Source organism: Amblyomma maculatum, chromosome 3, assembly GCF_055883805.1.
Source record: "Amblyomma maculatum isolate TAMU_Amacu chromosome 3, ASM5588380v1, whole genome shotgun sequence".
Lineage (NCBI taxonomy): Eukaryota > Metazoa > Arthropoda > Arachnida > Ixodida > Ixodidae > Amblyomma > Amblyomma maculatum.
The window spans coordinates 211,913,296-211,985,384 of record NC_139346.1 but is presented as its reverse complement, the minus strand read 5'-3'; the positions used below and the strand labels follow the sequence as shown (position 1 = coordinate 211,985,384).

The 72,089-nt window shown below is 44.9% G+C and overlaps 1 protein-coding gene across 1 annotated transcript; it reads right to left on the bottom strand.

Annotated features, from left to right (window-relative positions):
* Nucleotides 1-28,423: 28,423 nt before the first annotated feature.
* LOC146197633 (uncharacterized) lies at nt 28,424-71,202 on the bottom strand. The gene is made up of 11 exons (XM_084599544.1): nt 71,040-71,202; nt 70,445-70,525; nt 69,713-69,837; nt 67,271-67,440; nt 65,232-65,285; nt 60,927-61,059; nt 56,061-56,176; nt 53,302-53,542; nt 45,421-45,911; nt 38,802-38,898; nt 28,424-30,623 (listed from the first exon to the last, which is right to left on the bottom strand). The coding sequence occupies exons 1-10, from the start codon at nt 71,054-71,056 to the stop codon at nt 38,875-38,877; spliced, it is 1,452 nt and encodes a 483-aa protein (XP_084455670.1). The 5' UTR covers nt 71,057-71,202; the 3' UTR covers nt 28,424-30,623; nt 38,802-38,874.
* Between the last annotated feature and the right edge of the window lie 887 nt (nt 71,203-72,089).

The following is a 72,089-nucleotide window of genomic DNA, read 5'->3' as shown; positions in this document are numbered from 1 at the left end:
CGACTAGGCCCGCCCATTCTCAGTCTCTTCTCGTGCCATTATACAATTCGTTTTCTTAATCCTTTTATTTACTCTGCCATGCGAGATTCTCCTTTCTACACCTTCTCCCGTTTTTTTTTTTACTTGATTTATTCTCATAAATTTATGGAATGTTTTATTTTTATTTCTCTTTCATAAATTCGATCATACCAAAACAAGCGCCTCACCAGTGATGACCATGGGCCGAGACTGAATACTACCCAGTATTTTACGGTTATGGTTGCCGGAGCAGAACGGCAGTGTTCGAAAAATAAAAGCTGTCCACGGCGAATAAGAGACAGTATATTAAAAGCAGAAAAAAAATTGGTTGTGGCTTAGCTTGGTTAAGCCTGGTAATTGCGAAGCAATACGTGGGTTCTGCTATTGTACCGCTTGTGGTGATGCTTTGGTTATGCTTATGCTAGTATGGCTATGGTGATACTCTTGGCTGTGCTATGTTTCTGCTATGTTTGGCACGAGTAAACACGCACAGACAAGAATGACGACACACACATGTTACTCATTTTCATCTTTTATTCAAACCTATAAATACGCTTCGGTGATCTGCGAAGAAATGACTCTTGGTCTGCACATCACTTATCACATATTCGTCAGAAGGTCTGTACATGATTAAGTCTAAACTGCTTCTCCACTGAGTTGTTGACACTGGTTGCCGTTGGCGTAGTTCAAGGGAATATCTGGAGTCGAGGGCTTCGATGAACGATGGGTCTCTTCTGGGATCTTTATTGAAGTCTCCTGTGCAGATGAGCATTCTTCTGTCGGTGTGTTCAGGTAAACCATTAGCCAAGATGTTGACGGCATCGTCGTTTTCTGCGTGAGGCGAAATATATGCTCCCGCTATAACTAAGTCCAAGGCAGCAATTGCCACACAGAGTGCTTCCCCTTGCTTCATCGGCACTGGGGGCGTCACGATGGTAGCTTGTAGAGGTTGTCTTGCATATATAGCTACCCCTGCATTTCGTCTGGTCAGCACGTCTGGCTGCACCTGCAAAGTTGAATCCACTCATATCTAAAGGATACTCATCTGGGTAGTATGCAGTTTCAGTGAAGACTAAGACATGCGCAGACTTCAACACTGAGTCCGTGACTACGTTCTGTTTATGAGCAGCGAGTGATCTAACGCTCAATGTGCCCACTGTAATTGTACTGTTCGCCACCAACTGCTCACATCGGTTGAATGCAGTGTTTAGCCTGTGTTTCTCTAGCCGCTCAAACTCCGCTTTGAGAAACTTGTTCGGGTTAGGTCCTTTATGTGTGAACTTCTGGCATCCTTCCTTGTTGGTTAGATACAGTCCCTCTAAACTTGTACTCCTAAATTTGTACGACGGCATAAAATCGGGCCCCGTTTTTAAGCAGATGGTATGACGTCACATAGCGCGCAGCGCCCCTGAGCGGGAGTCAGGCCGCGGCCGTGGCTATGCGCCGCGCAAGGCGACGGCGGGAGATGGGGCCCCGTTTTTACACAGATGGTATGACGTCACGCAACGAGGTCACGCGAAAGGTCAAGCGTGGCTATGCGGCCGCGGCATGGCACGGGCTGAGGTGGTAGCTAAAGTAGTATTGCTTCGCAATAATAAAATCTCTACTTGTGGGATCGACCTTACGACCTCCTGTACGATAGCTAGCTGCGCTAACCACTGCACCACAGAAGTGAGGCCGCTGTCTTACAGTGTGAAAGTCGTAAAGTCAGTAGTAGCGTTTACCGCTTGCTGAAAGTAAACTGTAGATAGTTTGAATCATGCCGTGTAGTGCGTAAAACCTTCGGCGTATTTCACAGGGCCGACCGCGGGACCACAGCTGCTGTTGCTTCTGTTGTAAAGTTTAAACGCAAGTTCTGCGCTTTTTTGCGTACACAAATCTTGAAACAGATTGAATTATGGAACAAACATTTATTGCGTGATGCGTAACGTAGCATTGAAATTGGCTTGGGAAATAGCGACGCAGCGACTAGACGTTATGACTGTAAACACAACGATCGAAGTGCGCAGGAGGATCGGCAGCTCTGCTGGCTTCAGGAAAATAATAATTTCTTTTCATCATTTCCTTGTCACGTACTTCGTTCATTTTGAGGTACCAGGTTCGATCTCTGGTGCCGCCGGGTACCCACCGGCTTTTCAATAGGTGCAAGCTTTCCCCCGGCCTAGTGCTCGGCTCTTTGGGGTGAAATGTTTGGGAAATGGGCCATAGGTCTCAAATAGTTGCTCCGATGTGGCAGTGATAAGTTCCGCCACCGGACAACAAGTCCGCCTTGTGCGGCAGAAGCCCATTATGTGGCTTACCAAGATACTTTGTTGGGCGAGTTGGTACTTATTCATTATTAATATGAACAGCGCGAACACGAAGACAAGGGACAAGAAACATGAAAGTCACAGTACCAGCGCTGACTCAACTAAGCCTAAGCCCTTTACTCCAAGGCCCAGAAAAACAAACATGAAGAAAACGAAACAGTCACGTGAAACAACCCCTGGGTTCACCTGCTGCATAAAAATTACTTTAAAAAATCACTTAAAAAAGACACCTCTTTGCTTGAAAGAGCAAGAGAAGTCTTGCTGACACACTTATTGTCCGTTGAAATAAAATACGATTCCACTATCTCTCTCGTTATCTTCGCTCTGTGGCGATATAAAACCTTAACACTGTCAAACTTAGGAGTGCACTTCTTCTTCTCCTTCTTCATTATTTCACATGACTGGCAATGGGATACCAGAAACGTCTTGTCCTTCCCACTTTCCAAGTTGTTCCTGTGTTCCTGTAGTCTCTTATTAATACAACGTCCTGTTTGTCCTATATAACTGGCTCCACAAGAGAGTGGAAGCCTATACACAACACCTGTCTTGCATTCAACATAAGGGTTTCTATGTTTCACCCCACATTCTTGTTTCTTCGCTTCTCTTTCCCTTTGAATAGCCGGGCAGATCCTCTTCATCTTGAGCGGGACAGTCATGTTTGTTTTTCTGGGCCTTGGAGTAAAGGGCTTAGGCTTAGTTGTGAGTCAGCGCTGGTACTGTGACTTTCGTGTTTCTTGTCCCTTGTCTTCGTGTTCGCGCTGTTCATATTGTTACGGTACGCAATGAAAGAGACGATGACGAAGTGCTGGGCGAGTAGAAAAAGACGACGCTGCAGCTACGGCTGGTTCTCCTGTGAGTGTGTCCCCGACGGTGAACTGTTGCGACTACGACGTACCATCGCCTCCTAATATCTCGACGTGCCTCGTAACATCTTGGTGGAGCTGCTGGGTTAGACACCAATACCGCAAGCTGGATCTCTGTAGTGGCCGCCAACTTGGTGCTAGCACTATGCAGTCCGACGCAGCTACCTCTACAGCGGCACAACCAGCGCCCACTGTCGTCGTTGCGCAGCCTCGTGATCCGGGAACCTTTTGCGGCACCGATGACATCGACGTCGAAGACTGGCTCGCTATGTACGAGCGAGTCAGTAAGCACAACCGATGGGACGCAACGTTGATGCTTGCAAATGTCATTTTCTACCTGGCTGGTACGGCGCGCGTCTGGTTCGAGACGCACGAAGAAGATCTAACATCCTGGGACATTTGGTTGACGAAAATGGTGTGCAGCCCGACCCTGATAAAGTTCGTGCAGTCCGCGAGTTCCCTACACCACGTAATAGAAGTGATGTGCGAAGTTTTCTCGGGCTCTGCTCCTACTTCCGTCGCTTCATTCGGAACTTCGCTGACCTAGCACGTCCCCTTACCTCCCTTTTACAAAAAAACGTGAATTTCTCGTGGAGCCATGAACAAGCTCAGGCCTTCACAACGCTCATTTCCGCGCTCACCGCTCCTCCTGTACTGGCGCACTTCGACCCGTCTGCTCCTACAGAACTGCGCACCGACGCTAGCGGACATGGTATTGGCGCCATCCTTGCCCAGTACCAGCACGGCCACTCTCTTGTGATTGCCTATGCCAGCCGCCTTCTATCTCAGTCCGAGCGCAATTATTCCATTGCGGAGCGCGAATGCCTTGCACTTGTTTGGGCGTTGACCAAATTCCGCCCTTATTTGTTTGGGCGGCCCTTCAGCGTAGTGACGGACCATCATGCCTTGTGTTGGTTGTCATCACTTAAGGACCCTACTGGCCGCTTAGGTCGCTGGGCCTTGCGATTACAAGAATACACGTTTACTGTTGTGTACAAGTCAGGCCGCCTACATCAAGACGCCGACTGCTTGTCCCGCCACTCCGTCGACCCTCCTGAACTTCCTGACAATACTGCTGACGACTGCGTTTTGTCCATTTCGAACTTTCTCCACATCGGCGTAGAACAGAGTCGTGATCCTTCCCTGCGCCCCATTATTGATCACCTGCGCAACGACAGCACCGATCCGCCCATCAGTATGTCTGTGCTGCTTAATAACACATTATACCGACGCAATATGCGCCCAGATGGTGTAGACCTTTTGCTTGTTGTCCCGACACATCTACGCTCTGCTGTTCTTGCGCACCTTCATGATGCTCCTACAGCAGGGCACCTAGGAGTGTCCCGCACATACGACAATGTTCGACGGCGATTCTACTGGCCTGGCCTCTACCGCTCTGTTCGTCGCTACGTCGCCGCCTGTGAGTTGTGCCAGCGCAGGAAGACCCCGTCTCTTCACCCTAGTGGGCCCCTGCAACCACTCGCAGTTCCAACTCAGCCCTTTTCTCGAGTTGGTCTCGACCTGCTCGGGCCATTCCCCACATCGACTTCAGGGAACAAATGGATTGCCGTAGCGACCGATTACGCCACCCGGTATGCCATAACCAGAGCTATCCCCACCAGCTGTGCCTCCGACGTTGCAGACTTTATTTTGCATGACGTCATCTTGCTTCATGGTGCTCCTCGTCAACTGCTCACCGATCGCGGTCGCTGCTTCCTTTCTAAAGTTGTTAATGACCTTCTGCGCTCATGCGCTACGCGCCACAACTTCACAACGGCCTACCATCCACAAACGAACGGTCTTATCTGAGCGCCTTAATCGTACCCTGACCGATATGATGTCAATGTATGTTTCTGACCATCACCGTGACTGGGACATCTCTTTACCTTTCATAACATTCGCTTATAACTCCTCACGACATGATACCGCCGGATACTCTCCCTTTTATCTACTCTTCGGCCGCGACCCTCTACTTCCCTTCGACACCTTACTGCCTCTTGACGATTCCTCCTGCAGTTACGCTTCTGATGCCATCGCCCGCGCTGATGCCGCCCGTCATATTGCTCGAGACCGGCTTCGTGCGTCCCAGCGTTCTCAAAAGCACCGTTACGATCTCCAGCACCGTGACGCCTACTACCCTCCTGGCTCCCTCGTACTCCTCTGGCTCCCTGCTCGACGTGTAGGCATGTGCGAGAAACTTCTGCCCCGCTACGTGGGCCCTTACCAGGTCTTGCGGCAACTTACCGACGTGACGTACCAGATTATCCCTGTGAACCGCCACTCTCCGGCAAACCATCATCCAGAAGTCGTGCATGTCGCCCGTCTCAAACCTTATATCTCGCGCTCACCTGTGTAGTCTACGCACCGGGACTGTGCTTCTTCCACGAAGGGGGGGGGGGGGGGGGGGGGGTATTTTTACGGTACGCAATGAAAGAGACGATGACGAAGTGCTGGGCGAGTAGAAAAAGACGACGCTGCAGCTACGGCTGGTTCTCCTGTGAGTGTGTCCCCGACGGTGAACTGTTGCGACTACGACGTACCATCGCCTCCTAATATCTCGACGTGCCTCGTAACAATATTAATAACCCATTATGTGGCCCTTTGTTTTCCTTCTTCTTGAACCAACATGTTCATGGCCCAACAGGTTCATGGCACCTTTTCCCAAGCATTTCACCCCAGAAGAGCCGAGCACCAGGCCGGGGGAAACCTTGTACCCATTGGAAACCGGTGGGTACCCGGCAGCACTGGGGATCGAACCCCGTACCTCCCGAATGCGAGGCGGATGCTCTACCACAAGGCCACCGCTTCTTTTTTTTTCTTTATTGCCGACTTGGACATTCAAAACAAGACGATGAACAATAAAACGTGCCAGCACACTTTCGCGTGACACGGCGGGTTAAAACTTTTTCAGTTTTACCAAACTGTCAAGCACATGAATTCATTGTGGCTGCTCGGGGAGTGTCATATGCACTCCCCTGAACCGCACAACACTGTGTGTGAAATGTTCTCGTACAGGATTGGCTTGTATATCTGCATTGTTAAACTGCATTCTGGTTTTCCACAAGCTGTGGAGGCCCAGGAGCATTATTGTATCAAAGGGAAACTCCTCTGTATTAGGAAAATGTAAAAATCGTATGCCATATGCATCTAGAGGTAGCTCTTTTTTTAAAGTTCTCTGAAGCACATCCCAGAAAAAAATGACATCCCAACAGTCCAAAAACACGTGTTCTATCGTCTCTGGTCTGTTACACAAGAAACAGTTTGTTGACCAAGGGACGAACAGGCCTTTAGCGTGCATCCATGTTTTGACTGATAATGTGCTAGTGTGGAGTTTAAAGAAAAATGGTTTGACTGGTGGTGATATTGGCATCTTCTTAACTCTCTTGAGTACATCATCTCCTGGGCCTGGACAGTGCGACAAACGGTATATCGGTACAGGAAGCATTGTGTCCACTAGGTCCGCATACAATTTTTTCCGCTTAACATTGCACAAATACTCCATGGAAAAGCGCACATGCAGCAATCTGTACGCGAGCACCACTTCTCGCAAGTACCCTCTTATTGTACCACCTACATTGAGACACGAACTGACAAGAAAATTAAGAAGGAGTCGACCAAGCCGAACTTGGATTACTGTTCTGAGGAAGACATTTTGGTCACGAAGGTACATGAAACGCGAGACAACTTGTCGCAAAAATAAATGCGCCAGACCGAGCCCTCCTTTTTGTACGGAAAGAAACAAATTTGTTCGGCTCGTCCTTTCCCAGGTCGACGCCCAAATGAAAACGGCAAAAACACGGTGAAGTTTTTGTATGTTTGTCCTCGAAGCACTGAGCACATTCATCACGTACCACACTTTAGCAGTAAGGAACAGATTACATACAGTGGCACGCGAGAACATGGACAACTGCCTTCCTTGCCACGCATCACTTTTTTCCTTGGCCCTCGATGCTTGGTCATGCCAGTACGGATCTGGGTCCCGGTAAGAATCAAGGGGCACTCCTAGATACAATGCTGGAGTGGTTGACCAGCGCATCCGAGAATAGTGTTCGGGTGTGACCTCCCAGCTACCATGCCAGAAACCGCAGCTTTTTTCCCAGTTTATCTGGGCACCTGTGCAGCTGCAAAATTTCTGTACTACATTCGTCACCTCACAAATACTTTCTCTATTTGCACAAAAGACAGCGATGTCGTCGGCATAAGCCATGATTTTCACATGCACTGATTGTAGCGTGAATCCCGTTATGCATTCATAATTATTTTTTGAATGATTGGAGTCATATTTAAACAGTGACAAAGTGATAATCCTACTGGGCGATTTCAATTGCGTTTGCCAAGCTTCAGATCGCGCCAAAAAGTCAATTGTACGTGATAAAAGTGCTGATGTTTTCAATGAAATCGTCCATGGCCATGATTTAGAAGATATTGGAAGTTTATTTACTAATGCCACCTATACGCAGTATGCCCATTTTCAGGGCAACAGCCATGCTCGATTAGACAGATTGTATGTCGCAGCTGAACTTGTACCACTTTGCACCTTGTACGAAGTTAGACCTGTGGCTTTCAGTGATCATGCCTTAGTGATTGCAGCCTTTGGAAGAAAACAAAGCAAGAATCGGTTTAATTGGCATTTATGGAAACTTAATAAGTTGTTGGAGGACGAAAGCTTTTTTAACGAAACAGATCAAGAATTAAATATATTACTTACAGCGAAACCGTTGAGCTTCGCTGTAAAATGGGAGGATTTTAAGCAGGGGGTGAAAATGAGAGCGATAGAAAAAAAGCACGAAATTAAGATACGCAGAGAAGCAAAAAGAAGCATAGCTTTGTAAACAGCTCGAATTTCTGACGTGTATAGAAAACGCCCAACCAGGTGCATGCTTTAATGAGATCAGGGGTGTCAAAGCCCAGCTTGAAAAAATGGACACAGATAAGTATAGTGCGGCAGTTATTCGGGCGCGGACGGAACAGCTGTGGGCGGGGGAAACACCAACAAAGCATGCGTTATCAGACGAGAAACGATACGCGTGCCGAAAGGAAATACGAGAAATAAGAACTAGCACAGGTATTTCGGCGGACAGTAGTGTAATCAAGAACGCAATCAGTGATCATTTCGCATATATGCTTTGTCAGTCGCGAAAAACTGAACGGGGCTTCTATAGTGAATTCCTTCCTTCCACTTATGCCGAAACTTGAGGAAGAAGTTAAAACACGGCTTGAGCAGCCGATTTCCGTGAAAGAAATTGAGGATGAAATAGATGCCCTGCCAGCAGGTAAAGCCCCTGGCCCTGACGGACTGGGTGCAGCTTTCTACAAAGTGTTCAAACCGGCAATAGCCCAGGCTCTGCTGAAGGTTGTTGACGAAAGCTATGAGAAAAAACGTGTTCCGCTGTCTTTCACAACATCCCACATAGTGTTAATTCCTAAAACCGATGACCCTGATAAGCGCCTGTTGGTGGGGTCTTATCGCCCGATAAGCCTCACCAACGTCGACTACAAAATTTTCATGAAGGTGCTAGCGAAAAGATTGCAGGGCGTTATAACAACGCTCGTAGGCACGCACCAAACATGCGGCATAACAGGGCGAAGTATCGCTACTAACATACACGTGGCACGATCCATACTAGAATGCTGTGACTCATTTGATGACCGAGTGGCAATTATACAACGAGACCTGGCAAAAGCCTTTGACCGCGTTTCTCACGATGTTCTGTTTGCCGTATTAGATCATGCAAATGTCGGCCGAATAATATTAGAGGGCGTTAGAATGGCATACAAAAACTGTACCACACGGATTGTTGTGAATGGAGAACTCACTGAAAGCCTCCAAGTGCGATCTTCTGTGAGGCAGGGTTGTCCACTGTCGCCATTGTTATTCGCAGCCTACCTTGAACCGCTTTGCTTGGCCATCCGGAATAATGAAGGCCACCGCTTCGGTTCGTCGTCATTTACATCAATGTACCCCCAGCGTATCGCGAAGGCTCCTGCAGTGGGAGACAACACTACGACGCCTGAAGCGGCGAAAGGGAATTCTGAAATGCAGAGAAAGAGAGAGAGAGAGAAACAACTTTTATTGCCAAAAGAGTGTTCATTAAGGCATGTCGGCCTGGCGTGGCCGCCAGATGGGGGCGACGCTCTGGGCCCACGAGACAAGCGCCAGCTGCGTCTTCTTGTCTGAGCAGGTAAGAAGTTGGTCCCAGCTCTCCTCGGAGGGAGCTGGCAGCAAGGTACGAGGGGGTGGTCTTCCCCTACATCCCCAAAGGGCGTGTGCTAATGTGGCCATTACTGCGTAGTCGCAATTGGGCAAATAGGGTCGTAGTCTCCGTCCGTAATCAGTGCCAATCTTGAATAGCTTAGAATGGAATGTGTTTGAAGTTTACGCAGCATGGTGGCCTATCAAGGTCAGGATGGGGAGGCAGGAAGCGTCGTCTGTTCTCTCTGTGTAGGTTAGTGATTTCGGCAAAAGTCAAGGGGGCCTCGGAGAAAGCCTCTGGATCCGCGGAGCCGCCCGTCCGTAGACCTCGTGCTAGTCGGTCGACACCTTTGTTCCCAGAGTTCCCCACGTGGGCGGGTACCCAGACTCAGTGGATTTTATGATCGGGAGTGCGGCCGCGGAGTATGCACGCGGCGGTTGAGCAGATAAGGCCTTTCGAATAATTTTGAATCGCACGTTTAGAGTCACTAAGGGCTGTGTGCGTAGGCGGGTCGGCGATGACCAACGCGATCGCAGTTTCCTCCGCCGCGGTGGGAGACTGGAGCGCTAACCGTGGCAGCAGTAACAAGTGTGGAGTGTGGCGTGGCTACGCATGCGACATAGAGATCGTCACTTTGTCTCGCTACATCCAAGTAGCATGCGTGGTCTTCTGTAAGGGAAGTGTTGTCAAGTGTCTCGGCCTTTATTCGACGGCGTGCGTCGTAGCGCCCAGCCAGCACATTCTTGGGAATGGGTTTAACCATGAGGCGGCTGTAGACCCCAATAGGAGGGGAGCTGCGTGATATGTATCCCCGATAGGAGTTACGTGTAGGCGGTCAAGTATAAGGCGACCATACTGGTGCGTGAGAGGTGGTGAATTTGGGCGATTTTATGTGCTACGATGAGTTCTACAAGAGTGTTGTAGACGCCCGGGTGGAGCAGTCGCTGTAGACTAGCATAGTGGGGCAGTCCTAGCGCCGCTTCATACGCGGAACGGATTACGCTGTCCACTGCGTCAACATCCATCTGGCGTAGGTGGTAGTAAGGGTAGACATAGACAATGTGGCTAATTAAAAAGGCCTGGATTATCCTACAAAGGTCCTCCTCTTTCATGCCTCGGCGGCGAGTGGCAATGCGCCGAATAAGGCCGTTAATCTGATGGGCTGTAGCCCAGAGGCGTATGATAGCCTCCGTGTTTTGGGTGTTATTCTGCACCGTCATACCGAGGATACGGAGGGTCGGGACGGATGGTTTGAGAATCTTATCCAAGTGGAGCGCGATCGGTTCAGTGGTTCAGTTTGTCTTGGATGGGCCGGCGCACCCTCCTGTCTCTGATGATCAGTAATTCTGATTTCGTGGACGAGCAAGACCATTGGCTTGGACAAAGGAGCGCTTGGACGGTTCGATCGAATTTTTAACTGTTGTAGGCCACCATTGCACCCGCCACCGCTTGGTGATGGACGACGGCTATTGCGGCGCGATCTTTCTCTTTCTCTCCCTCTTCCTTTTCTTTCTCCTGTATTTTCTCTTCTGTCCGCACGAGGCAGCGTTTCGATGGAGGCGAAACGAAGTGGCGTCCGTGTGCTGTGCGATGTCAGCGTTGTTGTTGTTGTTGTTGTTGTTGTTGTTGTGGCTGTAGAAAGGAGGAAAAGAAAATGCACGGGCCTGCTACTGGCTCTGTAGCTGAGCCACCTCCACTGCCTCGTGCGGACAGAAGAGAAAATAGAGAAGAAAGAAAAGGAAGAGGGAGACAAAGACGCGCGCCGCAACAACAGCCGTCGTCCACCACCGAAGCGGTGGCGGGTGCAATGAAGGCCTACAACAGATAAAAAATTACCGACGATTACGTTACTTCCTAATGCGAAATTTGAGCGCAGCAAATAAGCTGTTTCACCTTTTCGATAGATTGAGGCAAAGAAATCGAGCAACACATGTATGCGCTAGCACAGAATTTTTTTTATTTTATTTTTCACACGTATTCCTTTAACAAAGACTCCACTAACAGTTCTTGACAGTCATGAAGGAAGCTTTGTGGTCGGAGAAATACTGATATATGTTCGACTTGGTACACCAATGCTTGATTCTCAAAGACGAGATCTATACAAGTGCCTCGCGAGGTTGTCACAGCCGTGGGACGCGTTACGAGCGAGAGGAACGGGATACGAAGAGGCGTCCGTGTGCTGTGCGATGTCAGCGCACGTTAAAGATCCCCAGGTGGTCGAAATTACTCCGTAGCCCTCCACTAAGACTCCTCTTTCTCTCTTTCCACTTTCACTCTCGCCTTCCTCCCTTCCCTTACGGCTTGGTTGCGGTGTCCACAGAAAACAAGTGAGACAGTTACCGCGCCTTTCCCTTCCTATAAAAAATAAATCAGTTTTTCTACGCGGTCATGCCCCGCCGGGGTGGTACAGTGGTGGTAAGACGCTCGACTACTGTCCGGAATACCCGGGTTCGAACCCGACCTCGGCGGCTGCGTTTCGATGGAGGCGAAACGAAGAGGCGTCCGTGTGCTGTGCGATGTCAGCGCACGTTAAAGATCCCCAAGTGATCGAAATTACTCCGTAGCCCTCCACTACGGCTCCTCTTTCTCTCTTTACACTTTAACTCCCACCTTCCTCCCATCCCTTACGGCGCGGTTCAGGTGTCCACAAACTCGTGTGACAGATACTGCGCCTTTCCCTTCCTGTGAACCAATTATTATTATTATTATTATCTACGCGGTCACGTTGTCTTGACTCCCTAGCGGCGGCAGCGGCATCAGACAGTCGCTGCTAGCGCTTCCTCCGGCGACCCCTCCCCCCCCCCCCCAAACCCCCTTCCTTTCCTTGTGTTCTCCGGCTGCTCCGCGCTTCCTGCGAGGCCTCGGTTGCCAAGCGCCGGCTCGAACTGGGGGGATGAAAGTGGGGAGGCGCTGGTTACGAGGCCGACGCCGACGCGAAACCCAGGAACGAGCGCCAAAGAGCTGCGCTCTAAAATTCGGTGGCAGGCTAGCCCTCGCTGCAAGCGGCGGTGACCTACCTGCCCCAACCCCATCAGGGGAGAAACATGTTAAAGATCCCCAGGTGGTCGAAATTACTCCGTAGCCCTCCACTACGGCTCCTCTTTCTCTCTGTCAACTTTCACTCCCACCTTCCTCCCTTCCTTTACGGCGCGGTTCAAGTGTCCACAGAGCAAGTGTGACAGATACTGCGCCTTTCCCTTCCTGTGAACCAATTATTAATAGCGGAGGTGGCTCAGCAACAGAGCCAGTAGCAGGCCCATGCATTTTCTTTCCCTTCTTCTTACAGCCACAACAACAACAACCGCGGCGGCTGCGTTTCGATGGAGGCTTTTCAGGACGCCCATTTCCAATGGAAATAAAAGTTGTGCAACCAACCAACCAACCAAACGAAGAGGCGTCCGTGTGCTGTGCGATGTCAACGCACGTTAATGAACCCCAGGTGGTCGAAATTACTCAGAAGTCCTATTCCTCTCTTTCCACTTTCACTCCCATCTTGCTCCCTTCCCTTACGGCGCGGTTCAGGTGTCCACGGAAACAAGTGTGACAGATACAGCGCCTTTTCCTTCCTGTGAACCAATTATTATTATTAATGCGAAAGCATTACTTCGCTATGTTCACAGATTTGCATACCTTGTCCGCAGGCCGTTTCCACAAAATTGTGTCCGCAGCAGTTGTGAGTAATTGAGAAGTGGTAGAAGCTAATGAGTGGTGTCAATCGATAGAGGGTGGCGTAATGTAGTGGCCGAAAATATATTTAGGTCATTAAGTTATTTAGGTAATTAATTAGAATAATCACAGGAAAGCAAAGGCGCAGTATCTGCCACACTTGTTCTGTAGACACCTGAACTATACCTGAACCGAGCCGTAAGGAAAGGGAGGAAGGTGAGAGTGAAAGGGGAAAGAGAGAAAGGGGTGCCGTAGTGGATATGACGTCAAGGATCTGACGTCACGCAACCGGAAGTAGAGCCGAAAAAAGGGTATAAGAAGGGATTGGCACGCAATTTGAAAGTATATCAAAGACTAAAATGGGCAAACGAAGTGAATTAAGCAACTAGAAGTAACCAGAAGCAACCAAGAGCAGCATCCGTACTTTCGCATTACTCCAATGCAGATTCTGCAGTGCTTTTTAATTTATTATTATTATTATTATTATTATTATTATTATTATTATTATTATTATTATTATTATTATTATTATTATTATTATTATTATTATTATTATTATTATTATTGTTATTATTGTTGTTGTTGTTGTTGTTGTTGTCCAGAACAGAAAACAGGAATAGTGGTTGAATTTTGCAACGCATAACGCCTGTAAGGAGAAACAACACCATTTTATCATGGCGCTGCCATTTTGTGCTTGTGGCGCCATCTAGCGGCCTAGTTGAGTACAACCGCTATGCTGGTATGTGCCGTCCCATCTGCGGAACAGGCTACAAGTAGCGCACATCAGCATTTCGGAGCTTTCGCATGCCTTTTTTTTTTTTTTTTTTTTTTGCTTTCTGAAAGTACCTAGCTGAACTAAAGAAAAGCTTTTCAGCAGCAGCCAAGCCATTCGGTCAGAAATTACCAAACTTTATGTGGTTACGGCGCTCGGCTACTGTTCCCAAGAACGCGGGATCGAATTCCGGCCTCGGCGGCCGCTTTTCGATGGAGGCAAAAAGCAGGGCGCCCGTGTGCTGTGCGATATCAGTTAAAGAACCCCAGGTGGTCGAAATTTCCGGAGTCCTTTACTACGGTGTATCTTATAGCCTGAGTCGCTTTGGGACGTTAAACCCCACAAACCAAACCAGAATTTATGCCCCTGATCAGGTCGACTGAAGGCTACAAACATGATTACAATTAGTGTGTGACTTTTATGTGGAACAGAGAGGCGGTGGCGCACCACTGGCCGCGAGGGCGGTGAAGCAAGCAAGGCAGGGCCTTTCAACCTATTTTTGATCCTAAGGGATTTCTATGCACAAGCTACCGTAAGAATTTGAACAATAAAAGCCAGCGAATGTCGCCGTTTCATGTATTTAGAAGTAATGCTAATCGCACTACATTTGTTTGGTCAGCCGATCATTCATATACTGTTTGCTGCTTGAGAGGCTATGCGGGAGTCCTCGCACCTCTACGGGGTTCTATTCTTAAGGATTCATTATCCATTTCGGATCAATTTACTCTGCCTTGGGTTACTTTCGTTGGATGACAAAGCTCAAGCGCCCTTTAATAGGCAGTTCTCTCAAACTGTAACCGTACCGCGAGCATCACAGCCATGAAAGCTGATCTTTCCCTACCATCCTTAAAATCTCGCAGGGAAATCAATCGCTTAACTCTATTCCACAAGAAATGCATCACGACACGCTACACGACAACTTCATCTCACCACCAGAATACATTTCGCGTCGCATCGAGCACCGTTACAAGGTGGGAACCGCTAAATGCTGTACCAAAGCTTTTTTTCAGTCTTCCTTCCCAGGACATCCGTCGAGTGGAACCGCCTTCCCTCCGACATCGCAGCCATTGGAGATAACCAGCGTTTTCGAGATGCACTAGCTAATTTTGTTTATTCTGAAAGAAATTGATTTCGCGCTCTTATAACATTCACTGTATTGTATGTAGTGGTGTATTCTGTGCAGCCTACTCTGCACAGAATACACCTGTAATGCCATTTGGCCCTGAGGGTACAATAAATAAAATAATAAATTGGATTTCAGCGTTGCCTACATAACTCAACCACTGGTTTTCCGGTATGTGCGTGGAACGGCGATGACTGTTGCCTACGGCGGGAGCTGCTATCCTGCAATTTCTTTGACTGGCCGCTAGATGCGTGTGTCTGATGCTGCCGCCATGCCGTCATCCAGATGAAACAGAAAATTAAATACTTATGGAATAGTGACCTTAAATTGGGTTCCATAATGGCCTCAGCAAAAGTTGCTTTTATCAACAATTATATCCCATTTGTCGTCGAAAGATATGCTTACTTCGAAAACTAGCTGCTGTTCTCCTATGACTATATTCCCATTAATTATCGGCAGCAAAATCTTACGAGAGGCGTGTTTTCAAAAAAAAAAAAAAAAAAAAAGAATTATTGTAGCCCTGTTTCACTAATAATAAGTTGACAACCAATTTATTAGGCATCGTTCTCTTCGAATGTGACATGTTCTTTCATATATTCGTAAACTTCAGGTGACTGCATCGAAATAGTTTATCTTTCCCCGGCGTCATCTCGTAAATATTTGCCGCAACCTAGGTTGTCCAACCGAAGGTGTTTCGCCTTGGCCGTCTTTTGTGCGAGTTCCGAACACTGTGTTTGTAGAGAAGGGACGGGAAAAACTGAATACCAGTGCAACAACGGCAGTCTTTGGAATGATATTCCGGAATATCATCCCAAAGACTGCCGTTGTTGCACTGGTATTCAGTTTTTCCCGTCTCTTCTCTACAAACACAGCTAGTGTTCGGAACTCGCACAAAAGGCGGCCAAGGCGAAACACCTTCGGTTGGGCGTTAAAATTCAAAGGCTGCTCTCTTCGCCCAAATGAAAGAGTTGCACTTAGCAGCTGAAATGCGGCCGGCGGAAGAAAGGGGCGAAAAGAAAGAATAGGGCTGGGATATTTAAAAGGCGTAGAAAATATAAAAAAGCTGTAAAGATAGTGCATCGCTCGCATCATCTAACCAGCTTAGACACTTTTCGGCTATTAAAGACACTTTGTGTGCAAAAGACTGCGCAACGCGTGCGCTTTCTCCGTAGAATGCCCTGGCGCTCCCGCTGCAGCTATCACCGCGTTCCCACATATGCCAGAGAGGATGAACGGCGCCGTGCGCTCCAATTCGAGGCTATTTTCCTCCTCGCCGGGAAAACGATGGTGCACTAACATGTACTATAGGAATGCTTATTGCTGTCGCGTCAACGTGCACGGTGGCTGCACTCCGCCAATATCCGGTGTTCCCAGAGTTCTGTGGAGTACTGGAGAGCAACAGTGCGCTCCACCAACTCTTTGATTGTAGACCTAGTCGGGGATGCGTCTACCACGTACACAGCAAGTTTTCTTCTTTCATAGAAACGGGCATTCATTATCGTCTTCTTATTTAATACAACTATATGCTCTCGAAGCCTGCATTTCCAGACAGCAAATTTGTGATTCCGGACACAAAGCGGTCAATGTCAAGGCTTAATCTGCGCTACAATGAAGAAAAAAGTGGGAGGTCTTTTATTCGTAATCTGGTAATTGAAAGTGGCATAATTCTTGGGGTAAAGGCACCTGTGAATGTGAGATGGATCCTGTCAGCGACGTTAAACGTGGCTGGCTTGGACGATGCACTATCCTTCCAGAAATCAACAATTTTATGGAAATGTTTAGAGTTAGTTCAGTACACCAACAGGTGATGATGTAGAAAAGGCAGCCTTTGATTTTTTTGCTTTCCCTCTCTTGCTTTCTTTGCTCCTTCGTTTGTTTTTGATGCTTTTTTTTTTTTACATTTTGAGCCTACCCTATGTAAACTTGGCCAACTGACGTGTCCTTGTTCAAAAATCAACTCATGCAGACCAATTGTACCTTACAATATTCGTCTTTGATGAAGTGGCATATTTTTCATTTTAGAAACTTAAGTTGGAACTGCCGACGTATTGTACGTTTGTAAAAATTTCACAGCGTCCTAAATGAAATAGCACAAAATACAGCCTTCTGCCTTGAATCTTTGAACCTAGCCAAAGCTAACCTAGTTCCAACTTACTTGCGCAGAATTTGCCGCTCAGTATTGTGAACCAGAGCCACCTTAAACAGTTTTAATTGAAACAACACCTAGGTCAAAATGTCAGCCTCGACATTATCAAATCAAGTCGGATCTTGTGCATCTCAAATATTTAGCCAGTTACATATGGTCAGAATTTGCGTATCAACACTTCGAATCTAATCTAATCGAAGCTAGACTAACGTACACCTTTATGCTATATATATATATATATATATATATATATATATATATATATATATATATATATATATATATATATATATATATATATATATATATATATATGCAGCTTGCAGTTACCTAAAGCTAAAGTTATATGCAGTTACCTAAAGTTATATGCAGTTACCTAAAGCTGCAGGCTTTAGGTAACTGACAACGGGCCCAGTCGTCTTATTGGAAAGTGACCACAGCCGTCGCTGAATTAAGTTTTGCATTTTCTGACCGCGGTAAGGGCATGCTCTGTCTGCCAAACATAGGGTCGAAAAGGCTTTATTCAGGCCACGCATCGTCAGGGCTCCAGTTTCTTGAAGGCGTCCCCTGCTCCTGCTATGAAAGTTCGGATTTCTGAAGACACCGCGTAAAACTGGTTATAAGCTATTCCCTCGAAACAAAAACGTTGAGGCCCGTTCCAGGCCAGGCGGCAGTGACGACTCATATGGAGCTCAAAGTTCCGCGGCTTGCCATTTCGTTCGGAGACCGCGATCCTGACGCGCACTTGAAAAACGCAGCTGGCCACTCCAAGCCAATCGCGGGCTAATTAGGCGACTCCTTCTCCCCTGCTGATCAGCTGATGAAGACGGACACCGACAGACCTCCTGCGGGATGGGTTCAATTAGAGCGGCCACTCGTTCCCGTGGAAGAGTACGCGCAGGGGTGCCATCTCTCGTCGCAGCGCGCTATCTGCGCGTTGAGCTGTCGTCGCCAGCTCCAATTGAAGAGGCCTAATTGAGAAATGCCCCGGCTCAACGAGACCCGCGCCCCCTTGTGCTGCGAATTTTGGGTACCTCCTCTCTATTTTCCTATCTCTCTTTACGTTCGACTGCTTTATTACACTAGACATCTTCGGCCAGCCGCTGTACAAGGGGCGCCACAAGCGACTGAAAAGTGCGCGACCATGCCAGAGAATTGCTTGAACTGCAGGCGTTCACGCCCGAGCCTTTCGCTTTTTCGCTTGCTTTATTTTTTTTTTTTTTGTACCGTGGCCCAATTTTGCACTTTGCGGCGTCACTTATTAGCCCAGCTAGTGCACTGACGCTCTCAGGGTGACTTCAAAGCAAACGTCTTGGCCGCTGTGCCGAACTTGTCGCGCTTTGTTAGCTGCATTCGACAAGCGCCGCGCGCCTTTGGGATCCGCGCTCTGCTTTTCAGATTTAGCAAGTAATGCAAAGACCGAATTTTTAGTTCCCTTGCAATTCAACTGCCTCTCCTTTTTTGTTATCCCACCTTTTCACCGTCAAAAAAAAAAAAAAAAAAAAAAAAAAAAAAAAAAAAAAGAACAGACAAAAAAAGCTCAAATACCGCTATAACCGTGCTGTTCTCAATATATGCAAAATACCATGCGAACTTCCGACAGCTGTCAAATGCATGTGTTTATGTGATGAGCGAACTACATGGCAGAACGTGAGAAAATGTAGCACACGCAGTTGCCGCATGCATGGCTTATGATTCAACGAAATCATGAAAGATTTGGTCTGGTTTGCGCAGCTTAACATTCCAAAGCAGCTCAGGCTGAGAGACGAAGTATATATATATATATATATATATATATATATATATATCGTGATAATTTCGACCGGCTGCGTTCTTTAACGTACACTGACAATGCACAGTAAACGGGCGCCTTACGTTTCGCCTCCACCGAAACGAGGCCACCGTGATGAGGTTTGGAACTATGTAGAGTATTCTAGTACACCTATAGTTGGAACCCTAGGAACTACTGAGCCACCGCGGAGGACGAAATCATGTTTTATGCAATTAACCCCAACCAAAATTGTAACACAGATTCCTGTCGTACTTGAACTGTATTCTCGTATTTGACCTACAGAATTATATTAGCAGTGGTGGAAATGAATTTGTAGAGGAATACATTAGCTTTGGTAGCAGGAAAAATCGCGTTTTTGTAGCTGACGTTCTCGCTTTCGCGAAAGCAGAAATTGTTTCAAAGCTAACATTTTTTGGGCTTTGGAGCACATCAATAGGGGGTAGCTATAAAATTCAGGTTTTCACTGCGATTCCAGTGAAACAAAAATCATCAGCCCTAAACCAAAGTTTTACGTTTACAGATTTTAAAGCCTTCATGGTAATTCGTGTCTTCAAATACTATGGGGGATATGAAGTGTGGTATTGTCGAAATGCACAGAGAGCTCACGAACGAGAAGATCGGGTATAATTATGCGAGCAGCATCACCCCTTACACATTTTGTCACAATGATAGGAGAGCAGCGTTGGCAGGAGAATTCCGCCCAAATGCTGTTTACTCGCGTGTCCGTTAGGTCTTAAACAACAAATTTGCGGGACAAACAGTGGGGTGATTTTGGCGGCAGTATCAGGGCCATTAGTTGGCAGCTCGTTATAGTTGCACACAAAAATTTATGCGACGCTTTAAATCATCGGTTATGTTTTCCCAAGAAAGCCAAAGAGCATTAAATTTCAGAAATCCTCACGAAATTTCTAACTGATGCTACACGTGCTTACGCCGAGCGTGAATTTTATTTCTCGTGCTAACGCAATACCATACGTGTAGTTACGCGAGTGCACTGCACTGGGCGTGCGAATACGAAACTATACCGAGATATAGAGGAGAGGGGCTTGAGATAAACCCGCGCAATTCGGCTCCGAGGCCTATATTTGGGAAGATTTTTTTTTTTTTTTTCATGCGATAAGGCCTAAAGGAACATTACAAGATACTAAACTGTGCAAGGCTAAAGCGGCCGCAGCGAATAGCCCATTGGAATGCTTGCGCGCCGCAGCTAAGTCCACTCAGCCTTTTCCGTATATGCAACTGATCATGGGAATCGAAAGGGGCAGGGGCAGGAGCCCTGGTGCCTGCTTATATTCTTCGTTAACGCGTTCACGGCCAACAATCGGCTGCGTCGTGGCACGACAGAATGATGCGTCGTGGGTGCTAAACTTGCGTCTTCCGGTCCATGAATCCAAATATCACGAAGAACGGAAATCTGAGCTAGTTGGTGCATTGCAAGATCAAAAAACAGCGCGGCTACTTGGGACAAACAGAGAAGGGAGAATAACGGACAAGCGCTGACTAACAACTGAAGTTTATTCGAAAAAAGCACAGGTAATATACACTTTTTTTCTTCAAGAACCAGGACGCATGCGCTCCCAAACAAGCATCAGTCTAATCATGGGAATCCAAATATACAATCTCAGTGTCATGCAGAAGCACCGATGGCGTGCTCACGCAACTATCCCCTTTTTTATGGATGTGATAGGCTTCCGATAACTCCCTGGTTAGTTGATCCTTATGCCTGTAGATTACATTAGTGTTGTTAAAAAGAGGTGTGCATAGTTTTTTATCAGGATATCTCTGATCATTATTTAAAGGGCAGTCCCTGTAGTGCAGGGCAAGGTTCGAAGATGGGGCATTTTTCAAAGATGCCTTATGTTGGCGTAGCCGGGTGTTGATACATTTACCTGTTTGGCCTATATACCTCCTTCCGCAAGAAAATTCTATGTCATACACCACGCCTTCAGCACATGGTACGAACTTAACCTGGTGGTTTATTTTACACGACCTCCTCTCGCTTTTTTGTTGATTCTTCATTCTTCTGTCCACTATGGCACATATCTTGGCAAGTTTTTTGGGGGCTGAAAATACTACATCAACACCATATCTTGATCCTATGTTCCTTAACCTATGCGACAACCGGTGTACGTACGGGATGACTGCGAAATATCACGAACATTTTTCTCTAGAACTCGTGGTCAAAAATTGCGCGCTTCTAAGCAGTGCTCACTAGCTTGCTATGCACGATACCCGGTATGCAGCAGAAGCCTGTGAGCGACAAAGGTAGGCCTTGCATGAAAGAAATTCGTTGACGGTCACAGCGGTTCTTAATGCCAAATTTGTAGCCAAATACACTCGATCCCGGATATATCGAACTGTAAGGAAATATCGAAATACAGTTCGACATAAAACACGGCAACAGATGAGCTCCTCTGTAATCCGGAAACATGAATACGGTGTACCCCCGCTAGCGGCACTCGCCTGCCCGCCGGAAGTACACGAGTACACCGTGGCCGGAAGTGCAAGCGCGCGCCAGGCGTCAAAAAGAGGGGCGCAATTGGGCCGTTCTGTGGACGCGAGCGCGTCCTCTAAAATATTAGGTAGCCACTGATCGGCGAGTCGGAGCTCGCACCTTGCAATACACATCGCGCCGCGTAACACAAGTGCCGTTGGGGTTGCCATAAAAGCTGCTGCAGATGGTGCTTTGAGGAAAGTCGCCGCTGATCTCAAGCGGTCTAAATTCTGTTGCCGAGGCACTATAAACGCAATTACAGCTCAATTAAAATTAGTTGATTTGTCCGTCTCCTTCAGCAGCGACGCAGGCCAAGCGAGAACCGCCACACGCACTCGATTAGCCCGGCTGGATTCACCGCATAGTGCCCCGAGCACCTAACGCCAGCCTCCCCGCATGACAGTAGTGTCGCGTTGAAAACATGCACGCTAGCCCTAAGGCCACTTCAAAGCGGAGTCGACGTTCCTCTCTTCAAGCGGTTTTAGAGTTAGCGTTGCCAACATGTGTCCAAGGCTGCGCAGCCGACCGGGATCCGCGCGCCAAATCTTTGGGCGTCATTAGAAGCTTTTCATGTAGGCGAACGGCGCGCAGTGCGATATATTGAATGTACTGAACGAGAGTTCGATATAGACGATCACGAGCCGTACACTTTTACACAATATATATATATATATATTTTTTGGAGTTCGATATAGGTAATAATTGTCGATATATTTGGATCAGCTGTAGAACAGCGTAATTATAGCATCACAGTTTGGCAGTCTTGCTTGGTCAAGCCATGGGTGCGCCGCAAATAAATGATTAAATGTTAAATGTTCGAGCATATGGCATCATCTGAAATATAGCGTTCTTGCACAAAAAATGCTGCAATCTATCCAACAACTCGGCTGGAACGTTGAACGTCAAAGCTGTGTTCTCGTGGATCCGAAGATCGAATGTGGGGGAACTGTCATTAAAGATATCTATAATCATTTTGCTTTCCATCGCCGTTTTTGTCATGTGCATGCAAAAGAACACGCGCTCAGGGAACAAACTGAAAGAAACCGGTAATGAAAAGTTTCAGTGCACGTTGCGCCAGAGGGTGAAATGGTGTCCTTGTACAATAAGCTGCAGTGTGCAACAAACTCAAACGTTTAAATGCTCCATTGCCGGGCTGTCGTGTTGCCTTTGTGCACATCACTGTAAACACGAAAGAACAATTAAAGGGCAGTGAGGAGAACTTTACACAGCCGCAATGGTGTAAATGTGGGTTGTGCCATGATATAAAACCACCTCCTCCCCATGGCTCTGTGAACGAAGCGTTCGGCACACATTTGTGGCCTGACAAAATTTTGGCATGCTTGGCAACTGCTTTCGCGCTGTAACTCTGCTTATCATGCGTGATCCTCACGGCAATAGCAGTTCAGGTGCACAGCATTCTCCAGATAGTGCACCGCATCAACCTTAAGTAGGGAGAACACAAAAGTGTAGTATTGAAGGATTCCATGCACACCGCAGCCGCTGGCGATGACGCGCACATCTCTAAAACGACCGCAAGCCTTAGAAATAATGGGTTGTCTTCATTTGCTTGTCATTGTATTTCCTGTTACTGAGAGGTGGCTAGGAAATGCACCAAAAGCAACATTCGAAGTAGCCATGGAGCCAAGCTGAAATTTTTATCGTCAGAAGGGGTTGAAAAAGTGGCCAGTTTGGAGCAAAGCCAAGAATGGCAACCTTGTGTACGATTGTCAGTAATATCGTCATTCCATTCTCTCCTCCTCCTTCCTGTATTTCTCCTATCACCACCCATCTCCGTCCTCTCATCTTTCTTTCCTGGCCACCTCGATTGCTGTCATTAGACGGACTTCAGCCACGCGATGGTTCATTGTGTGGTCTGTATAATGGCTTGCGCTATGAAATTACCATTAAATGCCCCCTTTGTGTGGAATATCTGCTCTAATAAGCAAACTAAATTCGGCCGTCAAAATCCTTTCTTTTTGTGTGCTGTAGTTTGTGCAAAGAAACTCTGTATACTGGTGAATCACGGTAACTTTCCACACTGCCGTGATGGCAGCAGTGTGGAAAGTTACTATTTCTATTTTCAATGCATACTACCACCAAAGAACTCGGGGACACCCAGAGGCTCTTCTACGTTATGTTGGGAACATCCCTGCAGCAGCTCTCCCACAAATATCTGAAAACAATGTCTGAATGCGCAGACGCAACACATGCCCAATGAAGCAAACGACTTTCTGCATGCGTTGATTCTCTGTAAAGTCGACTCTGTGAAAGCCTTCTGCCAAGGTTGCAGTAATTCTGAAATAAATAATATGCTTTGGAATTGAACAAAAACGCCCCTTGATGACAGGAGAAAGTTTTATTCGCATCCACCACAAATATAAAGATGACTCAGTGGACAAACCATGTGGTTGCAGCAGGGAACCTGCTGGTTGCATCAAAAAATATTTGCTTTATAAATATGCTTTTATATCAAAGTGCTAAGTGCATCACACGAGAGTTAACTGACGCAACAGACTAGAATGCACTTCCATCAAAGCAACATCACTCATTATATCAACAATCTTTGCGGCTGAAATTGTTGGGCAGTGATATTCAGAAGAATATCCTGAGGGATTGACAACTGCTTGGGAACAAACTGTACGTTATATCAAGGAACTCCTAGTTCACAAACTTGTACAGGAAGACACTCTCACATGTACCCAACGAGTGAAAAGACAAGCATGCAGGTCATGATCTTGCATTTCAAGAAGCTAGAAAAAATAAAGAACACAAGACACAATCAAGCTTTCTTTTCTATTCCCAACACAATCCGAGAACACGAGTCAGTACCTACTAGGCTATTGTCCATCACGAGTGAACAAATCCCACCTTACTGCTGCACACACATTCCCGTACTGTCTACATGTAATCCTGGCCACTAATGTGTGCACTTTTGTTACTGCACTGTCCATGATTATTTTTACTCAGAAATTCTAGCCATGCCAGCTACTAACCAGCTAACTTGGCCTACAAAAGCAAACAATCCTGAGAAGACAAAAAACTAGAACTTGTCACCTGATCTACAGGAGCAAACACACCAGCCCATAGTACAAGCAAAAGTTTGAACATTTGGGAGTGCTTGCTGGACAAGAGTATCATGGCCGTGCTCAAGTCATGCAGATGTAGCATGACTGAAGCATTCTAGTTCTAAAATGTTTTTACTTTGTGGAGAAGGCCAGAGGCATGTTCCTCCAAGCATTGTCTTTGTGCTTTCTTACATAAAAGCTTCACTCTCTTTCTCATGTCAAAAATATAGCTAATCTAGGGATTACACAGATCTGAAGACCATTAGCGCTATGAAGAAGTGAACCTAAACTGCATTTCGCCAGTAGCTAGAGAGAAATGACTACATTTCAAAACAGCACTGCATTTAACCATGAAGATATAGGCACTAAAATTCTAATTATATGCACTAAGCCATTACAATGCTTGAAAAAAATTAAATCTCAAGGAGGGGCTTTTTACTGAACTTCAAGAATAAAAATGCCTGCATAAAGATTAGGTCAATAATATTTTAGTATCGATACAGCGTCTAAATTTGGTTCTCTTAACCGTTATCACCAAAAGCACAACAAGTACAAGTGCGACTGCATTCAGCATTCACAACATGCGATTCCTTGTCAGTCAAGCAAAACTTTAGATGTCATCTGGGTTTCTGACTGCCAAAAAGAGCATAAAAGCTGAATTGCTTGCCAGAAGGGATAGCAGGATGTCACAGAAAAACTACAAGCACCGTAAATCCATATCAGCATGACAAAAAGAGGTAGACAAAGAAACAACAGTTGATTCTAGAGAGTATCAACACCGCATCTGTCTAAAGCAATTTTCCTTCCTATAGACATTCTCACAAAACATCAACAGGTGTTTACCATGTATGGCCACAAAAATAGTTTCTCACTTGCAATGCTGTTACCTCCCCAAAGAATGCTTAAGGTCAGCATTTTACAATAAAATAATGCACAAAACAAATGCACATAGGCTCCAGCATGAAGTGGCTCTCTAAATGATGTCACTCTCATAATGCAAGACATACACTAAGACCTTTGACTGATATCACAATCTTCCCACAGAACTTTCATGTGAAAGACAACTCATCACAAAACTAATACTGCTTAACAAAGAGGTTCTGTTTGCCTTTGCACATATTTGCATTAATGACAGCCCTCTTCGAACAACCCACAAGGCTCTACACACATTAAACTGAGACAAGCAACCTGTTGCAGGCTACAGTTCGAAATGCAAAGAACTAGCCTCCTGTCTGACCTGTGTCAGGGCTCATAGCTGTCAAACAGTGTCCATATGCAGCCATTGTCAGTACCTGCAAATGATCTTACCACTCCACTTTGATACTGCAAGATCTGCCAACCATTTAAAGATGATGCTCGTTACCATACATCATCTGTGCTCTGATGAGGGGGGGGAATGCACTCCAGCACCCACAACTGCCAACCTTTGCTGAATGAGAAGAGAAATCACGAATGTGCATTGAACATGACGGCCATGGCAATACCATGGTAACTCCATTACATCGAGTTATTAGGACAAAAATGCAATACCAGCTTTGAAAATGCAACCTGGAAAATGCTTGTGCGTGATAAACAGTCAGCCAACACAACAATGACTGACACCTTGTATATTGGTGGCATGGGGATGCAGGATCAGGGATGTTAATGAGGGCTACGATTCCAACTTTATAGCTACCAAGTTCTGTGATAAAAAATATTTTTCATCATACTGCTTTAACAAAGGCAATAATATTCACCTTCGAGACTGAAAGCATGGTAACCATGATATTATACTGCAATCACTGAAACAGCTGGGGCACCGCAAAAAGATGAGACCAACAGAGTGCCATCAGCAGTAGCTTGGCATGAGTACCACTGTACTGGTTTGGTTATTGGACCTAACACCCCAAAGTGACTCAGGCTATGAGGAACACCACAGTAGACGGCTCCACATAGTTTCAAGAATCTGGTGTTCTTCAACATGCACTGACATTTCACTGTATACGGGTGCCTTGCGTTTCATCTCCTCGAAATGTGGCCACCGTAGCTGAGATTGAACCTAGGCTCCCTTGCTCAGTAGTCAAGCACCCTAACCACCGAGCCAATTTGGCATGATTGATTCATTACCGATAAATGTTTACTCCGTCTGGCTAAGGGAATCAGCTTCCAAATTCCCATTGACTGGCAAGACATCTGCCGGATGTAGAATGATCAAGAAAACAAACCTGTAGCGATGAAATAAATCAAGTAAATTGAAACCACTAGTACTCACCCTGTCGATTCTTCCTTTCCATGCTCGTGTGTTTTCCTGTCGCTATATCTTTTTGCAATCATTACAAACCAAACGGCCTAGATCAAAATGCATCAGCACTAATGGCAGCAATCCTGGAGAAGCCTTACTTCCAAGACAGCCCACTCCTAATGGTTTACATAAAAAGATGGTTAAAAGTGGTAACAAAGCAAGCACGACTGTGAATTCCCAGCAGTGCAGAGAGCCAGCCTGGTCACGCACACTCATGTTCACCACAAAACTAGCATTACTGAAGGTTCAAAATGGACAATTTTAAAATGTAAAGAAATGTGATGTCACTGAGGTTAGCAAGAACATGAATAGAGCACTTAGCACTAAGAGCACAATGTTAGTGCAAAGTGTGCAAAACCATAAAAAGCATCCTTAGCATTTTGAATGCCGCCTCTTCTCTTTGTTCAAAAGTGGTTCATCATCAAACAGCGTTGCTAATTTCCCTCAACAAAGACCCTGACTGCTTATTATGGTTATTGACAGCACTCTGTTGGCATCACTGATGCAAAACGCTCCACAAGTCCGGGTTTAGTTGCATCTGTTCGATACCGTGTACGTATAAGCACTGAGGACGGTTTGGAAAACTAATCACATAAATATTTGGCACCAGTATAAGCCTGTCCGCCTTAGAGAATTCGTAACATTAAATGAAGCTTTTCAAGAAAAAGGTAAGAGGAACACAGAGTACAATTTTGAGCCAGAAAAGCATAGCACTACTATTGCAACTACAACGGCACAGTCAACTATGCTTTTGTACTCTCCAGGACAAGAAAATAAAAATGACCAAGTTCACTTTAAGTTGCCTCAATGCAACGTATTTGCCAAGGCCTATGGTGCATCACGTCACAAAGTGCTTGAAAATGACCGAGCTAGAGAGCTGAACGTCACATGCATATGGGGGACTTTGCAACGACAGTGACACAATGTGCGGAGGCAGCCTCATGCATAGGAACCGCTAGGGAAGGGCAACACTTAAGAGGCTTCTGGTCAATTGGGGACACTCCAAGAGGACCAAATATGCCTAAAACTACATATCAAATGGACATCCACTAGCAGTTGAACCCACTAAAGTGGAACCGTAAAAGACTGAACTGACCATTTACTAGTTCTTTTTTTATAACAGTGCTGAATCATTTTCAAAATGAAGTAGTTTGCTGTGGCTAGCAGGAACTTTCTTTTCTTCACGGTGCTCTGAAGAGAGTTCCATTCTTGGGTAAAGAGATAGAGGATAGGAGATAACTGCACAATCTTCATAAAGTCAAACCGATTACAAAGAGTAAGGTAGAGAGCAGAACTGATCAACTACCTTCTTTGTAGCACTGCTGTCGGAACTAGTTGAGGACGGTAATGGCTGCCTTGGTGGCAAAACACGTGTAGGAAATTGTGGCTCAAAGACATTGTTATCACAAACAGGAATAAAAGAGTTTCACACTGACCGCATCAACTCAACTTGTGCTGAGAAAATGTTGGGACCAGTACAGCAGCAGCAATGGTATTAAGAAATTGATATAATGCATGCAGCAAAACATGCATGCCAGAAAGGTCGGTGGAGACTCTTATATAAAAGGCCATGCATGCCTAATCTTGTAGCCAGCACCAGCGAGGTGCCTAATGCAGTGTTTGGCCCATCAAACAACAGGAATGCCCATAATCAGCATTCCATGCAGTATGCCCTATTTTTCCTTACACAAACTCCCTGAAGTGCCATGAAAGCTATCCTCAAAAAAATATATTTTCAGTCATCAGGTGCAATCAGAGGCAGCTCCTACTTGATCATGAATTATTAGATTATGGTATTATTTATAATTACTATTAATTATTGATAAGGTTCAACTCACTTATACAATTTTTGCTTATTAAAGGCTAGATGTCTTATGGGACTGTGTGGCAATACGACCATGCTATGCCTTCAAGCTGTTCAGGAAGAGTGATGGTATGGGATACAGGTACCTTTCCCATCAATGGGCAAGGTCTACTACATGGAAAACCAAATTAGCAAGACTACATGTATTACCCATTATGCATGTTTAACTGCTATATTTAGAGCCTGCTCTGCAATCACAATTAGTCATGCCTATTCATGGTATGCAAACAAGCGATCAGTGATTTCCAGGCATTAGTCCCATAGTTTACCTTTATAAAACTAATGCAAATACAGCCTCATTATGCTGAAAAACACTCCTTGGAATCTAAACGAGGCATGACATGCATAAACTTGAACTCTAAAAATAATTACTGATGCATGCTTTCAACGAAGCCACACCAAGCATAATGTTCTTTAAACGAGGCCAGTCACATTTGAAAAATGGATGGCATGTGGACATTGCAGTGGGTAAGAAGCAGTGCAGGAAGAAGAAAGCACTCACACGGACTTGTGGCAATTATAACAAATAAACCCCAAATGATGATATTTGAAAAATGCAATTTAAGAATGGCACTGTTTAACTACATATGAAGCACATGGGGTTCACTCATGGCCAAGGTTGCAGAGTCTCTTGATTCACCATCAGAATCACTTTGGCAAAATTTACATTTTTATGCAGGCTTCACAAAAAAAAAAAAAGCAAAGAAAAAAAGAAAAATTTAATTGCCAGGTGGCTTAGCTTGGGACTAATCAAGGTATAGTTAGCCTTAGTTTTGCATGATTTATGTAGAGTTTCCATGGTTTTGCTTGATTTGAACTGCCTTTTCTCATGCTGCGCAAGTTGGCAGGGGTGACACAGACCGAAAGCACCACTTTAACCGAACTCTACGAACATGCCTACAACGACTAAGAGTGGCGTGTCTGACTTGCGCTTCAAAGGTTTCCACTCAGTACAATACCCATTTCAAAAGAGCTGCTGACAGCAACAGCTCCTGCTAATTCGGCCATGATATGTGGTCTCGTGACATCACACTGCCCACTGACCAATAAGTGCCTGGCCATGACACCTGCCAATCACCACCTGCCAGAGGCATGCTCGTAAGGAGGATGAGACCACAGGTTGGCATATAAAACTTGCAGTATAGTCACTGTTTCATTTGTTTTACCTCACAGCAACTCTTTTACAAGCCCCCCGCAAGTTGCAGACATGGAAAAGGAATGAGCAGCTACTATTATAATGCAGTTTTTCATGACTCACTTGACAAACTGATCTATGATGACACAACCCTCGCTTGGCGGTCAAAACCGGAACTGAAACCGCACGAAAGGAAAATAATTGTACATTACCTAGCTGCCTTAGGTTAATTCCAAGTCGTTACAAATGTAAAATATAGTCTTGCAGAGTATTCGAAAGCAAAAAACGCACATAAAAAATTTCTGGTCCCTCTACTCTCATAGCAACTCAAAGCGGACGCCCTAGTGTGGGACTCTGGTAGTTTCAACTACCTGGAGAATGCTCTGATGCTTAGGTGAAGCCTGAAACAAATCTAAAAGCTGCTCACTGCAACATCTTGCATATATGCGCACAGCTGATGAAGCAGTTTCAAACCAGGGTCAACGAGTATTATATACATTAAATAAAAAACTTAAGATTCACATTCACTGAAAGTGAATTATGTAGTTATAGCTCTGTTTCACAATTCAAAACAAACTGACTGACCACAAATTAAATAGAACTGCAAATAAAATAACCGAAGATACCAGTAAATCTAACTGAAATTACCTTTTTAGTGCTGCCATCTAATTTAAAATTTTACTGGGAATTAATGGGCAATCTAGGTAGTAACAACAATAGCACGATTTGAAGAAAGCAACTAGTCCCTGCGTAAGTGCGGCATAAAACTCTGCAACCTTGCTCAGAGTGGCCAGAAAAGCTAGGCAATTTGTTAGTTGGTGGGTGAGGTATTCACGGTAAGGTCGTCTCCATTGGCTCACAGGACAGGGCAGCATTGCAGGGGACAGCTCAAGGATCCTGCCTGGGAAATAGCCAAACAAATACACACTGACTGCTTGACAAAAGGCAACTTGGAAGACAAGACTAATGCAAGCTAAGCACACTTTAGACCCTTACACTCAGTGGGATGGGCCAAACAACTTGACAGTACGTAGTTGATTTTTTACGTCTATGTCTCATCAAGTATATTTGTCAGGAGCACCATTTTTTTTAATTGCTCTGATTAAGTGACAAATCCAAGAAAGTGAAAAAGGCACAGTTCAGCTCAGCTTCAGTCTCTCGAGAGTCTTACTTCCGTTCGGTAGCTACAGCAAAAGCAATGTGAAGTCATCCACTACATGAGAGGCTTTGAGTTGACTGGTCCACAATGGAAGAAGGGTGGTCAAAATCAAGAGGAAATAGTCACAAGTACCAAAGTGTTTTACTCACACTGGTACAGGACTCCTGTGAAACCCAAATGGCATACTTATACTCCCGGACAACTTTTTGTGGCTATGCAGCTGAAACGCATCAGCTCACTGCGCAGCAGAATATGGACCCTTCATAAATTTCCCGCATCATGCTCTGGAATACACAATCATTACGGTAATATTCATGTTGTTATTACAAAAAGTTTCTACTGCAATACAAGCCAGTACTACAACGTTAGTATAATGCATTTTGAAATCAGTACATGCGCCATGCAAATGGGATGGCTGCGCCATCTGCCGGGAATCTCGCGGAGCGTATGTTGGCCGCTTCTGTCCACTCGCCAGTTTCTGTACGCATTCACAATGCGCTTGTTTCGGCAAAGTATGTAATGTGGAATATTCATTAGGATTAAATTTACGCTGACTTACGCCTTCAGTAGTGCAAATAAACATGTTTCTGCAAAGTTAGCAGCTCGAATACTATCATTTCAAGTAAAGGCGTAACTGAAACCAAAACCGTAACAGAGGCCAGATGTGACAGAACTACATTTCATGTATTTTTCCCTTAAAGGCCTGAGGGCATTACATAAGGGGGCAGCAAACTCAAGATTTTGTGTTAACAAGAACAAGAACACTACAGAACAGAGAAAGAATACTTGGGTAAACAAAAACAATAAGGAATAACAATATGCAGCAGGTAAGTGTACAAAGCTTAGTGAAATGCAAGAAGTAAAAAAAAACTGGCATATGAGCGAACACAAGACTAAAAGGCATGACATCAAAAAACAATGGCTAAGACAATTGGCTGTGTAAAGTATGACATATGGCTGAAAAGATTGCTTTTACGAAAACTTGGCGTTTAGTTTTTCCCGGAATGATTTGCGATCAGTGCATGATACAATGGTGTTAGGCAGGGCATTCCACTGCGCTACTGCATGCAGGAGAAAAAAAGACTTTAGTGCTAACATGCGAGAGTTGCTGCGAGCAATGCCATGATTATGGTTCAGGCAGTTAGAAGTCTTTTGGGGGGGTTCTAGCTTTGTGTGTCTCGTGCACGGATGATAATAAAAATGATGCACAAGACAGAGGCGAGATATGATAAGCAGTGGCATGAGCGATGGAATGGAAAGGGACTGTTTCAGTGCTGTAATACCGCTTTTCTTGAACAGCAAAATGTTGTAAATCGAATGGCATGATTCTGTACGGCTTCAAGATCGGCGGTGAAATAAGCTTGAGATGGGTGCCAAATAGACTATGCATATTCTAATTTCGGACAAATGAGTTTTGTATGCTAGTTTATTTCAGGGGATGCGGCCTTCAAGTTACATCGTAGATAACCAAGTGTGCGTGAGGCTTCAGCGCAAATGTTTTAAATGTGGGTTACCCATGATAGTGATGATGTTAGGTGGAGGCCAAGATATTTGTAGAATATTTTTGCAGGCCGAGGTATTTGTATTTGCAGTAGATAGAGACTGATTTGCAGTCACCTGCTTTGAAGACTGGAATGATTTGGGCAACTTTCCAATTATCCGGGACTTTCTCCGACTGCAAAGACTGGGTGAAGATTGATTCTAATATCTGAGCAGAGGTTGATGATGTGTTTTTTTATAGTTTTCTACTGACGTGGTCACAGCCTGCTGACAAAGTCAACTTTAGAGAATCAATAAGCTCACTGATACCATTGGTAATCTGTATCTCATGCATCGTAACTGGTGGAGATTGTGATGAAAGTAGGGTTGTAGAATTGTGTGTGGTAGTAAAACCTGAGGCAGAATAATGGTTCAGAGCGGTGGCACACTGATCTAGTTCCACTGGTTCACTATCAGTTCCCATGAGCGCTATTTGGCTTGGCCGAGACCTAGGCGAGATAATAATAATAATAATAATAATAATAATAATAATAATAATAATAATAATAATAATAATAATAATAATAATAATAATAATAATAATAAAAATACAGGAAGGAAAAGACGCAGTATCTGTCACACTTGTATCTGTGGACACCTAAACCACACCATAACCTAGGAGAGATTAATACGCCAGAATTTGCTGGGGTTTGATTGTAAGATTATAAGTAGGCAGACTGAAAAGAATTTGTGTTTTGCTGCACATAGGCTTTCAATATAGGTTTTTGTGCACTGATAGCATTGGTGCCACCTAGCAGGGCAGTTAGATGATTTTGACCGATAGAGGCCTTTCTGTTTAGGAGACATTCAACGTTACGGTAAACCACACATTGCTATGATTGGACTTAATATTTATTTCTGGTATGTAATTGTTTCCTAGGTTTATCACTGTTGTTTTATATAGTTCCCAGCTATGATTAACTGTTCTTGACATGCATGACTAAACCGTGCAAGTTCAACGTTGACTGCATCAAAATTGCCTCTTTTATAGCCAAAAATTATATTTTCAGCTGCCAATCTATCTCACATTTAGCAGCAGTGATATGGGAATGTGAAGAAGAGCATGGCCACTGACTCCGGGGAGAATCGCAGTGATATGGGAATGTGAAGAAGAGCATGGCCACTGACTCCGGGGAGAATCGTTACACTTTTAATGTCATCAGGACTGCTCGTAAGCAAGAGGTCAAGAGTGCTATTCCCTCTCGTCAGAAGTGGTATGACTTAACAAAACTTGAAGTTGGGCTAGATGGTGCATTGTAATTTGACTGAAGAAAAGCTGTCCTGTGTCTTCTTCTCTTGTGTGTGTCTTCCCGTGCGCTTTTCTTCAGTCAAATTGATATGACTTGATGGAGATTAAAATCAAGATTTAGATCAAGGAATTGTTTGGGCTCCCTGGATTGTGAATTACCAGGTGCGCTAAGTAGAGGCAAGTTAATCTGGGGGAAATTAAAGTCGTCAAATAGAAGAGTTGTAGTAACACTGACAAAAGCTCCGCTCCCATAGCTTTGGCTGCACAGTCACAAAAAATTGTCTGTGAGTATAGTATCAGGCTCATGAAATGACAAAAGAGAACACTCAAACAAAATTTTTTGGGCTAATATGTCACATAGAAACAGAAACTGCTAGCTCAGTTAGTCCCAGCTGTGTCTATTTCAAGCATTGCACCTGACACAACCAGCAGCAAAAAGCTGAGACAATGTGGAGAATCTAGAAAGCACCTGTTAAGAAATTTACAGTAGCACCACAGGAGGTCATCACTTCAAGCCTCCTTAATTCGACCCCCGCTGATTCAGAAATTTAGAAACTTCAAACTGCCAGTACGGTCCAGGCCAATGCCCATGTAAATCAATAGTGCTGGCTGCGCCTAGTTAATTCAAATGCATTTGGTCTTGCACTGGTCACTTCAGAGGAGTTCTCGAAAACAAGCCACGTCAAGGTGTGGTCTGCACAGAAAGCAATCACTAAACAGGCTCTCCAAGCCTAATTTACATAATGCAGCATTGTCCAAACGCTCCCAACATATGCGCAATAACTGGAGGACCCCACTCTCGAAAGACAGTTTGGCTTATTTTAATTATTTTTCTAACTTTTGTGGTGGCCCGCGGCAAAGCAGGCTATCAAGCATGCCATTTCTGACACTGACTGATATGCCGCTGCCTTTGTCCCTTTGTTCCTAGAAGGTACCTCGCCATTCCTGTGCGAATGTGTTCCCCTTTTTTTTGTTGGCATAGATCAAACAGCACTCATCATGTGCTGAATGTTCAGAGTTTGTGCAATGTGTGCGTGCATCTAACTGTGCGAGGACACCATTTCAGAGAAACTTCCACTGCTACGACATCGCACCATGAAGGAGGTCACTGAAGCTGTTATGATACTGAAGTAATTTTGCCCTGACTACTCCTACAGTGTGCATGAAGAAAAGCAATCGACAGATAGTGTCCATATCAAAAACAGACAATCAAGAACTGGGCATGATTGAGTGGAAATGAGTGGAAATTAGTTTGTACCAGAAAGCAAAAGTGGGCGAATGCTCAAAACTTTCGAATACTGCAGTGAATAATGCAGTGTTCGGTTGGGGCTTTGTAACAAATAGTATTATTCAGAAAAATCAAACGTCTTAAAAGCATTTTCAAGTTTGAGAATGCAGGAAAATAAGCTGCTGGAAGAAATTGACTGCCCTATGTACACTCTGACAATAATGTGAAATCGCATGCATCACTCTGGCTGTCAGCATTTGTCATTCACATAGCGCAGCAGCCACATCTAATTTGTCCTTCAATGGCTGCATGGTCTCTGATGAGTGCAAGTAATGACTCAAAGCCCAGAGGTGAAAGCAAGAAGTGGAAACTGTGCTGAGCCCGCTGTATGGAATGACCTCAAGACAAAGTTGATGAGATATAGAACTATAACATGACCAAGACGAGCATTTCATTAGCACTGGTTTCCGTACTTATGCTATCCCTGCAAACGAACTCTGAATCCCATGATGCCTGCTTTCTTTTACACCCTTCGACAATTGAAACTAAATGAGGGGTAAAAAATTAGTTTAGGAACCACAATGAGAAACATGGCATCACGAAGTGTTTGGCGCGGGTATCAAGTCTTCACTCAAAGAACACCACTAGTTTCTTGTGCTCACGACCTTAGCATGGGAGTATGCTTTCCCTGCACTTCTCTGCTACCTTTTTTCATGCTTAGACAAATCATCTGGGCCTTTTTCCCCAAGATTAGGCGCACCCTGTGCCTTTGCCACAGAGCAAGAAACCTTTATGAGTGGAAACTACGCTGTTTGAGGCGACCAGAAAAGGTCACAAGCTCGTGGCGCCACTATCATGCTGGCGGCGCCTGTCGGCGTGGAAAGAAATTACCGCCGTTTTGGTTGCCAAAGCAACCAGTCCAGGTTTCTTTTTTGTCGCTGCGGCTTCTACAATGCGCCGCATGCCGCCGCCACTGCATACGACCGCATCATGCTCCGTGCTGTCGGCGCTACAATTGTGACCTTATCTGGTCGCTCGTGCTCACTCGCGCTGGCGGGAATTTCACCTCCTAAATGGTTTCTTGCTCCGTGGCCTTTGTGCAGGGCAGACTTGGCAGTGCAAAATAATATGCTCACATCTCCTCGTGCCTCGTGTGCTGGCCCAATGCCAACAACGCTCTTCCATTCACAGCACTGCAGCAGCACAATGGATAACACTGTGAAGTTTGGTTCAGGTCAGAAATAGACCCAGAAATCATGGGTGCTGCCGGAAAGCCCTGTGTCTCTTTCAATGCACGCATGGTGCCCCTGCTGGTACCTTTTGAGTTTCATGCAACTGATGACGACCTCAGCACAAAGCTTCCTCCTGTTACAGGGGGTTCTCAAACTGGGTTCCGCAGGCTGTCTTCTTGTGTTCCGCGAGAATCCTCAGAGCTCAGGGCAAGCACTGCTCTCAAAGAGAAATTTAATGGTGAAGGCTTGGTGACATTTTGGATGGGGACTGCTCCACTGTTTCCATGCCTCTTTGAAAGGGCAGTGGACATTTCGCTTCCCTTTGCAACTACATATGCATGTGAACAGGCATTTTCAGCCCTCGCATATCTGAAGAACAAGCACAGGAGCCGTCTTGACCCGGCAGCTGATATGAGACTCGCTCTGAGTACTACTGAGCCACGCTTTGACTTGCTCTTAAAAGGGAAGCAGTACCACCCATCACATTAGTATTTGTATTAATCTGTGCAATAAACATTTAACCTTTGCAACTCTCTTTGCAAAAATTCACTCGACAACATTGCTCGTAAGTGAAGGCAGGGGGCGGGGTTTCCTGCAACTTATTGAAGGCTTTTGGGGTTCCTCCAAGCAAAAAAGTTTGAGAACCCCTGCTCCAACAGTAGCATTAAAGTGCCATCACGTGTGCATGGACCCATCATATAGCTGTATGCAGCATGAATAAAGTTGGAGAAATTGAGCCATCAGATGCGAGACATCTGAAATTTCAGCCACAGCTATACACAAAACTCTGAAGTGCATGAATCAGCACAGCCTAAACCTGCATTATGGATCAAGCCTGACATACTGGCACCTAAAAATATTTAAAATCACCAGCATGTAAATAATTACATAGCAAGGGCTTGAGAATATGATGTTTAGTGCACTTTGAATTGTGGCTGCTTCAACGCCCCCCAAAAAAGCCAGTCGTTGCATTTGATAGAACCCAGCCATCAATGACCAAGAGAAGGGCCACTTGTGGGATACCGTGTTTCAGCAATGCAGCAGCCGTGCCGACACCGTGAACGGCACACGGTGAGCGAGACGAGCTCTCCGAGCACTTGGCCACTGAATCAGCCCCTAGCTGTGAGTATAAGCCAGTGCGCTTTTGGAGAGGCAAGGAAGCCATGTACACAAAACCTTTTCTTCTTGCTATGAACATATTGGTCATTCCAGCCACAAGTTAGAGAAAAGAAACTTCAGTGCTACCAGATTCATGACACAGGAGCCCTGCAAATACCTCAAGTCTTTATCAACGCTTCTGTTTACATAATAGCTTAAGGTGATACTAATTGTATGTATGTGCTGTGCCTCTATATATTCTACAAATCTGACACCTTGAGCATGAGAACCCAAATTTCAAGATCCTAAATAAGCACATCATCCTGAAATTATTTCTTTCTGTACCATCACTTCAATTGGAATCACAGCAGGTCGGGCAAGGCTCAGGCCTAGCCTCTGAACATAGGGCCTGGCCAAGCTGGGCTCTGGTGTGTAACCAAAATTTCCCCCGTGCACATCTCTTATTCAACCCCTCCTAAGCTGTTCATGGTGCCCTCCTTGCGCACCCCAACGACTCAACATAGTATGCACATGTCGCCTGTTTAAGTGCATAAAGCAGCACACTGTTTCTCTTTCCTTTAAACAGAACTCTCAACTGCCACAATTTGGAGAGCCCCCTCTGGCTTGCAGCCTCTGAGCCGTGGCAGCAGCCGGAGAGTGCAGGGAAGTCACACCTGCTCTGTGGGTTGAAGAGAGGCGGCAGTCAGTCGCACTGAGGGCTTTGGTGAGCTGAATCAGTAAGGACAGTAACCAGTAACCAGTAAATGAACCAGTAAACCGTAACGACCTGCAGCTTACGCTGACTGATGCGCTAGGCTTTACTGACTCCTTTTATTTTTGGTTCCTACACTGAATCCTGCAAACCACATTTTTCACCATATGCTACTGAGCTCTCACAAACTGACTCCTTCTTCACTACTGCATTCGCAGAAGCCATGGAGGAAGGAAAAAACTTAGGAGAGGCCCTGACGTCACTTTTCTGAAGCCAGCATGGTCACGCGGCCGTGCCGCGACTGGACGCTGAAACGTCTTTCCTCCTCCTCCTTTACCCTCCGCATTTTCTTTCTCCGCGACGCTCATATACCTCGGGCCCCTAGCAACGCTAATGGCCAGACTTGGCTAACCCTAAATTTTAATGTCACTTCCGCCACACTTTCCCAAATGCATTGAGAATGGCTAGGACCTCTCCTTAGTTGTTTCCTTCCTCCATGGCAGCAGCAATGCATTTGCTTCGATTCTAAAATATACACTTCACTTTTGAAACTATAAAAGAATATAGCTATTGACTTGGTACTTGCTTAGAACTGTAGATTCACTATTTGCACGTGCCTATAAATGAATTTTGGCCGTTTTCTGGTGTCCATACAATAATTTAACTCTCAAGTATGTTATATGTCTCTCCCAGCTGACTGAAGTCCAGTTGAATAGGGTCTCGCTCTATCGGCAGCCTACCGCATAAGCGCGTATACTCTGTATCGACACATTATTCAACAGCAGCGCTAAAAAGCAGATACTCAAACCAGGGATCCATTATTCAACCAACTGAGCGAAACAAAAAAGGTTGCAACACTAACCAATGACGCAGGGGCTGGGCATCAACCTCCATGATGAAGTTCCTCACTTGACATCTACACAGCAGGCACAGCTTCAAAGGGATGTCATCGGGTTGTCCTGAAGCAGGTTGCAGAACAGACATTATGGAGAAAAACTGGTTTCAAGTAAAACCCAGATTTTTGTCACATCTGTCAAGATTAAAATGCACTAAGATGGCATTCTGCACGTTTCTAGAAGCAAATATGTTGAAAATGAAGCAAACACTGTGTGAAATTAAAGCTATCCGTTGAACATAAATTTGGAATTGAACTCGGAACATAAGGTTCCGAGTAATTGCATAAACTGGCACTAGAAAAATTTATGGCACAAAGTGTAGTGGTGTGGCTGCAACGGCAAATTAAACTTCTGCTCTGGGAGCACTGTGGATAATCATTTTGCATTTCGCTGACAAAAAGGATAGTCAGGGCGATTCTTGAATGTGTATGAGTTAACAGGAAACAAGAACTATGGATAAATGCCACATGCATATAAATGCAGAAAACAGCATGCACCAATATGGGTGCTCATAAAACTTACAGACATCCAGGAAACTGTGTGAATACCTGCAATGCGCATGACATGCAGTTTCTACCAGTAAACAGTCACACCTATTTATTTCTTTTTCTGCATTTGCAAAACACCTTTAGGCTCTAGCCTCACATAGCCCACAATGCAACTATACTAAGCTCCATGGTATGGTGCCAAGTGGTGGCACACCCAGGTGACATCTAATGTGAACGTATCTGCCCGCCCTCCCAGCACAGGTCAAAAGGGAAGAGCATGCATGCCCCGACCCCTCAGCAATTAATTCTCTGCCAGCTGTCTGGAGAGTCTTCTATACTCCCCGCTCACTCTGAATCCACCACATGGTGTCAGAAGTGGGATGTTGCCATGCTATTTGCCTGGATCCTACAGCTGTACAGTCTTCTGTGATCTAGGCAAGGCGGACTTTCGCATCGCTAAAAAAAAAAGCAGTAGAGCAGGAAAAATGCAAGGCGTTACAGCAAAGGAGTTATAGGTCCCGTTGAGGGCCCTACGAAGTGGTGTGCTAGGAGTCCGAATCTGCATGGATTTCGCTCACCTGAAATCATCAGTCCTCTGGGAAAGGTTTCTTTTCCACAGACACTAGCACAGCTATGTGTGACCTTTCCTAGACTTGGTGCTAACTCAGGCTATCAACAGATTCCTCATCGTCTGGCATGCCAAGATACCTTCACTATGTTAACAAGGCGCTTCTGTTTTATGAGATTAACCTTTGGCATCATGTCAATGCCTTAATACTTTCAAGACAGCATATCTGAAACTTTCATTGGACTAACACGCCTAGTCAACCTCAAGAAAAACATCCTCGCTTTTGGCTGCGACCAAGCGGAGTGTAACAAACTTAAATGTAACAAGCAAATCGATTCCTCAGGATTCACCCTGAACTGACCAAAATATGTTTTTAACATAAATGAGGCCACTTTCCCAGGGTGCATCATCAGCCTACCCTACAAAAGTTGTGGCAGTGAAATCTCTTCCTCTGCCAAAAGAAATCACTGGAGTCTGCAGAATTTTGGGAATAGTAAACCACCTGGCAACGTTTCTGCCACATTTGGCCAAAAATACTGCTCCGCTTCATGATCTCAAAGAGGCATCGAAGTGGACCTGGGAGCATGATAAGGAAAAAGCTTTCATAAGCATCAAAGACCTCCTGTGTTAAGAAAAATATTGAGCCAAATATCATTCAAACTACCCTGCAATGCTGCAAGTGAATGCATTAGCCCATGGTGTGGGTGCCGTCCTGCTACAGGCAGAGACAGGTGGGTATGAACAGCCAGTTGCATACATCTCAAAATCCCTAACCCCAACAGTACCGCGCAACGCCCAGATATAAAAATAAACCTTGGCACCAACATGTGCAGTTGAACACTCCAAGGAATATCTCCATGGCCTCACAGTAACATTCCAGACAGACCACCAGCCTTTGGTTTCGAAATCAGCTGCCACCACACACTGAACGCTTCTGCGTACACCTGGTACGCTTCACCTACTCGAAGCAGCATCTGCCACAGAGGAACCTTGCAACAGCTCTTACTTTTTCCAGGGCACCTGTGGCTACCTTTCTGGCAGCAACGATGCTTATCTGTGACAAAATTGGAGCTGTCATCAGATAGTTTTGCCTTGAATCCAATCAGATAAGCACACAACACAGGACATACCTACCAGTTTCTTTTGTGGTTCTGGGCACACAGATGGCCAGAAAAATGCAAAGTTCCCACTGCTCATAACTGTTCTGGTGAAATTGAAAAGTCCATCTCAAAATGACATCTGCCTGCTACTTGGAAGGAATGCCCTTGGTTATCCCCTCGACCAGTGAGAAAGAAAATTTCTTCTTGCCTGCATGAAGAGCATCAAGGAATTGAGCACTGCAGAGCAAGAGCAGGACAGACTATGTGATGGCCAGGGTTGCCTACTAAACTGTGCAAAGTTGTTTCAAACTGAGAAATAATGTGCTAAAACCCACCAGCAAAATGCTGAGCCACTCGTGCCAGCCTCCAGTTCTCAGCAGCCATCGAAGCAGTCCTCATCTATGCGAATTACGACTCTTGGTGCCCTGAGATAGCACTTCTGGCTTCGTAAATCACCTCAAGAACTTTTTCATTCGTTACGGCATTCCCATGACTGTGATTTCAGACAACGGCCCTCAATTTTTATGCTCAGATTTCACGAACTTCACCAAGACAGACGACTTTTCCAAAGTCAAGAGCAGTCCACAAGCTAAAGAGGCAGCAGAACAAGCAGTACAAACAATAAAATTCCTGCTGCAGAAAGCAGAGGGCCTCTATCTAGCATTATTGACCTAGAAAGACACGCCGATGATGACAAGCTTCAGTCCATCGAAATCGCTCATGGGGCAATGACTGCAGACATGCGTTCTGGCATTTCCTGCTCTTTCTTTACCATGAGGCATTGAAGGAAAGATGGCAACCTCAATGGAGCCTGAAGCCAAAGAGCGACGATGGAAAAACTTGAACTGATGACATGCTGCCAAAGAGCTACAAATTCTCTCATCAAAGACCCGAGTGTAGGTGAAAGACTTCATCTGTGAGGGAGAAATACTGCAGCAAGATAAGACCCCATGATGATACTGGGTGCAAGCAAGTCACGAGAATGTGTGCCGCAATCAGTGGATGCTGGATTCTTTGAAGCCATCATGAAGTTGAGCAACGTCGCTTCTTTGTTCCATTTTCTTTACCTATAATGATGAAAACTGGCTGTTGGTTCCAAGCGCATTGCCGGCAGATCAAGATGGTGAAGCCCTACCGCACTGAGACGACCTAGGTTTCCACACCGGCACTAACTTGTTGCCCAAAACACTTCACGGCACTGAAGCTGCAGCTTCAAGAGCTCCAGATGCTATCACTCACTCAGGTGCAGTGTATATAAGAGAAATGCGCAACAACTTCAACAGAACACAGGAAGAAACACACAAAACAGTTCACGAGCGCCTGTGTCCTGTTGAAGTTGTTGCGCATTTCTCTTATATACTATGCAGAACCAACTAGCCCGACAACACGCTCTCCTGAGGTGCAGTGTATTTGTACAGGCAAGGCCGGTCTGAAGGGGAGCACGTGCTGCTTCTTACGGCCTCCCTAATGATGGCATCTGTTTCCACCTACAGCAAATCACAATGGGGTCGCCACCACCTCATTGCTCCGCTTTTGCTACTGCCGTCCACGTGTAAGGGAAGCGCGCGTTCACTCCCCGCCCCGCCCGCACCAATTGCAACCTGCAAGTCCCCATATTTCAATTCTTATGGTTTATAAATAGACCGCTCACTCAGTGTCTGATATTTGCACTCTGTGAGGTGCAAAAAATGCAGATAAATAATGCGCGTGCTCGCTTCAATGCGACTACATGGTGATGAGCGTTCAGATATACTGATCTCAACACTTTTTACCCTTAAATTTTGCACAAACACAACATTATATGCTATGCAGTGTGCATTCTGAGTTGTATTAACCGGTGTGTAGAATTATACTCAACCTGAAGCGCTTGAATAGCAAGGATGAGAAGTGGGGATTCTGAAGCTTAGCCAAAAATCATTCCCGGAATCCCGGAATCTCAATCACTCCCAAGTAAAGAAAATTCTTGACCTTCCAGACTCAGAGTAAAGAACAAAAATAAATTCATCACAGTTAAAATTTGAGCTCTTCAATGAAGTGAACTTTTCTCTTTAAGTCGTTCGGAACATATCAATCGGCTCAAGGATTATATAAGTATGTGTATTCTCACGACTGACACACCTCTATGACATGTGTAGTTGGCCTAATATATGAATAAGCAATAACCTTTTATCAAGAAATCGGACACAAGCTACTCTGAATAAGTGAGGAGAGGTGCAAAGAAGAAAAAGGTGATTCTTCAAACCTGAACCTTCTTTTCAGAAAATTTAAGGAAGGAGAAAATCATTCTCCTTCAAAAGTGAACATGTTTTTAAAGCTATACCCACTATATCATGCAAGTATGATCTGTGGCAGGAGAGTTCCTAACCAGGGTGGGGAAAGAGGGAGGGGTGGTCAATCTGACGTGGGCAACACTGTCATTAATTATATGGCCTTTTGAAAGCTACACACCGTTGGCAAGAATCTCGGCATAAAGCCCACGACTGTGCTGTAGAGCCCGGAAAATGGGGATAGCCTCAACAAACTAGCACAAATTTTATTCAACTTCAAACCTCTAATGAAATACGCCCGCCAAGGGAGAGGGTGCCTCATTTTCTATTTCTAGTTTTAAACAGCAGAAGCGTACCAGTCTCAGAAGAACTTTTATTTGCTGAAATAAAAATTGCTATTTACTGGGGTTATTTGAAAGGGCTTTTTTCGGATGCGGCTATGTGTCTCGCAAAAATGCCAAAATTTGGTGTTCACGATAATTAGGCCAATTTTGAAAGCAACTGCCAGGATGCAAATTACGGCATATAAAATTAGTTAGGATCTCCCTTTGTGTCAAAAAATCCAGAATTTTTTGGTAGTAGACATTTCTACAGGGCGATATCTGCTTGTTTGTTTTAGAGGGTTTAACGTACCATAGCTACTCAGGCTATAAGAGGCACCATAGTTGAAGACTCCGGAAATTTCAACCACCTGGGTTTCTTTAACATGCACGACACCGCAGAGCACATGGACACCACTCCGTTTCGCTTCCATCGAAATGCTGCTGCCGGCAGACGAATTCGAAAACACTGGTACTCTGGTACAGTAGAGAGGTGTCTTAACCACTGCATCACTGTGGCAAGGATGGAATATCAAGGAGCGGGAACTTGAAAGGTGTAGGTTTTCGTTCCTCTCGGGTTCAATTACGGCCGCAGTGACCACTTCAATACCTTCAAGGCATCCATGTACTGTGCAATGCAGTGCACATTAAAGAACCCCAGGCGATTTAAATTTCCAAGGCATCCACTACGATGACCCTCACAGCCTCGCATTGACCAAGCTTGTTCCTGGTACTCGTCAGTTCGGTATGGACTAAAAGACATTTACAAAGACGAATCAATACACCACCATCTGCATTTAAGACCACAGTATCTGTCACATATGGTCCTCATACTTTTGACAAAGAAGGATTCGTCCTTTTGATGGTTTTTGTTGCCGATTTTTGTTATAAAGACTTTATTCCCATGTGGAATACACTGGCAACATGCAGCTAAGGTAATGATGTTCTACTTCCTTTCATTTGTGTGTTGCGCTCATCAAAAAACCAGCAGATTACATCGCAAAACCAGGCAAAACCAGGCAAAACCATCTGCCACCACTGAAAAAAATGCGGCGTAAACAGTGAAGTGGTCGCACCCCTTGCAGCAGTGGAGAGCTAAACTCAAAGAGAAAAGCTCCCACTGCTTCCCGCAGAAGGCCGCAGGAAAGATGGTGTGCTCTCCCTTGAGACCAGTCGTGGCACAGGATATTTACGGGCTGTGGTATGGTATGGTGGCTGTGGTACCACGGGAGATGTAGTATGGCACATGCAATGGCACACCCAAGCGCCATCTAATATGAACGCCTTTGTGCACCCTCCTGGCACAGATCAAAGAGCAAGCGCGAACTTTCCCCAATCTCTCTGCAAAAGAAAAATGCTTTTAATTCTCAGCCAGCCATTTGGAGAGTAGTGCTGCTTCTCACTTGCTCCAAGCCAACGACACACACCACTGGCACATTCTTAGACATTAATAGGTGGTGGATACTTGCACCTAACCATTTTACGAGTGCCTGGTTAGAACTGTCACAAATTGTCACAAAAAAAAAATACATGGAAATAATTTTAGCATGGCCTCTTCGAATTTGAAGAAATTATATCTGATGAGATTCCATCATTTTTAAATTTTAACAAATGACTATTTAAGAATGCCACCAAGATTTCCCAGTGGGAACATTGTGTATGGGCACTGCACCCGCTCTTGTCAATTAGGCAGGAAGTTTTAAGCTCATGAATTCTCCATGGCATCTAAAGCAGAAACATAAGTAACGAAATAAAGTCAACAGGCCCTGCTAATTGTGGTTGTTTTAAATATTGCACAAGTACAGCATGCCGTGAACATTTCTAGAGGGCCACTACACTTACACTGTCAAGATCGTCCAGGTGCACCACCTGCCCTTGGGGCTCGGCTTCCAAGGCCTCGTCCAGTGTGCTCATCTCAAGGGTGGGTTGCTCGCCCGTGTCGGGAAATAAGAACACGCTCGCTGACCGGCTGCTGAGGGGCCGGCCAGCAGCCGAGCCGCCCAAGGAACTGGCCGACCTGCAGCCAGATCCATAGCCACTCTCGGGACTTTCTCCATGCTCAGCTCCGCTGAAGCGATCCGAGCCGGCCAAAAGTGCTGTGTGGCTTGGGAGGCGAGGGACCCTGGCGGCCGCAGGGCTGCCCCCCTCTGCATGACTGGTGGTCCGAGTCAAACTGCTATACGTTCGAACTGGCTGTCTTGGTAACTCTGGAGGAGGAGGAGGCCCCCTTGGAGGCTCATGCAGGGTCAGTTGCTCGGGCCTTTCATCATGACGAACAGAGAGTGCATCCAAAAGCAGACCCCAGGACAGGCTTGATGCAAAAGCTTCCAGGCCTGCAACAAATAATTACAAAAGACAACAGTTTGCAGCTTCAAGAATGCTTGAAAACATACAGATTGGCGGGAAAGTGCAGGCCTTCTTCATTACAATCACAATAAAAAAAAGTCCAACTGGAACTGGTCAAAACGCAGTCTGAACAAATTAAAATGAAGTAAAATCAATTAGACTCAAATTAGTTCCAATTGCAGCTGGCCAGTTCTAACTGCGCTTCCCTGATAGGCATGCCATGACATTTGAGCTAAGAGTGGCACAGAGTCTACAGCTTATTAAGCATGTTACGTCAACTCTGCAACCTGTATTGTTGCATGTCAACTTGCGATGTAGTTTTTCAGATGTATCTGACTCCAGATTATCAACAGCAATGACAGTGTGATGACAACACGCCCCACACCTAAGAAACCATTCTCCTTGCTCTGCCGCCTAAAACACAGCAGTGTCCACAGCCCTAGATGACATAAGTGCCACCACACAAGGTACATAATGCACACAAAGCAGATAGCACAGAACACACAAAGTAGCATGCCTAAACTGCTCAAGGTACCCAGCAGAGAGCAACACTTCTGCCCCCTCTCCCTCCAAGCTACTCCTTTCTTTCATTGAAAGCCCAGAAAGAGTTAAAAACAAGCTACTTTGCATATATGCAGATGTAAATAAGAAATAAGAAGAAAACAGTAGGAAAATAAATAAGAAGAAAACAGTAGCAATGACAATCACTCGTAAAAGGAAGCCCCTAACCTTTCCCTACTCCATTAATAATCACCTCCTAGCATCCGTTGAAAGTTATAAATATTTAGGTGTAATTCTAACCTCTGATCTCAGATGGAATGAACATGTGTGTTACACTGAAAAAAAGGCGATGCAAAAACTTGGTTACTTGCGAAGAACCCTACGCCAGTCTACTCAAGAAATAAAACTTCTAGCTTACAAAACATTTATCAGGCCACTTCTTGAATATGCTTCAGTAGTATGGGATCCTTATACTAAGATGAATATTAACAAACTCGAAAACATCCAAAAAAAATCAGCAAGGTTTGTTTATAGTTCGTACAGTTGGCACACTTCAGCAACCGCTCTAGTGCAAAAAGCTAATTTGGATCCACTGCAGTTACGTCGCTTTCATGAACGACTGAAGTACATGCATCTTCTCCACTATTCTAAGCTAGGAATAAGCCAGAAGCTATATATCGAACCTGTTATTCGGCGCAATACGCGTGCACATCACTCTAAAAAAATGAAAGAGTACACCTGCAAAACCAACGTGTTTAAAAATTCTTTCTTCCCTAGAACAGTCAGCGAGTGGAACGCACTTCCTGCTGCGTCGAGTCTATGTTATCAAAATTGAAAAATTGTTCTTGATATATTCACGTGTAGTGCTTCTTTATTACTTTTGGCGTTTCTAGTACATGTGGTTTGCCGTTGGTTATCTGTTCGGGTATTTTGCTCCTGTACTGCTCCTACCATTTCCTTGCGCATGTGGTTTCAATGTCTGCTTTAATGTTGTTGTTTTTGTGGTCAATTTCACTGTACGAACAGCGTGTTGATGTGTGAGTATTTTAATCCATTTTTTGGTGGCAGGTCGACACCGGGATGATTTTTTATTTCTTAGGTTTTTCCTCTTGTTAAGCTGGTTTTTCTTTTCTGCTGTTTGTTTTAACAATGCATGTAATCCGACTCCTGCCTAAGGCCTCCTGTGAAGGCTAGCAGCATTTCTGAAATAATAATAATAATAAAATAAAATGATTGAAAACATTCAGGTAGAGTTTTTCCATCGTACATACATAGACAATGAACTAAGTTCTCTCTGGACAGCTACCCATCGGTTCAGGGAGCGTATGCTACCATTTCCAATGTGTTAGCTCAAGGTGGAACCACAGCTACTGAGTATGACACTGCCCTCCCTGCATAACCTTTCACCAAAAAAGAAATAAAATGGAGGTCAGCATTTTGTCTTCCCAGCAGCTAAGAACAGTCATACCTCAGTATACTAGAAAATTTCACCTCTCATTTTTACACGCTGCAAGTACATCATTTTTTGTATTTGTGCCAGGTGTTTCAACGAACACTTCGGAAAAATATGAATATTTTCAGGAACAAACTCACAGTCTCGGAAGTCAAAATATACAGCAAAACTGCTCTAAATACGCGAGTAATTGCTAAAGTTCTCTAACTTTTCAATTAATGCAGTTTGGTAGAATCTGAAGCCTTGAACAAGACGGTGCAAAAAGAGTTTTTGCAAAAAAGAAAAATGCATTTTATAAAGCCCCACAGCACAAGGAAATCCAATACATTTTTCACATGAAACCGAAACTGAGAGCACTGGAAGCGTTGAAGACAGAGCATCTACTGCTAACATGCTGCAGTGATTACAGCCCCAAATTCAAACTACCTTCCCTATTGTGCCATGTCATGCACTTTATTCAGTTCTGTCACATTCAAACTTAAAAGGCCCACTGTCCACCCTCCGGTCGAAAATATTTTCTTCCCCGGTGACTGTGAGGCTTCGCCCCCCAAAACGCAAGGCCACAAAATTATTTTGAAAAGAGTAATTAATAATGCAGTTACAGTCACCACAATCCCCCGATTCTGCCGTGTTCCTCTCCTCCTGTTCCCTTGAAAAGGATTTTCACTCTCCTGCCCGGTCATCTAGCCTTCACAAGACAAATTCCCTTTCCTCCTTCGCGTTTGGCGGGAGGTGGGACGTGGTACTCTGCGTGCGCAAGAACAAAACGGGCGAGGGAACGCGCGCCGCAGCATTCATTGCATTCAGTCCGGCTGTGGCGAGGACAATGCACGCAGTGAGCGACGCACACAATTAGTCGTGTACGCCCATCCTTCATCCGTCAATCAGCAAGATGGACCAATGAATGTCGTGCTATTCTGACGTCAACTACGCGGCCTAACAGGACCAGCACAGAAAACAGGAAAGCTGGTTTCCCAACGAAGAGGATGAGAGAGCTTTTATATGCATTTTTGCTGCTTTGCGCCGCGCGTAACGCTGTAGCATTTTGCACAGACTATCTCCGGTACGTGATCGAAGCATTGGGCTCCTTTGCTTAAAAAGTCATACCCTGGACAGTGGCTCTTTAATGGCCACGCAATTGGCAATGATGGTGGGTATTTTTTTGCAGCAAAGGCGAAGCAAAAATTTTGTACATGGCACAACACCACTTGCAAAGCGAACTGGCCACCGCAGTCACTGCAACGTGTCATCAAGCTTCCTGCACACCTAATGTGTTCGGTTTCAGCTTTGGCAGAAAGAAGCACCCAGACTATTTGTGATGCAGAGCTTTAGAAAACACTCTTTCCTTTGTTTCGAAAACTGATATAGCATCGTCTTGTTCACGGCTTCAAATTCCGCAATGGTACTAATTCCCACACTGTGTTAATTTAAAAGTTAATTTTAGATTTTTGTGAATACAATCAAACACACTTATAACAATACCGGCTTTAACACTGTATTGGATATACCCCGCCGGGGTGGCGCAGTGGTTACGGCGCTCGACTACTATTCCCAAGGATGCGGGATCGAATTCAGGCCTCGGCGGCCGCTTTTCGATGGAGGCGAAAAGCAAGACGCCCATGTGCTGTGCGATGTCAGTGCACGTTAAAGAACCCCAGGTGGTCGAAATTTCCGGAGTCCTTTACTACGGCGTCTCATAGCCTGAGTCGCTTTGGGACATTAAACCCCACAAACCAAACTATATTGGATATAACAATAGGCAGCCACTGCATTGTCAGGTCTGCTATGTGTTCTATGGTAAAATAAAATCGCTTATTATGATGGTGCCATATTATATTATCGGTTATGGAAATCAAACATGGTCACTGAAAGTCAACAAAAATGCAGAAACGTGGCAATTACAAAAGCATGCACGTACGCGGAGATGCCGACAACGTTGATGCAGCAACAATAAAAAAAAAAAAAAAAAAAAAAATCGGTACAGAGCACATTGAGCTAATGCTTTGGTCAGGTGCGCCGGAAAAGCTTGCATGCCATAGAGATGCGAGGAAGGACAGAGTGCTTCCTCATGCGGAGGAGGAGGGAAGGCGTAAGGAGCTGCTAGGCACGGCCATTCTGAGGAATAGCTTTGAGCACTCAACTCACGCCCTCTCTGCCTCTGCATGGTGGAGCAGTCCATTTAGAGGGTGCGCTGACTGTGGTGCACTGCACTGTCCTCCCCTCTTTGCTTTGTCCAAGCCCACGTTTCGCGTTTGCGCATATTTTGTGGCAGGCGTGCAGCAGCATTCATGCATGTGTCTTTCTAGCGTGGTTTTCCTAGTGTGCCACTATCGTTGCCACAATCTTGCTGGCCCTGGATTTTCAGTGAACATCAATGGGGGATCCTCCTTCAGGAAGCGCAACACAACCGGCGCAGAAGAGGAAACGAACGGCAATACCACTAGAAGTTAAGTGGAACATTGTACGTGAGCACAAAGTTGGCGTAAATGTGTGAAACTTGATGCGCAAGTATGGCCTGACACAACCAACAGTATCGGCAATAGTCCGCAATGCACTCGATATTGGGAACGAAAGCGATGCCAGTACCACCCATGCAATGGAGACGGCCGGAAAAGGGTTTGACAAGGGTCTACAAATACGTAGAACAGGCGCTCTACCAGTGGTTCTCGAATGCCTGTGCAGCGAAAATGTCAATGACCTGATTTTAGCGAAAAAGGCAAAGCCCTTCACATACTACCTCCTGTCAACACCAATTTCACAGCGATGACCAAAGTTTGGTCCACAGTGAGCAGTAGTGATGGTGAGGCGTCAGGACTTGAGGAATTTTTACATACTGATGATATAGTCACGACAGATGAAGAGCCGACAGACGAGGCTATCGTCGCAGCAATCACTGGCGCAGAGGACAGTGAAGTAGCAACAACGACGACGAGCCAGAACCTGTGCAAGTTGCTTCTCACCAGGAGGCTTTGAGAATGATGGACTCCCTTGGGACTTCGTTTTTGCTAAGAACCCCCCACTGCACTATGTTCAGCAGTTTTATGCAATGCAGAAAGATGTCCGCCAGATTGCCGTGAAACAGATGTTTACAAATTATGGGTTTCTTCCTGCTACAAAATAAAAAGTGTAATATCCCTGTCACACGGGTATTTTCAATGCTGATTGAGTGGATGGAGATCGAACTCGATGGGGATCGGCCACTGCCACACGGCAGTTTTCAGTAACGATTGAACTCGATCGACATTGACTCAATGAGGATTGCGAATGGCCATTAGATTGCCAAAGAATATTGGTGGTTTGGTTTGGTTTGTGAGGTTTAACGTCCCAAAGCGACTCAAGCTATGAGAGATGCCAAAGTGGAGGACTCCAGAAATTTCGACCACCTGGAGTTCTTTAACGTGCACTGACATCGCACAGCACACGGGCGCCTTGCTTTCTGCCTCCATCGAAAAGCGGCCACCGAAGCCAGGATTCGATCCCGCGTTCTTGAGAACGAAAGTTGAGCGCCGTAACCACCATGCCACCCCAGTGGGGCTAAAGAATATTGAAAGCAGCCCCGCACTCACCGTAACATGAAATGCAAGACAAACTTAAAAGAAACAAAACCTCTTCTGGATTAAATTATTTAGACTACATTAACCAGTTCGTCAACTAGTTTCTCGGGAGTCGTAATGATCGTTCTGTAGAAAGTGCAGTGTGCAGATGCTTACAAACTGACGCTGTTCTAGGGTGTCTGCTGTTCTTCTGTGGCGGTGTGGCGTGCCGCAGCGTACCGCTCACGTTCGCCTTTGAGTGCCGAGTTGTGGCAGCATCGCTGGCGTCATGCTGGCGCAAAATGAATGCGGTGATTGCACATCGTTCAATGTCGTTCTTGTGTTGCTTGCCTGTTGTGCATGTGGGTTATGCCGTTCTATAATGCATTAGCATACACTGCTATGAACAAACTTTCAATCCAAAATAGCACTTAGTGCTATATCCGCCTCGTTTTATCCTGCTTCACTTCATATTTTTACTAAATGTTGTTACCCGTGGCGCCATTTATCGGATCACACGCTCACTACTCAATGGTCATTGAAATTCGCCGTGTGGCAGCGGTGCATCTCGATGATCCTCGAAAATTTCTATGACCGTTCACTTAATGAGCATTGAGATTGTGCGTGTGAAAGAGGTATAAGCTACATCGCCGTCATTAAATGTGTAGTTTATAACGTTTTTCTTTCTTTTTCGACTTAACCCGGTTATAACAATGATATATCCATGGCGCTTCAATATTGTTGTAAGTAGGTTTGACTGTAGACAGTAAATTACAAGAGTTCTGTAGTAAACAGCATCAGTTGAGGCTGAGAGATCTTTTTTCTCTCTTGGTCTCCTTATCTTCAAAATTATGCAGTTTCACTGAAACAGGTTATATAGTGGCAAAACAATTCCATACGAAAGGCAACATGCATTACACATGCTATAAGCACAACAAAAGCCACCTGGAAATGCCACCTCTAGGTAGAACCTGAGTGCAAACAAGAATAAGCGGTATTTTTATGCACGTCTCAAGAACTATAGGGTGATGTAGACATTTAACAACAAAGATGTTCAAAAAGCCTTGTATAATGCCCAAGCAATGAAGAAACGGGTAAAAAAGCCATGAGCTCCTACTATTTCATTACTACTTGTTACCCTGTGCTGTATAAATGCAAAACAAAATATGACTGTTCAACTTTTACAGTTAGCAACTAGTGCCAATTTATGAGCTTCTAAGAACAATAAAAGACTGCACAGAAACATTTGAGCCCATAGAATAAATTAATATAAAGCATTCAAAGCCACTCTGCTATGTGACGGTGCAGCAATATAAACCACGGCAAATTTCTGCTGCTTCGCTGTAGCGAGTTACAGCAAACATCCTACACTGCACCTCTGGAAGCTGGAACTCTGACTTAGCTTTGTCAGATGTTATGGTGATATTTAAATTTCGTTCCGAAAAAAGGAAAGAGTGCAGAACCTGCCCCACACATTGGTGAACACCTCAACTATGCCCTGAGGGAAGGGATAAAGGAGCAGGTGAAAAAGAGAAAGAGCAGCTGCAGTAGAGGGCCCATGAATAAACTCGACCACATAGGATTCGTCAACTCACACTGACAATGTGCAGCACGCTGATGGCTTTCCCGCTTCCTAAACACAGCCACCCCGACTGGGATTAAACTTGGATCCTCTAGCTCAACACTGCAGTGCCTCAACCATTGAGCCATCGTAAGAGGTGAAGTCCATTCTCGTAATCATGTGAGAAATTAGAGTACATCTATAAACATAAATGAGGAGTTTTAGCGCCTTCATCCTACAATGTAAACTGGACAGTAAAGAGACTAGCCACACAAACCTCAGTACAGGCGTTCATGACGCATAACGGTCAACAACAGAACAAAACCCACCTCCTCTTTCGCTGAAGTGCGTCTCAATGTCAGCACAACTCAGCCCCAAGTGTGCGTCAGTCTGGGTACCCTTGGAAGCCCTGGACAAGGGACAAGTCTCGACACCAATGGTGACTGGGTGTCTACAACAGACTCCTGATGAAGAGGAGGAGGAACCTGAATCCCGCTGCTGCCGACGCTGGCGTCGCCCTTGCTCCTTCTCAGTCTTCTTCAGCTTCTCCTTCAGGTAGGCCACCTCATGCTAGAAGAGGAACGCACAACCGAGAAAACTGCAAACGACACCTCAGCCCAACAATCAGACAGCAGAAACATTACATAATCTTTTTTTTTTCCTCGTTTTCTTCATTAAAACCACCGTATTGTCACAGGCACATAGAACAGCAGAAACAGTCTTACTTTTTAGTGAACTGCACTGAAGAAAAAAAATGATTAAATAAGTCGACGACCGATTTTTCGGACTCTCAATGGACCACGAAAATGTCCGAAAAAACAAATGCGCACCAAAAAAGCACAATTTATTGTCTATTATTCACTTTGAGGCCGCAAAAAGTCATGAATGCTTTTCTGCACCACGCTCTGCTTCCGTGCTAACAGGTCCGCCTGAATTTCGCTTTCATCAAAAGCCATTTTCGATGTAAGAAACTGAGCATGTTCAAAAAATTTTAAATGCTTGTCAAAAATAATACCAAGAAAGGTGGCTGAGTTTGAAGGACAGAAAACATATGTGCTTAGGCAGAGGTAAGGTGTGGATGTAAGTTGCCTATTGCGAGAGTGAAAAAACAGACAGTCTGTAGCAAAAAGGAATTCTCACGGCTTCCTGGTTTGATAAGGTGTCGTAGTCGCAGAGTTGATCAGTAGCGGCGGCCGTACAAGGTGAGGAGACGCGACAAGTTGATCGTGGGCTCGGTTAAAAAACAAAAGACATTTTCCCAGAGCGAGCGGCTGCGAGAGAGGCTCGGAAGACTGAATCTTCCCAGAGCGCACTGCCGCGAGCGTGCTGCGGTCTGCCTTTTTATACTTTCGGCTAGTTGCACTGCGGCCCATCGTAAAAGGAGCGCGCTGGTCAGTTGCTGCCCCAGAGATTCATCTCGAAGCATGCTCTGCCTTTTTATACTTTCGGCTAGTTGCACTGCGGCCCATCGTAAAAGGAGCGCGCTGGTCAGTTGCTGCCCCAGAGATTCATCTCGAAGCATGCTCGGAGGAGTGGGGAGATCCCGTAAATTCCACTCTATATTTGAGGCAGCTTGTGACAAGGTTGTAATTCTCCTTGCCTACTGTGAGGATGATAGTAGCGATGGAAATGATGATGCAGTTAGTGGTAACGATGATGACAGTAGTGATGATAATGATGCTGCAGTTAGGGATAACGATAATGATGGTGGTAGCGATGACAGTGATGATGTATTTAGTTGATAATGATGATAGTAGTGATAGTGATATGACGATGGGTAACAAGAAGTGTAACCAAGCCTAATGAGGCTCTCGCTTCGTCTAGGTTTAGCAGGGTCAAACCACAGCAATTTTTTCTAGCAAGCACTAGCCAAGTTGAAAATGAGGTGTACATTTCCCAGCAGCATTCATCTGCCTAACTACAGTAGAGAACGACTACAGAGCTTCTTTGCCCTACCCGTTAAAGGGGTGATGACAGGGTAGTTTGATGTAGTATTGCTGTTTTATACTTCTGTAAATAATATACAGGACTGTGATTCTACTCGCAAAGTTTCAGTGCCTAGCGCGAGGCACATATTATAAAAAACACGATAGAAATTGAAATCGAGCAGCTCCTCCAACCGAGAACGATGACCATATTGGAATGCTCATGTGGCATTACAAGAAAATATGCGGCGGGGTCATCTGCAATGCAGGCTGCAATATCAAAGGACATGTCTCTTTTTCATTTGAGGACGATTGACACAGTGGTCATTACTCATGCAGAAGTGCCTGATGAAGATGTTACCACAGGAAAGTGATATAGAGTAAGGCATGTTTTCTTCAGCATTAGGCACGGTTAAAGTCAGTCGGCTGCACGGATCAGTTCCTTAGCTTATCGACACACTGATCTATCGCATTACATAGACGACGACGCCATAAGTATGCACAACAGTCGCCTATCATTGTAGTGTGAGGTTTTTGGCCCCGCGACGCCGACGAAACTGATCACCGGGTGGTCGCCTGATCTATTTTGGTCGAATTAGAGGCCAAGCAAGAACTTGACACCCGATGGGTTAATGGTCGGAACAGCTGCGTTTGTCTGTAGCTTAACCATGTTAGAAGAAGGAAAACAAGCAGCTACACTTTATATGTTCCCCCTCTCCATCAGCAATGACCTTGGTCAGAAATGTTAGTCGGCACCAAACTACCTGCCCGTTCCACGACGAGTAGGCCTAGCGCGAGTACGCGGTGTTCAGGTCTAGAGTTTCGGCGATAACGAAGCGTGCATTCAGAAGCTTTAGCGAGATATCATCTCCATGACATGGGGATGATATCTCCTGATGTCAGTGGCCAATATTTGCCAAACCAGAAAGCTGCTTTCAATATTAATAATGAAAATTCATTTTAAAACTAATACACCGAATGAGTTCAAATTTCGAGGAATTATAATTTCACCCGTGCGGAGTGAAATTCAGTAATCCGCTTATGCTCAAATGTTCAAATGTTAGCTGTCATGACCCCTTTAACTTTGAGGAACTGCGTGGCCAAATGTGCTTTGTGAGCTATGTTCAGTTGTATAATGTCCCTTTGGTCTGAACGATACTCACCTCGAGGTCCTCGACGCGAAGGATGAGCAACTCGCCCTTGTTCTGGGCTAAGGTGCGTTCCCGCTCCTGCTCGCCCAGTACGTAGCTCAAACGTGTGCGCTCCACATCCACCAGGCCTGCACATGAGGGAAAAACACTCAGAGAGGTCTGCAAGCGTGCCGGTAGCTCACGTTTGGCTACTAGACAGCCATCTTACTAGGCCTAAGGAAGTGAATAGGATAGGTTGGTGTAACATACAATGCAGTGCAAAAAGCAGGACAAAGGGCATCAATGTAAAAGAGACAAGCCCTGAATTTGCCGTGGTGTATTTTCAGCAGTTTCAGAGGCTGCCTGAGGTAATCAAAATCAGTAGCGCATACGTAAGAGGGGTCAGAACTAAAAACATTACACAAGACACTTGGGTAACTAAAGTGGTGAACGGCGAAAGCCTGAGTGCCGCATTCTGCTACGCATTTGTTGCAAATGTGGCGGGGAATAATGCTCCGAGTAAAGAGGGTGACCACTGTTTCACATTCCTCCCTTCCTTTATGGCATGGTACATGTGTACGCGGAGAATTGTGGCAGATACTGCGCCTTTTCTAATCTGTAAATCAATTTCAAACGCCGCTGATGCCTGCTGTACTAACGCCTCCTAGACATCTGGGTCTGCTTCTGTTTGCTGTGTGGTGCGGCGTTCGAGGAAGCTGCAAATGAAAGGGTGCACGGACGCCTGGATCAGACGCCCGTTGGGGTCAGCTTCGTATATGCATTAATCACCTTGTACCGTCATGACCTGTCATGACGGTACATCGCGCGCCCCTTATCGAACACAACCAGCATTTCATTGAACACATTCTATAATTCTATAATTTGTTCTATAATTCATCTACAGGAAAGGAAAGGCGCAGTACCTGTCACTCGTGGAATCTCGCTATCATTCTCACTGTAGACAAGGAGAATTGTGAAGAGCGTTTCACGATCTGGGGCGTGGCGCAGTGGTAAAGCGCAGGGCTGGGGATCCAAGGGATGAAGGTTCGATCCCCCGGTGGGAGACAAGTTCATTAATTTATTTTTTAAGTATCAGAGCCGCTGCAAAAGCATGACACTTTTGCCGACGATAATGATGAGCCATTAAAGGCTTTCCAGTCTGATAGTGCCTTGTCACGTATGAAACAATCAAACCAGAAAAGCCACTAAATTTGTGCTTCAGTGAGTGAGGTCAACAGTCATTCTACAAATAAGATGAAATTGTATATGTATAAGACAAAGAGCAAGCATTCCAGCGAGTGAGCAGTAATGGTATGTATAGATGCCAAAAAGTAAAATGGAGCATGCAAACTGAGAATACTTTTTTCAAGAACGCTCTAATAGTGAAGGCACATCCACATACACAGCTTGGATGCATGTGGGACGTCATCAGAATGTCCAGTGACACACTTTTGATGTTCATCTCATCAGCAGACTCAACGAAGCAGCGCAGCTTTTCTACCAACCCATGCTCCATCTTAATTTTGAGGCACCTGGACAGTGACAAAGATGTCCTCCACAGCAATACACAGAAGAAGAAAAACTACAAACCAGAAGTGCACGCAAGCCACTTCTGGGCAAAGAGCAATGGCTTCTTGAGAACTGAAAGATAAGAGTGGCAGCACAGGCAAAACCCTTTCCTTGAAAGCCCAGCTCATCACTTGGTCTTTCATGCAAAAGATGACACGTAATAGGGGAGTAATCCCTCACTGATATCCACCCAAGCACTGCCATATGATTACAAAGAAAAGCTATGCAGTTTCCTCGAAAACTTGGTGGTTAAAAAAAAATTTATCCTGGTCCGGAGATCAAACCCAGCACCGCCACCTATCTGGGGCAGTCGCTGTACCAAAAATAAGCGAGAGCGAATAGATCAATAACTCAAAGTGGGAACAGTGTTGGTCGAATGTTTTAGAGGAATCCCCCAAGGTGGGCTAGATTTGTAATATGGGAGTAATTACTCATTGACATCCAGCAGAGTGCCATATGGCACTTCATGATACAGTCGGACCCAGATAATTCGAAGTTTGGTTATATCGAACTCAGGGAATATTTCCTTGAAAATCCCATGTAAAAGTATAGGAAAGCTGCGTCGTATATCGAACTCAATCTTACCGGTCGTTCGATGTATCGAACTCCGCACCACGCACTGGAAGATGCGCCTTCTTCAAAGATAATCGCATCACCCTCGGCCATTTGCCGCGTGACGTTTTCAAGCCACGCGCGGAAGGAATGAGAGAGAATGGTTAGGCGACAGCTAGTCTAGGGCAGCGCCGTGCCCTTTCAACAAAGGCGCGCATCTGCAGTGATCGTTTGCCGCATGCCAGCACGTGACGTTTTCATGCTGTGTGCTTACCATGTGCGTGATTGCCGGTACAGAGCAGACGCAGCCAATGCAGCCATGATGTTTAGGAGAGAGGAAAAACGCGATAAAGCGAAGCGCAATGGTGTGCCCATACTTCCTCCAAGCTATCTCTCCTTCCTTCCTCTTTCCCGGTCTTCAAGGCAGCTCAGCCGGGCTGAACAGAACGTCGGACGCTTTTTCCAGTGTGTGTTTTGAATGCTCTGCACATTGCGGCTGATGAGTGATGCGCGTCTCATGTCATCATGCTGAATGTGTGTAAGCTATGGCGGCTGCGGACGTTAAGAAGTGGCAGATGTTTTTGTTTCTTTTTTTTCTAGTTGTCCATCTTGTCGTTGTGCTGACCGTGAGGCGTAGCGTAAGCTATGGCGGCTGCAGACGTTAAGAAGTGGCAGATGTTTTTGTTTCTTTTTTTTTCTAGTTGTCCATCTTGTCGTTGTGCTGACCGTGAGGTGTAGCGTAAGCTATGGCGACTGCATATGTTAAGAAGCGGCAGATCTGTTTTTACTGTTTTTTTTTTGTTTATTTAATGAGAGTCATCATCCTTGTCGTGTTGAACACGTAATGTAAGCTATGGTGGCTGCGGACGTTAAGAAGCGGCAGATTTTTTTTTTTTTTTTTTGAGAGAGGAATGAGTCAGCCATCTTTGTATCTATGAACCAACGAAAGCTACAATCATGTCACCGGCTTTTAGTATTGTTCGCTTCAAACAGCATTTGCAGCTATTGCGCTTTCAAATGATTTTGTGGCAGTGTACGCTCGTCCCAAGCGCGGCGTGATAAATCAAACTAGGCTTGTGCAATCCACCGGCACTCTGCCAAGTTTGCTCCCCACCACCACAGGAGCTATCAAAAGTATAATTAAAAGATAAACACATTGTGACGTTATCGCTGAGCAGCATCTTGGCGCGCTGCCAATAAATGAGATGTGGATGCGATAGCCACAACGAAGGAAATGCTTTTTTTTTTTTTTTTTCAAATTCTCGGGAGCAAAAGTGGAGGGTGGGTTTATTATACAAGTGGGTTCATTAAGAGACAAATACGGTATCATTTTTCACTATCACCTTTGTAGCCTATGGCTGCACATGGATGTCAATGAGTAATTACTCCGTTATTAGAAGTTTGCATCTCTCATAGCCCCAGTCCTTTGGAATGTTAAACCGAGCCTTACTAGAAGTTTAGTCCACCTTGGGGGATTCTCCTAAAACATTAGACTAAAAGATAGCATGCATGGAGTTGAGCTGAGCTGAGGTTATTGATGGTGACAGGTGGGGTTAGTCTCGTAACACAATAAATATAACTGAAGAGGACATTTGTGGCAATGTCCTGCAACACCTAGACAAGCCCACGTGAACCCTTTACCCCTGCACCTCCTGGGTTCAAGCTTTGCGTGAGAACAGCTGTCGCTGCATGCCCGTGACATACATTGAACCTCCAAGCCCACATAATAGAAGACCTCAAGTCACATGTTTGGATAGAAATAACCAGAAGCAGTTTTGAAGGTCACATGTTGCAGCCAAACAACAACCGGCAAATGGTACAGTCGGAAGATGGGTGTTTGCCAAGAGCATAGGGAGCACAGTTCACAGTTAGCACACTCACTGTATAAGCACTAAACTGCCAATGAATCACAGTGTCAAGGGGGTGAATAAACATTTACGAGTCTAAGAAATAACTAGAGCCCAAATATATATCTACTGTCACATAAAATGCATAGTCACTCAAATGAGGATGAGAAAAAAAATTGAACAGATGTCAAGCAAGAATCAAATATCCAAGGCGTACCCCCAGAAACAAGCCATATTCCAAGCTACCCCAAGTGTGAAACACGCACTATAGAATCATAAAACTGGAATGTGCCTATTTTTTTGAGAGACAAGTAACATGACCACATACCCATGCAACCAAAAATGCACAAAAATAACCTTTATCAGATGCATTGAACTCCTGAATGACCCTGATAGGATCTGTCAGACACATCCTGCAAAGTAGTGTATTCATTGCGCACAACATAAAAATGTATTGAATTCATTCAAAGTGTATTGAGCCAAAGCCATTCAATAAAACTAGGCTGCTTTACAGGTGTTCCCCTATCTCATCACAGACTCATATTTACAAAGCACATTTTGAAATTGCAAGTGAATTACATGCAGGCAATTAGGTTTCTAGCAGAAAGCATGTATGTGTGCCCAGTGCTCCTTCGAAAACTCTCAAATGGTTCACGTGAATGTATCAATAATCAAGCTGTCACTGCTGTATCCAAATCTTGGAATTTCATGTACTCCAAAAATCTAGACGGAGGCACTGAGTACGTTTCAGTCCATAAAGATGACACAGTGCCAAAGGCATAACAGGAACACCACTGCTCAAAGTGGAAATCGTTTCAATCGGGCACAAAGTGGTCCAGGGATCTTTACAAGCCACTGCACATGCCAACAAGGTGCTTCATCAAAGATTGAACACGGGATAAATTTCTATTATAGCCAGATCTGTACTCACTGTCAAGAACACGCTGTATTCTCCAGACTCGAAGCAATATGACTAGGGCTCCCGCCTGCCGGCCTTTGTCTGGTGAGACCCGTGAAGCCACATTCAAGCTGAATGCCACAACTACCACCACTGCATCCAGCACCTGAGGATGGCATGCCACACAACATGTCATCAAAGCTTTTACAAAAACGCGAGATGGCAGGTCGCCATGGTAGATCAATCTCGGACTAATCTATATGTTCTATAGTCATTTAAAAGCGAAATAGGTGCCACATATCTCGGCATCACTTTGTTAACTCATTGTTGCGTGGGTTAAAAATAAACAGATTGTCTGTAATCAATAAAAAGAGTATGCTTGAAAGAGTCGAACTCTAATTATTGCATCATTCTTTTGCTACTCAGATGTGAATTGTAGAGATGTCCACATACACTGTCAAAGTCAGTTGCTCCTCCTCTCCAAATGTAGTGAATGAATAATTTATACACAAAAGAAAAATATGAATACATAAAAAAAAAAAAACCAAACCGGCTTTGCTCAACATTGGTGGTAAAAGAAAACAAAATACAGAGGCAAGGCAACTTACAATGGGCATTTCTATTCACTTAATAAAACCATTTAACCTATTAAATCACAACATTTTTTTATCAAAATTTGAAAACTGTGGCGTCCAATGAACTTTAGTGAAACGACTGAAAACTTGCCTGCCCAATAGTAAACAATATGTAACTGTTGAATAATCTATATCTTCAAGGAAAACAACAAGCAGTGCAGTTGCACAGGGTCCTCAGCCTGTTCCTACTCCTAGCAACACCAATGACCTTCCATCCTGCATATCTGATGAATGGTTTCCTCATAGAGACGACATTAACAATTTGTAACGAAAGACAGAAAAACAGAACTTACAGTGAGACAAAGAGAGCTTAAGAAAATATCGAGGATGTTTAGAGGTTAATATAAACTATCTTCAAGTACGTACAATATAGCCTTTGGTTCAAAGAACACCCAGTTAGCAAAGACAATCTTGTGTTTAATGACCATGATACCACAAACAAAATTTCAAGGTGTATACCCGGGTCTCAGCTGCCAAGGCATGTGCACATTCATGACATCACCCTTATTATAAACAGGAACGTTCCTCTTCCTCGCAAGCTTCAGTAGTTATTTCCATTAAGCATGCTGCTGGTGTTTTATCATGTCTTCGTACACCTACACATCGCTTCCATCCAGTTCATGTGGCTCAGGACAGAGCACTGCACTTTCATTCAGGACCCAAGGGTCACTCCTGGAGGAGGCAGACCCATTTTAAATATGTATTTCTTAGTCTTCTTTAGTCAAATAACTGCAGCTGATGTCGTGTGTGAACCGCTCTTGTAGAAGTTAACTTATCTTTGTAGACGTTAACTTATCTATCTTATGCCACTAGGCTATCATCAAGTTGCACCATATCATTTCAACATCAAGTTGCGCCGCATCATTACAATAACAATAGTGTCTGTGACAATTGGCTTGTAGAGCCATAAATTGTCAAATTTCAACTTCAGTAGCCACCAGTATGCAAAAAGGCAGATTTTAATCATAGAGCGGTTTTTTATATTTTCTCTCTCTGGTTCATTATTATGGACAATTCGCTTCATGGACAGTTTTGCTCGGGAACCAAAGCGTCCATATTAATGAGGCATGACAATACAGTGGCTTAAATAAAGCATGCAGGCAGTAGTAACAGCGACAGGAGTTGGTGGACTGCAGGACCTGCACCCAAGTTTAAACCGCAGAAATATGAAGTTTCGGAGGAGGCACAATGTTCACAAAGGTATAATGGAAGAAATGAGACACTGTGGCAAAGCAGCAAGAACAAGAGCAAAAATCGAACCTACAAGAATGCTGACCAGAAGTAATCTATGTGACAGCAAAATCAGTGATGTCATCAACTAGCACTAGAAAGCCTTTGCACTATGCACCTTCAAGAAGCAGTGAGATGGGTCCCTAACTTGCTTTTCTGCTTACAGGTTTGCTGTGTACATTAAGATAAATACTGGCAATAGTAGAGATCACATTGTGGAGGCTGTGGGGATTCAAACGAATCCCCTGCCCCCCTTATTCCCTTCAGGCAGCAATTAAATTTTCTGAAAGGAAAAATTTTTATTGCACCATGCATGATCAGTAGGTTGGGCAGAATTCAAATATAAAAGATTATGCAAAAATATTTATATTTTATTTGTGTCCACATATGTGGATATGGCACCTCAAAGCTGCTACATGAATGAAACATTGCAACATTTTCTGTGTTTTCTAAATAATCATTAAGCATGAATAAATGTTTTCCTCTGAAAATACCTTGACACCTTCAAGATTGGGACACTTGCACGCAATCAGCGTATTACATACTGCTCTTGCACGAAACAACGAAGCACTGCGAACAGAATGTGCCACACAATTTCGGCATTAAGACGCCGTGCCCACATCTGTAGACGCAAAACTCTGAAAGACTGCTGAAGCACTTTTTCTGCAACATCTACATTGCAACATCTACATTCCCTTACAAACACATTCATTACAATAAATAGTATTATTAGCCATCAGTTTTGAAAGAGGCATGCAAAAATAAGAGCTACTGATTCGTTCCACCATAAAACGCTGCAACGTCCATCTTTACTTGCTGTTTACAAACACATTTTGCTGTAGCAACAAGAGATGGCGCCATGTAGTTGACAAGGCGGGTCTAAATGTTACGGGTGCCAAATTCAGAGGTGGAAATTCGCACTCCCTGCAAAGATATAATTAAATTTGGGTTGTGGACAGACGCAGTGCCTGAAGGGGATATGACGGCAGCGTATATTTATCACGTGAGTTACGTGCGCTGATAGGGGAGTTGGTGCAGGAGAGGGCAAACTGGCCACCCTAACTGCCACCTTGTCTCCCACAGCAACGCTGCCGCAGGTTTTCCTCTTTTCTCCTGGCATAACCCGGAGACCTCCTCTCTCCAGTCCGAGTCGAGGAGCGCGTCTGTCGCAACTCTGTCGGGGGTCTTTGGCAGTTAATCGCGCATGGGCGCGGTCCATGTTTTCCGCTGGGGAGACTGCCGCTGTCACTGAGTCGCCCGGTCCCCATATGCACCTACCGCAATGGGCCATGAGCGCGAAGCCATGCCAAGTGAGCAGAACAATCCTCTCACCTCCTTGCGTGTGCTTCCCCTTTTGGTTGGTTTTATTTCACCCCCGTACGTGAGCGGGACGTTTGCTCACTACGGTGGTTGCATTTGAGTGCTGCGTCTTTGCCAAGTACTCAAGCACAATAAATCCTGTTCGAGTAGCTAACTCGGAGTTTGTCCCCTCTGGCCCAAACCCGCCACAGTGGCAACCTCGCACCGCAGGTCGGGGGTCACAGCTCTGTCTGTTAGGGCTGACACGCAGGGACTGGAAGGCGACTGTAGCGTCTAGCCCCCCCATGGCGCATAGTTTCGAGAATAACCCACCTAAGACAAAAAGCATAAGATGCAAGCACACCATATGCCGTACTAGCAGCAAGTGGGAGAATCTCGTGCAACGTAGCATGCGCCTGATTAGAAAATGCAGTTCAGGTTGAACTGCCCTAGGTGGTTTTGGCCTAGGAAGCCTTTGTAATGTGACCAATACTGTGACAAATTTGGTGAAGGAGCTGGGTCAATCCCCAGGCTGTGTACTTCATACAATGCACTCCTACTGCTGGCTGCCACCTATGTGGCCTACCGCCCCTAACTTGACCTCCCCAGTAGAGTCCACAACGATGACCACTACCGGCACGATGCAAGTATGAGCTCACACAGAAATTTTGTCGTATAGTATTAAAGTTCCTAATACATACATTCATAGCGACACATATCTGAAAATGTGGAGGCGTTCTGGTGGGATGATGGCACTTACTGCGCATTATCTACTTCAGTCTACAAGACGGCGTATGTATTAGGTTCGAGAGCTAAAGAGAGCTGCTTTCCTCCTGGAAGTTTCAGCACAGCCTCGTCTGAACGTTATGAGCAGACTGAGTGCACTATCCACGCACGCGTTCAGCAGCTCAACGAGAATGTTGCTATGTACTACGTACGTAGAGGACATTACTTATCTTTTCAAACTTGCCAACCCTAGCATGCCAGAAGAAGAAAAAAAAGCTGCACCATATCGTGTGTGGCATAAAGGGAAAGCTTTTTTTGGCCTTGTGCCTGGCATTCACAAGAGATAAAGTATAGAAAGAATATAAAAAGCAACCAGAAAAGCATGTGATTTCTGACAAGCACAATCATAGTGCAAAATGGCTTGCTGTGCAGAGTTGCACATTCTCACCTCAGGTCCTTGCATAAAAAACCTAGCTCTTCCTGCAACTGCTCTCAGTAGCACCTACAAGAGAGAAAAATAGAAAATAAATCCATCATAAAACAAAAACATAAACCAATACACAATGGCTGTATATTAAAGACACTCAATCACACAAATAGAAAACAATTCACGTGCTTGGCTCTTGATGTCGACTAAACAAAAATTTTGCTCTACAATACAGTCAAGCCTACTTATAATTGCTGCAGTTATAAGGAACACTTGCTTATTACGAGCAAGGTGGAGCTACTGTCAAAGTATGTATTATGGCTATGGCACAGTGCCTCAGATAAATCAGACGCATCACTTGGTCATAACGAACACGGGTCAATATGGAGTCCAAAGGGCCTCTCCCAGGTCCCACAACTCTCCTTGATAGCAGCTTGATAGTGCCTGCTTTTGAAGAAATAAATGTCCACAACAAACTTTTTAAATAAATAAGAGCCACCTGTAATGAATTTGTGTATTTCTTTTTCTTTGTTTTGCTGAAACAGGGCGAGTCAATTTGCTCCGAAGTTCTGATACAACCAACAGAATTAGTGTGGCTGTCAAATTTTTTATAAGTGAGCTCAGCGGTATTTGAGGAAGCAGCCCTTAAACAATAAAATTGAATGCTGTAACTTAAAGGATTGAAATATAAGTCTTTGCCCTGGCGAACTAACTGCATAAATTTGCTGTGTCTGAGATATTAACACAGCACTCATGTGCCCCAGATCACTTCCTATTGTTTTCCACTTCATTTCAGTATGCCCGATATTGGGTATTGTTAATGTCTTTCTCTGCATTCTTTACAAATGCATTTATACAACCACTACCCAAGCTTGCATTGTGCACTGCTTAGACAAGAAGCAGCTCAGTACAATAAAATAAATATACAACAGCACAATATGTCATGATATTAGCACCAGATTGGCAAGTTTGGCTATCACCTCCATCGCCTCCAGTTGCATGCATATCACCCCATGAAGCGCTGCTTTGAGGGCACAATTATACAAATTGCTCTACATGGACCTTTCTCCAGTAACATACTGTGAATGCACCTAGCCTTTTCATCCAATATTCCTGCAACAACAGGTCTCTGTGCTAGTTTGTCTAAGGCCAGCATCTTCTTCTAAGCAGCCCACACTAACGCTCATGTATTCCCACCATGGTGGTACTGCCTCTGCTAAGTTCGTCAGTGTTCTTGAATCAGAAATGAAATGTAGCTTGGATCACACTCTACACAGCAGGCACACACATGGACAATGAGAGCACATCTACTAAGAGTAGATGACACCAATATAACTTGAAGCTATTTCGCCCAACAAAGGGCAAGCCAGCACTGTACAGAAATTTTAGTCACACACGGAAACTGACAGCACATATGGACAGCATGAAGTGCTTTCAAGCAAGCCAATTGTGCAATGCAGCAGGTGTCATTCAAGTCCATTTTATGACACTGTGTGAATGAATGACACCGAGTGAGTGACCCTAAATAATAATGTCCCTCAATGAAAATGACTGTAAACTTGTGTTGACAGGGGCATAAAACAAGCTGATAAAAAAAAAGAAACTGGGGGACACTCAAGCTCTGCCTTTGGGGCACAACGCAACAGCATGAATAGTTTCTGTCTACAGCTCCCCTTGTAGATCCTAATTCATGTGCATGCACTTTGCTAGTCACTTAATCTCTCGTCTCTTAATTTGTGCCACTCTAATATCGCACACATACTTACATACAGTCTTAGCATGCAGTCATAAGATACTACATTGTGTGAAAGGCCACCTGACAGACAAACGTCGCTTTAACCAAGCCTTACAAATATACCTTCGTGGCTTAAGGGTAGCCACGTCACCTGTCAACTACCAGTTGCCAGAGGCATGCTCAAGATTTTTTGCCCACAACGCCAACACCACATTTTCTGGACAATGGGTACTTGAACGCTGTCACATTAATATGGCTTCTGTTACAACCTTACAATGCACAATGTTTGCGCAACATTTTCCTGGGCATAGGTCCCTGCACTCACCTCGGCCAAAAAGAGGCTAAGCACAGCCAAAGTTAGTGAGCTAAGAAGAGCCACAAATGCTTCCAATTTTGCAACAGTCAGGTAGACACTATGAGATCCACTCCTTCCACCATCACCAATGCTGCTGAGATTGAGTGAACAGTTGTACAACATTTGCTGGATTTCTGCATCTGAAGGAAGAGAAACAATGATCATACAGCATGCAGTCAGGTAGTCAGGAAGTGAAGCCTAGGCTACTGGTTATCATCATCAAGTTTATGAAGCTCCATTCAACTGAAGGAAAAAAAATTGAAACATAGGCCACAAAGTAATTACACAGCCAAGCACAGTGCACGGCTCAAATACACGAACTTTGCTGCATTTCACCCAAAATTGTTCATATACCATGTAAGGTATCGGTAGTGATGCCCAAAAACTTGCATTTGCTGTCAGTTTGTTTAATACGATTTAACGCCCCAAAACGACTCAGGCTATGAGGGATGCTGTAAAGAAGGGTTCCAGAAATTTGACTACCCAAGGTTCATTAACGTGCACTGGCAATGCACAGTACATAGTACTTTGCTTTTCGCCACTATCAAAAAACAGCGGCCTTGGCCGAGATTAAACCCCCACCCATGGGTTCAGCAGTAGAGCACCCTGACCACTGGGCGAAATCAATGAGGAACACGCATTCATGGTAAAGTTGCACCAAGGGCAAAGCAAAGAGAGGATATGGCGAGTACAGAACTCAGATATATTTATTCACAGGAACCATAGGATATAAAGAAAAAATCGTAGTAACCCACTGGCCCACCTGCTACCTTTATTCAAGGACATACAAACAAGACACCAGTAAAATGATAAATATGTTGGTTCACAGAGATGCTGTGGAATTGCGTAGTTTTACTTGAAAACCGCAGCTATGTGCAAGTCACGCACTGCTTGCAGTAACGCTGCATGGTGGACTGGAAGAAGCAGTTAACTGTCTATATATTGTTACTAAGTCACTGTGAATGAGCAAAACAAGGAAATTAACAAGGTAGTGTGTTTTTCATGTTTTCCCCTGCCACCAGTCTGTGAAATGAAATGTGACCCTGTCCACAGCAGCAACTGACAGCATATCATGCAGCAGAACCTGCTGATTCCAGGAAACAGAGGTCTAAACAGTTATGAAGCTGGAAGGTGCACTACTATATGCAGTCATAGATTTAGAAAATGAAGACATCTGAGGGGCACAACTAAGTATATCTGCAAAATAGTTCTGCTGAAGCATCTATTTTTCAGGAAAAGGTTTGCAAAACTAGCAGTGTGGGCACTCGAGTTGTTGATGAAAATTATCCTGCTCGAAACACTGACACAAGGTGTAACCGCTCTGTATCTGGCGACGCCATATGTATCAATGGTTCAAGCATATTACGAAAAGGGCTTGCAATTTTCAGTTTTTATTTTTTGCGAATTTGGTACATTTTTCTTGGCATTAATTTTTGAAAAATAGCTTTCATCTTTCTTTTTTTGGTGGATATTTTGAACAGGTGAATTAACATTTTTATTCCTTTTCTTTCAGTGATATAATATGGTATTCCCATGTTGCTAAAAGCCACTTATATTGTCCTTTTTGTCAGCAAGAACAGTTTATATGTGGTCAATGTGGAAATAGCCATACTTAGATCTGGGTCGTGATATTAGCATTAGGGTGTGCTGGATTGAACGAGAAGGGGGGCATCACATGGACTGCGCATTATTCCAGTGATGAAACTGTTGAACCATTGTAGTCGCCAGAACATGACACATTTTTGTGACACCAGTGCATAGTTTCACGTCAGTGTAGAAACCTACTCAACCAATAGACTTCCCTATGTAAGCAATGAAAGTGAACAAACAGTGCTTCGCTAGCAGACCGTAAGGAGGTGCAGCCTTTTAATATGCAGAGGCATGCAATGTGGCAGAATGATACCTTAAAATGCATAAATGCTTTATTCTAACGCTACCTACAATTTGTCATGCCCTTGGCTTCCATACTTAGATAATTTGCTCCTTTGACAATACCCAACTAGTTTCTGCATGGATGTCAATTATTACTATCAACCATCTTCAATTAAAACCAACAATTGAATTTGGTGTACTATTACTGGTTTTTACTGGCTTAAACTGAAATGTCTAACTACCAATTACAAGTGCTCACACTTCACAATAATGCTGAGCAACGCATAGTCTTAAAGTCAATAAGCACGTAGCATAGCAAAGATACCAGAGCATGCCATGTATAATCAAGTTAGCAATTAAAGGTCAAAACAGCATACACGTAGACATCTTTGATATGAGAACAATGGACTAAAACTGCCAGTCCTAAAAAATGGTGATTAAATATACCGTGCTTAGTATGGAGATACACTTTTTTCGGTTTCTGGACTGCAGTAATGAAAGCAATGCATTCAAGACAAGATGAGCTCACAATGAACCCACCCTGTGTAAACTGAAGATCTGTAAGCAGCTTTAGCAAAATGGCGAGTCCTGTAGCAACAGAGAGCACGATGACTGAAGCATTGCACAGGCGGCTATTCAAAGCAGTCCACACACGCTCGCAGGACCTGAAAAACATACCACAAATGCCACATGTGCTTATGCCAACCATAATCGAACCATACTCAGCCAAATGTGGTAAAAAGAAACAATTGCAAAAGTGATCTTGTATCATAGTATGCCACATGAAATCACGACACTGCCCCGTGTCCCGAAATCGTGGCGGACAGAGTGCAAGCTCGGCAGACAATACATGGCTACATGTATTGAACCCTTGCTACTCAAAATAACTGAGCCAATGTTACAACATTACCACGTCTGTTCAATAAGCTCAGCACACGCATTCTCTTTGCATATAACCGTGCTCAAAAACTCCGCACCAGACTGTCAGTAGCTGAGAAGTGTTGTCACTCATTTTTTCCTTCTCTGGCTCAATCAACACGTCCGCATTTCTTCACGCCCACCAAATTTGTTACCTTCCCCTCATTGGCCGCAGTTGATAGACAGTAGTTCTCGGTTAGCGAACTAAAATATGCGATGAATTCTCACAAGTCGTGTCATCAATAAAACATTATCAGCGTCAGACGAATCACTGCTAAGCGCCCTCAGTGGCTAATGGCAACCAAAATTTAGTTGTAGCCCGCTATTTAGTGCGTGGTACGCTCTGCAGCTTACCTTTGTGTGGTCTCGCTCTGACTGCTAGACGCTTCAAAATCCCAGACCAAGGGTTCGGAGTTCCTCATTAATTCTTCTTTGCTGAAATATCATTAACAAAACTTGTATATCCAGACAAAAGGCGCTGACAGGAAAGCCAGCAACGCTCATGAACTGGGGTGCAATATGGATGCGGACATCACATATTCAATTGCGTGTATGCGCACTGACTGAACGAGCATACTGAAAACAGACTACTGAAACTTGCAGTCAAACATCGGCACAGGGTGAGTTTACCGCATACCGGCATGACAAGAATGAGACGTTTTTTTACGCAGTGAATGTACGATTAAAGTTTAACACCTCCGGACGATTCCCCTGACGCCCACGCACATCGCGTTAAGGCGACGTCAATGCAATACATAAAAAGCACACTAATAAAAAAAATGGACGGCTTACGCTTTCTATACATCATTAAATGCGTCTTCAGCACAGGCAGGGTTAGTTTCTTTCACCAAGTGATCTGTTAAACGTGCTACAATGGCATAACCACCGTGATGTCCGAAACAATCCGCGCTGTCAACTGCTCCCAAAGGAAAAGTGAGCGGGCACATACCTGATTGAAGGCGCCATTCAGGCAGCCTTTCAAGCAATGTTTGCGGCATATATAGGTGGTCGAAAAGTCGAATTCATTACCGGGATCCACAGAGTTCCATCCATCAAGTGTTGAAATTCAACCTAAAGAGTATCCACTACACCATGGCGTGGCCATCCCACGCACGCGCAACTAAAATGGCCAACGGTGGCGTCGCTGCGGCGTTGTCATAGAAACATATATCGTCATAGGAAACGAGTGTTCATTTTCGGTTTCGGTTTCGGTTGCAATCAGTGGTAGTGTTCAGTTTTGTTGGTTGGTGCGACTATAAGGCACGTGCTACTGACCATAACCTGAAAAAGCGTGGGTAATTAGGGCGCTAGGCTTGACTCTCGCAGTGTGTGCTCGCCATTCCTCGACAACCTATGTCGGTCCCGAAGACGCACGAATGTCATGAGTCCGTTTTCACTATTTACCTCATTCCAGCGCTGATGTAATGAAACTAAATCGGCATCATGAGTGACAGTTCAAATTATCTGCAGTCTGCGTGATGTGGACAGAGACTGGTACATAAAAAAAATACGAGGGACTTTAGAGACTAAGTAGTGAAGGGCGCGAAAGCTTTCGAGGGACTTTAGAGACTAGTGAAAGGCGCGAAAGCTTAAGGTCTCTTCTTGTCCCCGCCGGGGTGGCTCAGTGGTAAGACGCCCGGGCCCGACTACTGTGCCGGAGTACCCGGGTTCGAGCCCGACCTCGGCGGCTGCGTTTCGATGGAGGCGAAACAAAGTGGCGTCCACACACACACACACACACACACACACACACACACACACACACACACACACACACACACACACACACACACACACACACACACACACACACACACTTGTAACAGAAACGGAAGGGAATGCCAGCCCCGCCGGGGTGGTGCAGTGGTGCCGGGGTGGTGCAGCCCGATCGCGGCGGCTGCGTTCCGATGGAGGCGAAACGAAGTGGCGTCCGTGTGCTGTGCGATGTCAGCACACGTTAAAGATAAAAAGTTAAATTGGTTCACAGGAAGGGAAAGGC

Excerpts from the sequence above, each read along its gene's own strand:
- LOC146197633 (XM_084599544.1), bottom strand. Across the intron at positions 69,838-70,444 it reads CAGAGCGAGACCACACAAAG|GTCCTGCGAGCGTGTGTGGA; the intron begins GTAAGCTGCAGA and ends TATGTTTTTCAG. Across the intron at positions 56,177-60,926 it reads AATACAGCGTGTTCTTGACA|GCCTGGTGGATGTGGAGCGC; the intron begins GTGAGTACAGAT and ends CCTCATGTGCAG.